This window comes from Halichoerus grypus, chromosome 12 (assembly GCF_964656455.1).
Source record: "Halichoerus grypus chromosome 12, mHalGry1.hap1.1, whole genome shotgun sequence".
NCBI lineage: Eukaryota > Metazoa > Chordata > Mammalia > Carnivora > Phocidae > Halichoerus > Halichoerus grypus.
Window position 1 is genome coordinate 57,681,554 of NC_135723.1, and position 71,606 is coordinate 57,753,159.

The 71,606-nt window shown below is 44.4% G+C and overlaps 1 protein-coding gene and 3 long non-coding RNA genes across 9 annotated transcripts; 1 reads left to right on the forward strand and 3 right to left on the reverse strand.

Moving 5' to 3' along the window:
- Positions 1-2,595: 2,595 nt before the first annotated feature.
- On the reverse strand, positions 2,596-4,126 carry LOC118529403 (uncharacterized). The gene is made up of 2 exons (XR_004914111.2): positions 3,775-4,126; positions 2,596-3,066 (listed from the first exon to the last, which is right to left on the reverse strand). It is a non-coding gene; the product is annotated as an uncharacterized LOC118529403 (long non-coding RNA).
- A 29,535-nt stretch (positions 4,127-33,661) lies between these two features.
- Positions 33,662-37,259, reverse strand: LOC118529393 (uncharacterized). The gene is made up of 2 exons (XR_004914101.2): positions 37,062-37,259; positions 33,662-34,499 (listed from the first exon to the last, which is right to left on the reverse strand). It is a non-coding gene; the product is annotated as an uncharacterized LOC118529393 (long non-coding RNA).
- A 1,427-nt stretch (positions 37,260-38,686) lies between these two features.
- LOC144379578 (uncharacterized) lies at positions 38,687-39,607 on the reverse strand. Its single transcript, XR_013442791.1, has 2 exons — positions 39,335-39,607; positions 38,687-38,953 (listed from the first exon to the last, which is right to left on the reverse strand). It is a non-coding gene; the product is annotated as an uncharacterized LOC144379578 (long non-coding RNA).
- Positions 39,608-39,686: 79 nt separating this feature from the next.
- LOC144379577 (uncharacterized) lies at positions 39,687-59,739 on the forward strand. Of its 6 annotated transcripts, none has more exons than XM_078059387.1 (5): positions 50,510-50,730; positions 51,744-51,851; positions 55,783-55,908; positions 57,692-57,803; positions 59,678-59,739. In XM_078059387.1, the coding sequence occupies exons 1-4, from the start codon at positions 50,657-50,659 to the stop codon at positions 57,708-57,710; spliced, it is 327 nt and encodes a 108-aa protein (XP_077915513.1). In that variant the 5' UTR covers positions 50,510-50,656; the 3' UTR covers positions 57,711-57,803; positions 59,678-59,739. The 6 variants fall into 6 exon arrangements, 4 of the variants coding, with proteins under 4 accessions (XP_077915513.1, XP_077915510.1, XP_077915511.1 ...); XM_078059384.1 differs by lacking the exon at positions 59,678-59,739 and adding an exon at positions 58,220-59,387; XM_078059385.1 differs by lacking the exon at positions 59,678-59,739 and adding an exon at positions 58,545-59,387.
- The last annotated feature ends 11,867 nt before the right edge of the window (positions 59,740-71,606 follow it).

Consider the following 71,606-nt stretch of genomic DNA (forward strand, 5'->3'; position numbering starts at 1 on the left):
GCAGCCGCGCTGCCGCCGAGGGACCCGGGAGGAAGGAGGGCTGCGGGAGCGCGGGGAGCGCCCGGGGCAGGTACCCGCCGAGCCGCGGAGCCCTGGCCCTCCCCGCGCTCCCTCCCGCGCCCGCCCGCACCTCCCCGGCGCGGCGCTCGGCTCGCGCTGGACCCCGCAGGGTTCAGCTGGGTCATCGCCGGGCCGCCTCATCCTCCCTCCTCCCGACCTTCACACAGAGATGAGCCTCCGGCTTCCTTCCTTCTATTGTGAGATCCACCGTTACCCGTCTCCCCAGCGGGGTCACTCTTGCCTAATATGGGGGGGCACGGGGCGGCCACGGGAGGGGAGCAGATGAAAAGCAATGTAAATAATAAGAGTAATCTGTAACTCCATTCATTTTTGTGTCTTCTCGAATTTTCTCGCAGGGTCTAAGTCAACAAAACCGAACTGACTTTTAAACACAGGGGAACGTAGAAGTTGACCAATTACTCCCTTCGCATTTCTGAGTGTCAAACTGACGCTAAAGCGCCCAGAAAATAAACTTCCTGTCAGTAAAAGCACAGGCTTACAGCTTATGGAAAATACTTTAGAGTCACACTAGACATCAAATAACCGCTACAAAACATTCTGATACTTCAAGCCTGGAAGTATCAGAAACAGATGGGTTCACTTCCTCTCAGTATTTCACGCAAACTCCAAAAAATAAAGGAAGAGACTGGAAAAAAGAGAAAGGAGAAAGAAAAGAAAGAAAGAAGAAAGAAAGAAAGAAAGAAAGAAAGAAAGAAAGAAAGAAAGAAAGAAAGAAAGAGAGAGAGAGAGAAAGAGAGAAAGAGAGAAAGGAAGAAAGAAACCTTTTCCATTTGCTCATCTCATGTTTGAAAATTTTTAGAACACCCAACCCGTTCTAATTATATGGCTTTATCGCTCTGAGAAATTCATTATTATTGCTCCATTAGAGGTGCTGACAAACATTGATCTTCCAAAAAACGTCTGGCTCTTCTTTATGTAAGTCTCTTTTACAAAGGCATACAGTCTTTTGAAAAAAAAAAAATCCCATAGAACTTCTGGGTTCTGGCATCAGAGTTGATTCCATATTGTCTACAAGCAAACTGAATCTTTGCACATGCATCCCTCTTGCAGTCTATCTCCATGGCCCAGAAAAGGGGAGATATTTTGTTATCTTCCTGATTAATATAAGCAAGCGTATTCCTAAGCAGAGGAATCCTTCCTCCCCCCCCAAAAAAGTCACCTGGGTTTTTCTAATTTTTGTCCCAATTTTGTGCATTAACTAAATATTATCGAAAGTGCACTTCTTTCTGAGCTATAGAAAAATCAAGGAGCTATGACTATATCTCCACCTATGTGTAGCTATTTTTTTTTTTTTAAGATTTTTTATTTATTTGACAGAGAGAGACACAGCGAGAGAGGGAACACAAGCAGGGGGAGTGGAAGAGGGAGAGGCAGGCTTCCTGCTTAGCAGGGAGCCCGATGTGGGGATCGATCCCAGGACCCTGGGATCATGACCTGAGCCGAAGGCAAACGCCCAATGACTGAGCCACCCAGGCGCCCCTATGTGTATCTATTTAAATGTTTGTAAACATTTAAATGTTTACAGAGTGTATGGATCGCTTAAATATGGAAGCGCTTGGCATGGTCAAGTACTCCCCACCTTCCGTATGCAAATCTGGTGAAATTCCAGACCCAGTAGATTTGTGAGAAATATTTATTCTTAGAGATATTGCTCTATCTCTGCCTGCTGTCCTCTTTAAGTGGTCTTTCTGTTCCTTCTTCTGGCAAAGTCTATCAAGAGTTAGGATCAAAGATGGAGACCCAAAACTTAAACCAGCTCCTTTCCTCCATCTTCTGTTTATTACATCAAGAGTTAAGACCGGGTGAATTCAATTACTCCTTTGAAGAACACATCTTTGTTTTGAAAGGCAGATCCCTAAAAGCAGCATAACTCGAGCATCTGTTCATCTGAACAGCTCAGAAATGTGCCCAGATTATGCCAACTTCCAATTTTAAACACAATCTGGAGTGTAGGCCCTGGAGCCAGGGTGCCTGATTTGCTGGCTCAGCCGTTGGCCACCTTGTGAACCTAGGCCAGTTTTGTAAGTTTCCTATGGTTCTTTTTCCTTCATCAGTACAATGAGAATAATTATAATATCCACAGCCTTATAAGATCAGGGTAAAAATTTCATTAATACTCATAAAGCTCTTAGTGGCCTGACAGAGGAAATCAGAATTTTTTCTTAGCTAAGTGTACAAGTGACAAGTAGCCTATCTGAATAAATAACTAGAAATGCCCTTTGCCCAGAAAACAGGATATTTAGGCCTTTTTAGGAGTTCTCACAAAGGCCATTTGGTCCATATATTAAGTCGATGTCTCAGGTACCTCTGTGGGGCAATGAGGGCCCAGGGCTTCCTTCTCCACCATCTTGCTGATGTCACTTGCCATAAGCCTCTTTAAATGTTTTTCCCCCCCTTTCTTCTTCTTCTTCTTTTTCATTTTTTTGTTTTTGTTTTTGGTATAACATTAGTGCCATGCCCATGATAGGCACCCACTAAACAATTCTGTAATGAATGAATAAGGAAAGAGTAGACTTATGACTTCATTTTTTAATAATGGGGGGGCAGAGTAGGGAGCGTGAGGTTGTAATGAAGCTTAAGTACCTCCCTTACCACCTGCTGGAAGTTTGGATTATTGTGAAGGACAGGAACTGAGAATTCTGAGTCCAGTGACCAAGGAAGGAGGTTCTAACGACAGAGCCGGTGGCAGCAGATAGAAGCAGAGACAGCTGTCCCACAGGAGAAACAGCTCCTGGGAGTCATGCTGTTCCTAAGCTTTGGCTCCTCCAAAAATCGTGGAATGTCTGCCATGCCTAGTACCCGCCTCTGGCAACAATGGGGATAATAGAGCAGAACTTTCCTTTCAGGGTCCTGGCCCCACCATCTACTATTCTGGGCAAGTCTTGTACCACTTGAGCCTCAGTTACTTCTTTCAAAAGGAGGCTAATGCAGCAGGTTCTGAGTATGCAGCAGGCAAGTGAGTATGTCTTGAAAGTGCTTTGTGATCTACATAAAACAGGACAAAAAAAGGAAGTCAAGGGCATTGTCATATTTGAATTAGGAAAGAAATGAAATTAGGGTTAGGCCGAGGGGAGACATCCCTAAGAATGTAGATGGCGTAAGACCAGACCAGGTTTTAAAAGGAGATTATGGACTCTCCATTTGGGGAGGGAACTTGCAGGAAAGGAGAGGAAGGAATATCTTTTGAAAGGGGGAGTATGTAAAGGGCCCCTGAAGGTAATTTTTAGATCTTGGATTTCATAATTATGTGGCCTCTAAGAACAGGCACTGTGGTACCTGAGAGGTGCTCATGACTGAGTAGGTGTCCCCTTTCCTGTTTTGTCAAGAGGCACAAACTAATATGGCCTACAAGTGTGCTGGGATGTGAGAGAGGATGGCATCTGGAAGAAATAGAAAAGCTGTAGACTGGGCTGGCTCTACAAGATCTTGTTTGATGGGTAATTTCTTTAGAGAGGGTAGTCTACCTGGGCGCCATCTTGTTTTTAAATATCGCCACCAGGTTTTTGGGGTCTGAAGCTTATACAATTTGGAGGCCCCTCTTTGAGGAAAAGATCATGAAATTACAAAAAAAAAAAAAAAAAAGCCAAAATGAAGCACAGGGTCTTGAAAGGGGCCAATGCGAATGAGGGGCCCTGAAGCCTGACCTTCAGTAGCTTCCTGGCAAGCCAGCCTTGCCTACCACCACATTATTACCTGTGCTTCCCAGTGTGAGGAGCTGGGGTTCAGAGAAGTGAAAGAACTTGCTCCCGGTGATGCAGCTGACGAGAGGCAGAGCTGGAAGCAGCTCCCAGTCAACTGGTCTCCAAGACTCTGCGGCTGTACTTACAAGTAGGGTGGAGCCTCTGTTCTGACCTGTGTACATATGGGATTGCTGGGGCCTCTGCTTCCTGAGAAGTGTTTGCTCCTGACTCTGAGACAGTAGCTAAATGCTGAACATCCTTGTGTGTGAGCATTCCAGAAAACCTAGAGGTTTCCCAGGGCTCAAAGGCTTGTAGGTTTGATGATGGAAGCCTTCAGTGAGGGTAACCAACAACACTGATCATCTGTGAGTGTTAAAAGAAATAGTGTTTAAGGCTATGATAAAATAGGTAGCTCTAGTGTCCACAGTGGGAGTCGGCAACATGGTCGCAAAGGTGACCCGAGAATGATGAAGATACCCAAGACCCAGCCTAGCACCATCTTTCTCCAACTGAAGATAAAAACTGAGGCCCAGAGAGGGTCAGTCTTGTCATAGGCAATGATCTTTTACAAGTTCATAAAAAGGACATGAGAAGATGTCCTTCACTGACACTGAAACAAAAGGGGGCACGGGAACTTTCTGATGCAAGCAGGCAAGCAAGTGACTGCTCCCCTTGTTGAAGGTCACACAGATTCCAGTGGCAGAGCTGGAACTAAGAATGTGCTCCTGGGGTTCCAGTTCTTCATCACCCACATCATCACTGGGGTTTCCGTTCCACAAAGCATCCTTTATTTACTTCCTCAACAAGGATGGTAATGCTACTTTCAGGAGTGGAACACTTAACCATGCGTTTTGACTTTTGCCTAATCTTGGTGATAAACAAAGCAGCCTCCATGTATTTTTCATCCTACAAGATGCTTGGGAAAACCTTCAATCGTGATCCTTGCAAAGAGAGAGAGAATTTTCCACAACTCTTCACCTTAAGCCATTTAATTTTATTTCCTGATGCTTTCTATAGTTGACCAAAAAGTTAACCCCATCGGGGATATGGGTGGAAAAAAATTAGCATGGCCTTTTTCTTTGGCTTCCGTGAAGCACATATTTTCACGTCCTTTTTACTAAATTTTAAAAGACCATTGCCCGTGTCAAGACTTAAGATGGTCCATCTCCAGTAATCTGGCTACATCATTACCACGATTTCACCAATACGTAAAGGTTACTGATGATGAAGGAGTTTATCTCTCCCATTCCCTACCTTCCTCCTTTTTTTTTTCTACCCTGGATACCTCTCGAAAATGCTCAAGATGGATCCCTAAAGCTGTGCTGTCCAATAGAACTTTTTGCTATGATGGAAATGTCCTAGATGGGTACTGTTCAATATGGTAGCCATTAGCCACATGTGGCTACTTGAGGATTTGAAATTTGGTTATTTGGACTCAGGAGCTAAATTTTAAAATTCATTTTATTTTAATTAAGTCTAAATTTACATAGTCACATGTAACTGGTGGATACAATGTTGGACAGTGGATATAGAACACGTCCACCATCAGAGAAAATTTTGTGAGACAGCATTGATCTAAAGGGTTTACCCTCAGGCAAGAACCTTGAGACTCTGTCCCATCTCTGACTTTGAGCTAAGCTTCATCTTTTGGGCTCAGGTCAAAGAGAGGCCTCCAGGAGGGCTTAGTGAGAGACTCTGCGGCATCAGGATGAAAAGAGTCAGGGCAAGGTGGAATCACCTCATTGGTCCCTATACAATAAAACCCTAGAATATATAACAGAGAAGGAATCTTAGAGACCTCTACTCCCTGCCCCTCTTTACAGATGAGAAAACTGAGGAGCAGTCAATTAATGACTTGGCAAAAGTTAACACAACCACTTAGTGGTTCTTCCCTGGTCAGGTGCATTCGAGTTCTGAGAGGTCAGGGCAAGTCATTCTCTTTTCGTTCTTTCAAAGTGTGCATATTGTGTCTTTTCTCTGTGGAAGGATTGATTCTTGGGGGTAGGACCAACAGGGTGGGAGACATGAGTTGGGGCCCCTTGGTGGGGGAGGAGGGGCTGGCTGTTCATCAGCTGATCTCAAAGGGCTATACAGTGGACCGGATGGAGTGACAGCATCTCAGTTTGCCTGGACAGACCCAGTGGTAGCACTGAATGTCCCACAGCCCAAGAAGCACCTTAGTCCGGAGCAAATCAGGATAGATATTCACCCTAAGCCCAATACTAACAGTACTGATATTCCAGAATCCAGAGGAAGCAGAGAATCAAGGCAAGTATTACACTTGTGTGGGTGGCTCATGCCTTTGTTTTATGGATTTGGAGAAAAAGAAATTTCCTGGGATAATATCCTGGTATTTCTCCTTTCGTCTGCCTTCAGTTGTTCTCAACTAACAACCCATAAGCAGCCCCGCTTTTTAATGGACCGTGGCTCCTGGCAGAACATTACTTTTCAAAATATATCTTTAAGAGACCATAACACAATTTAAAAACAGAGATATGGACTGATTCACCCACAATGTAGAACTCTGCTCTGGAGGCTGAGATTGGCTGTTACAATGTGAAAGCGTTGATCCAGGCAGCATTCATCTGCACCAAACCCTGTTTTAGTGCAGGTCTGGGGATTCCTTGCGGCGTCTTTAAGAACATCCTGCCTCCACTCCAGTTTGTCCCAGACAGAAGCATTATTCAGGTGCTTCTTCACCACCTGGACACAACATCAATTGTCCAAAGCCCTAGGATGAGGGTGACAGCAGTGTACCAGAAAGGGTCCACGGTTAGGAGACTAGAACCTGGGTTCTAGTTTTAAATCTGCCCTGACCTAGGTTGTGTGCCTTTGGGAAAATCACCTAAAGGCCACGAGCCTCAGTTTCCTCATCTGCAAAAGAGAGATTCCAATGCCCATCCCGACTGCTTTAGCAGAGAGAGGGTAGTCCATGTGAATGGGCTTTGGAAAGTATAAAACACAAGGACAAAACATGTAGCTCAGGCCTCTGACTGGTGGAGCTGACCTTGGAAAAAATGTCACTGTAAGTGGAGATCAAGCACAATTACTGGGCCCCAAGATGAACCTTCACTTAACATCACCTGCCTCCTCGAAGGACAGGAAAGGAGACAGATGAAGGTAGGAAAGGAAGAGCACAAGTAAGCGCTAGGCAAGGGAGTTTATCAAAAGCCTAGGGAAGTAAAAAAAAAAGCCACATTATCGCATTCTGGCAAGCTCTTCTGTAACAAAGACTAACTGCAAAGTGGGTCATTTAAAATAAAACACCAGAACAAAGGCAAGACCCCTAAAGGCAAAAATATGCGTAAGACTCATATTCTATTAATATGTATTTATGTATGGAATCTCTAGTCTTGGAATCTATGTCAAGATATTTCTTTCTTGCTATTCCTGCTTGCATACAGAACATCGCAACAATTAGATTGTCCTCATCTGAAGCCTAAATCAAATTCCTTTTCCTAGAATGTTTTTTACTGGAAAGCCCCTAAGTTAGTTAGCTTTTACCACAATAATTATCACATAATAAACAATCGCCAAACCTCAGTGTCATGCACCGGTAAAAATTTATTTTTTGCTCATGAGTCTAAGGGCAGTTCTGCTGACCTTGTTTGAGCTCACTTACGCACCTGTGGTCAGCCATGGGTTGGGCAGACAGACGTGCTGATCTTGGCTGGGCTCTCGTATACGTTTAGGCGTTCGCTAACTGATACAGAATAGTCTCTTCTCTCACCCGTGCAGATAAAATACAGGATACCAAGTTCAATTAGAATTTCAGATGAATAAAAAAGGAATTTTTTAATGTAAGTATATCCCCAAGTTTTTGCTGGAAACCCAGCTGTATCTCTCATTCCTCTAGCAGGTGAGCCCTGGCCTGTCTTTGTCAGGTAGGGAAAGAGCAGTGGAAACACGCACAGCTCCGTGGGGTCTGGGCTCAGAACAGGCACATCATTGTGTTCTGTTGGCCAAAGCAAGTCACAAGCCCAGCCCATATTCAAGGACTGTAAAGTCACACTGAGAAAGACATACGAGGAAGGTGAAGAATTGGGGCCATTTTGACAGTCAATCTACCACAACCCCCAACGGCAAAGTCACCACCAAAATATGTCGGTACAAAACCCTACAAGAAAAACCCTACTCAAATGTCACCTTTCCATTCTGCTAAAATACAGAAGAGGAGTGGCTTGATGACGTGGTTAGGGCATTAATTATAGGGGAGAAGGACTGGGTTCTAGTTTGTCTTTGTAAATCATTTATTTCCTTTGTTTTCTTGGGCAGATCACTTTTTCTCTGGTGCTCAGTTTCTTCATCTATAAAATGGTAAGTTTGCACTCTTAAGGCCATGCTGCTCTAAGATTCGATATTCTTGAATATTTTAACTCAAGCAACTTGCCTTTTTCCATCATTTCCCTACAGCAAACTCTTCTAGCCTAATCGACTTCATGACTGTATTAGCAATACTATAACTTAAAACCACCCATTATGGTCCTCATTGACTGCTCCTGTATTCAAAGTAAATTCAATCACCAAAACATATCCAATAAAAAAATGGAAATCTCCAGGCCAAGGGGACATCAGCTCCTGGCAAGGAATAAGCCTCTTGAATAAATAAATCTGCTTTGCTCAATATTTCCCCCTCTTGATTTGAAGAGAGACAGTAACCCTTTTTCTGTCATTGAATTAATTTGCTAGAAGTGGCTGTAATTTCTGTATAAATCCTGAGATTGTTTCTAATTTACATGTTATATATGAATGTTTATGCATGCAGTGCTGGCCTAATGTTCTCCAGGGATCCTCATAGAAACTGTATGAATCATGTAAACAAAATTAGACGGAAATAAAAAGAATGTATGATATTTTCTTCACTAGCACTAATTTTTTTCTAAGTTTGGTTTTCTCCATAATGGTCTTCCTGCTGACTTTAATTATATTTATGGCACAATTATCCTGTGCTGGGTACATCTCCTGCGCCCGCAGCTCATTTGGCGTCTGTCTGGTTTGGGAAATGCCCTGCAGACAGAGCGGTGGTGTGGCTTGTTCAGCATTTGTCCTCCTGGGGGCTGGTGAGGAGGGAGGGGGGAGAGAAGGTCTTACAGCGGCATCTCCATGGCTTTTGCTCCCTGCCTCATCCCACCTCCTTTCTTTTTTTAGGAGGATGGATTCAAGTCGTGGACAAAACAGAAACCACGTCCGGGAAACTTCCTCTCTCTGTGGCCTCCCCGGAGTGCTATTTGAAGACCATTACTGCCGTTAATTAATGATTTGTCAGCTGTCTGCACTAATTTTATGGCATTTATGTATGCACATGCATTGCATTTTAGTTCATTTTCACAGACTAAACCAAACACAACGAGCGTGAAATATGAATTCAAGTCTCTGGTCTGTTTTCAGCAAGAGCCCCGCTTAGCTGAACTGGTCCTATCTGGTGGGATCAGAGGGAGGGTATGCTCGCCTGCGGCTCTGCTTTGCTGGGAGGTCCTTCCAGGAGGAAAGGAGCAGGCTGCTTATTTGGGGATAATCACCAGCTTGATAGTCAAGATGCAAATGTCACAGCTCTTTTCGGAAAATTAAGCTGTTCCAGGTTTCCTGCATGTTTGTCTGAAGGAGGGGTCAACACGTCCTGAGACTCCTTCCTTGTCATAATCTCACTTCTCTAAGTAGCGAATACTGTATGTGTGATTATTTTGGTCTACTACTGGGGTCGATCCCTGCCACAGTGTATCCTAGAGACTGCAGTACTCAGAAATATGAGCCGTTTGCTTTGGCTCATCTTCAAAACTCCTCAAGCCCAGAGATTCAGAATTGTGGACTGTTTTGCCATGAGTGGTCTGCTTTCTCTCACTTCTCTAGGCTAACCCACATCAGACCAGGTCATCCCCATCCAAGCATTTGACCATCCCCTTCCCCCAAAAATCAAGGAGAAGTATAATTTTGCCTAGATTTAAGTAGGATACAGCACAGTGGTTCCATTTTTGCTTAACAATTCAACCACAACCACAACACACAAAAACACTGTAATTCACGCTGTGAGGTTTAGAGGAAGATACAGCACAAACGTGACATGGTCCTTAGGCAGAAGGGAGAGCCACACACGCTCACCGAGCACCTACTGGGAGCCCAGCCTTGTGCTCTGTCCAGTCTCATCCTTACGATAGCTCTGCATATATTAGCTTTTTGCAGATGGTGAATCAGAGACTTAAGGAAGTTATCTCCAGGGGAGAAGAAACACAACTAAAGAGAGAATCTCACTGTGAGGTGCTAAGCCAGGCCGTCCCTGCCAGAAATGCAGCAGAGGCTGGGAAGAGAGAAGGATGAGCATAAGCTGGAGGAGACGGTTAGGGGAATCGCACGGAAGGTTTGGTGAGAACTGGATAGCTGTATGGGCATGAGAAAACATTCCATCAGAGAATCCAAGTGAGGAATGAACACATGTTCTCAAGGAGCAGGGAGGGTGTTGGCTTGCTTAAAGGCCCAGGCTGGGGCAGGAGGAAACCGGTGAGTTCTAGGGGCCACACTCCAGACTGTGTTTAAAAAATTGGAAGTTGGTTATGGTTTGTCTCCCTCTCTGGTTTCGTCTCGTTTCATTTTTGCCCTCTCTTCCCCTATGATCTTCTGCCTTGTTTCTTAAATTCCACATATTAGTGAGATCATATGATAATTGTCTTTCTCTGATCGACTTATTTCGCTTAGCGTAATACCCTCTAATTCCATCCACATCGTTGCAAATGGCAAGATCTCTCTTCTTTTTTTTTTTTTTTTTTTTTTTTGATGGCTGCATAAAAGCCTCTTAATCTTAGGAAACAAACTGAGGGTTGCTGAAGGGGAGGGGGGTGGAGGGATGGGGTGACTGGGTGATGGACACTGGGGAGGGTATGTGTTGTGGTGAGCACTGTGTGTTGTGTAAGACTGATGAATCACAGACCTGTACCCCTGAAACAAATAATACATTGTATGTTAATTAATTGAATTCAAATTTTTAAAAAATTGGAAGTTGGCCAATTGAGGCGCAAGTCTGAGCTGCTCAGCGTGGTCAGAGAAGGAAGGATAGTGACCCACAGGGACATACAATCAAACGGGTCCTTTTACCTCTTGGATGGGGCTCTGAATTTAGCCAGAGGACCCTTCTACACTCAGTGGGACAGTTGCATTGAGCACATAAGAGCACATGTAAACACCACTACTCTCCAAAACAAGTAATAAAGTGAATGCCCACAATGTGAGTATGAGAGCTGGACACCTTACTATTCCAGATGTCTGAGAGGAAGAGCATCAACGATGGCATCAAACATATCCAACATAACATCATCTCCTTTTGGCAGTTTTCCCTATTTCTAGATTTCCTTAGGACAGTGCAATTAATTCTGATATGCTTATGTTCTATTCCAATACACCACACGTACTACCTTGTTTATTCGTCTGTCTGTATGAACATGAAGATTTTGGTAAAGGTGCGAAAGAAGCAAAGTAAATTTGGGGAGATTATAAGGCAGAAACACGTTTTTTTAAAGTTTTCCTTTCCAATATTGAATCAATTTGAGAATTCAATCAACAAGGTCAAAACTAGGTCACACATCCTGACTTCCTTACACCCACAGCTTAATAATCTAAAAATAAAAATCAATTCTTGTCTGAGAGTTGTGAAGAGATCATAATTGCTTTAGAGTGAAGCTCAGAACGACTGCACCTTCTCCCATCTTCCATTTCTCGGAGATGAGAATATCATTTTTCAAGTCCAAGGCACTGTCAGTATTAGATTGCATGGTAACCAAGTAGAAAAATCTGTTCGAGATGAAATAATTCTCATCATTATACTCGTTAGGCAGAAAGGAGGGCCCTTCTCTAATGTTGCCTATAAAGATGGCAGAGAAGTAATATGAAACCAATTGTTGGTTAGAAATGTTTTCCCTTAAAAAAAAAAAAACGGTCTACAGTCGTTTTTCTTCCTGCTATCGCAGTAATATTTTGATTCGAGAACTCACTTTGATTTTTATAGAAAACTGGTTACCTCTTTTCCAGCTACTGCAGTTTTCTCTCTCTTTAATCTCAAGACCCAGATGTGTTCCGAGCTCTGTTACATTACGCATTTTAGCTGTGAGCCTGGCCGGCTCGGATTTCTGATTTGTTTGCTTTATTAGATTTTGTGCCATTAAATAAACCCTTGGAATTCTAGAACGCTAATGAATTTCTCATCATAGCTACACATCCATTTGCATATGTGGGCATTTGTAATGGGGACGGCTTTCCATTTTTACTAGCACCTTCTTATAGAAGTATTTAGCCTCCCAACTATCCACAGTGTTTCAAAACCAATTACCGGAGTTTTCATGAAATTTTAAAGTACCTATCAAGAGTCTTTTAACTGTAAAGATCAGCCATAAGATGGAAATGAAAGAGTCCATTAAATTCTCATTATAGGAAGAGAAATTCTCTGCCACCTTTTCTGATTTCTACCCCACAGGAATGTAACCACCCCCCTCCCCCAGCTATCCCTAGAGATGGCTCCCTATTAAAATCCAAAGGCTGGTGTGGGAGGTGTCAGTGGAGTCCCTGGCATGCCGTCCTCATCCTCAGTCTCGGTCACAGGTAGCTCTGCACGCCCTGGTCTGCTGCCCCAATCCCCACACGCCACACCAACCCTGCTTGACCCGTTCTCCATCTGCCACCATCGCAACACAATGGTCTCCACTGCCTTGGAGAAGCAGAACATTCCTCCTGAGGCTCTCAAACACGATTTTTAATCAAAATTTAGACATTTCCACAACCTGAGTTCTTTTAGACCAAGCCAACTTTCTTTTAAGCCCCGTCTGTTCTGTGAGGCCAGCTAATTAGCCTGCCTGTACCAGAAGTACTCACTTTTTATTACCTTTGGAAAACAAAGCCAGGTTTGAGGAAGTGTTGGATGTAAGCTGTCTCCAAAACCTCAGGAAGGGAACCCCCACCTTCCAAACCCCCTCCTCCTCCCCAGCAAGATTTGTGGTCTGGTTAGAAGGACCATTTAGATGATGAAAGGAAGCAGTGGACAGCCCCTGATTTATAACCAGTGTGATTTTTTTTAATATCCACCAAATTAATATTTTTATGTTTGTTCCCCCATCAAGATGGTTGCTTCGGTTTGAATTTCAACGAGGGGAGCCTGCCAAGATCATGTAGTAAAACGGGAACTGGATCATAAATCCCAGCAGGGGTGGGAGAACGTAGGACAGATTGCTAACACCTTTAAAAAAATTTAAACAACAACAACAAAAAAATAAAGGGCAGGAATTTGCTTTCAGGCAGAGCAGGCCCAGGAGGGACTGGGAGAGACACGGCGGCCCAATGTGGGAGCTGCTCTGCCCTCCCAGGGCTGCTTCTCCGAGGACCCGAACCCAGAGAAAGTCACCCCGGCAGTTAAATCAGGCCCCGGGGGCTCTTCGTCCAAAGCCCGTGATGTTTCTCTGGGATGTGTGTTAGAGATAAGGCAGAAAGGCTCTCAGAGGAGCACCTTCCGGAAAGTGGAGTCCCTCTGCATCCCTCCGGAGTGGCCACTCACCCCGCTCATCAAAGTCTCCTTTCATTGGTGCCAGGCCGAGGGAAAGAAATGCGGCTGGTAAGACAGAGTTGGAAGCTGGAAGAAGAAAGCCATGTGTTTCCTTCCTGAGACCAAAGTCATTGCCCTTTGAGGAAAAAAGAGCTTTTACAAACTTTCTGGATGGACATATCTCGGAGGGGAACACGTTGACTACTCTCGCACCCTCCCTGTGTACCAGTGGGGGAAATAGAAGCCCTTATTGGCTTGGTTTTAGAACAGGTTTACTATATTTGAGCATATATATGGAAAAGTAAACACCCTTATAACCCACCTTATTATTACACCGATTCGGATAAACCACAGGTCCAATCATGTCGGCTGAAACATAACTACTACCCAGAGGCAAGGCCTGATATAACTCAGTTGATGGCCTATAAAACAGATGCTAGTCCTGTCTGTCAGCACCGGCATTAGAAAGGCGTTGCACTAATCCGCCTCGGTGGACAGCACTAAATCCTTGAGCAATGTTGTTTTTTCATCCTGTCACTTGCCTATCTTTGGGTCTTAGGACACACAATGTGGTCATGGGAGCCAGACGACCTCCGATGAGGGACACCTCTCCGGCGTCGCAACTTCACCGGGAGCTGAGTCTCACAGAAAGCTGATTACAGACCAAAGTGCCTTTTCTCATAACACTTTGCTTTGCCCACTCTGGGTTCAGAGCCAGAGTCATTGCTGAGACTTTCAGAAAGCTTCGAGAAGCCAAAGGTGAAGATCCCCAGGGGCACCAGGTGCATATATAGACTTAACACTGAATAGGAATGCACAGAGGAACCCAGAATCTGGCTCTAGTTTTTGGTGCAAGGATATAAACATTTTTAATTTGTCAGTAATGGACATTTAATTACAATGATAAGGGAGAATTATTTATATATATGTATATATATATATATATATATATATATTACCTTATAGATATATTACCTTACCTAAATATATATATGTGTGTGTATATATATATATAAGGTAATATTCAGTTTTTAGTTTAATAGCCTAAAACTTTAGCAAACTCACACAAGTCCCCACAAGTGGAACACAAGTTTGGCACAAACTCAAAACAAATTTTTCTAGAAAAACATTAGGAGGACAATTCCTGAAATTGGAATAAGGTCTGTAAGTTAGATAATAATATTGTAGTAATGTTGATTCCTGGATTTCATAACTGCACTCTGGTTACAGAAATGAATTTGGGAAATACACACTGAAGTATTCAGGAATAAAGGGGAGGCATGTCTACAACTTAGTCCCAAACCATTTAGAAAAGTATTAATACACACACACAGATATGCACACGTAATTCACACACACACACACACACACACAATGATACAGCAAACATGGTATAATATTTACAGGGGAGGAATCTGAACAAAGAGTATACAGGAATTCTGTGCGCCTGGGTGGCTCAGTTGGTTGAGCGACTGCCTTCGGCTCGGGTCATGATCCTGGAGTTCCGGGATCGAGTCCCACGTCGGGCTCCCTGCTCGGCGGGGAGTCTGCTTCTCCCTCTGACCCTCTCATGCTCTCTCTGTCTCATTCTCTCTCTCAAATAAATAAATAAAATCTTTAAAAAAAAGAAAGAGTCTACAGGAATTCTTGGTACTATTTTTGCAAATTTCATGTGGATCTAAAATTATTTCAAAACTAAAAGTTAAAAAAAAGTCTTCCTATTTAGGTCCCCAGAGTTACTGTCTCTTTCGAATTTTATTTTTTAAATTTAGTTTTTAAAAGGAGGTATAGTTGACATACAACATTATGTTAGTTATTCAGATGTACAGCATAATGATTAGATATTTGTCTAGATTGCAAAGTGATCACCACTGTGAGTCAACATCCATCACCATACATAGTTACAGAATTTTTTTTTCTTGTGATGAGAACTTTTAAGATCTACTCTCAGCAACTTTCAAATATGCAGTACAGTATTGCTAAATAGAGTTACCACATTGCACGTGACATCCCCAGGACTTATTCATTTTATAGTTGGAAGTTTGTACCTTTTGACCCCCTTCACCCATTTCACCATCCCTCCACCCCCACCACTGTCTCTTATTTAAAATAAAAGCCCAATAGAGTGTATTTGTAAGTTCCTTTATTTGTTTCCCCACATCAATCTAAAAACAGATTTGATGACAGTTCTTACTATTTTAGATATCATTTAGGACCCTTAATCTTGAAGAAAACTAGAGGATAAGTGAGCTGGAGACAAGACTGGCAAAACACAGGTTGCTACCAGTTAAACAAATGTCCAGAGAAGAGGAATTCTGGAAGCAGAGGACCTGGATTCTCTAGGCCTACAGAGTTCCAAACTATGGGATATTTACCTCTGTGGCCCTTGGCTTCCTCATCTATAACGGGCATAAAGGCAGGGCCGTTTTAAGTTTCAACACAGGATGGGTTGTCCCGGTCGGGCCTGTCACCTACAGAGTGTTCAACCAACAGTGGAGTCTAGTCTAGCTCTGCACCTCTTCCCACCGCGAGTCTCCTCGTCTGGAGCAATGGCAGCCCACGGCATGTGCTAGGGGTCACGGTGGGCCCCATGTTTACTGAGTGTAAGTGCCCACACACTGAGAAAGGAGGTGATCACCAAGGCTCTGCTCCCCCATAACATAAGCCTTTCTCCGTATTTCTTTCTTTGGTAATGGAAACACCCCAACCATACTCCTTCCTGCTAATCAAATCCCATTTGGGCTGAAGGCTTGCTGACATTTATTAGTCCAAGCCTGCTTTTCAGAGATTTCCACTCACTTCGAGCTAAACATGTGGTCCCCAGCCCCGAGCTGAAAGGAAAATCGTTCTTTTCTTCTTTCTCTTTTTGACCAGAAACACCATTCTGCTGCCATTGGAAATTGATGCATCTGAGTACAGTGTCTGGTTCCCCCACGCCGCAGATGAACATGGCCCAGGCTCCACACAAGCACACGTGCACACGCAAACACACACGCGCGCACACACATTCTCAGCCCATAAAAGTCAACCACACCAGTGCATGTCTAAAACCCGCCACTCAGGAAACACTGTCTCCCTTCTGGAACTTTTGGAGATGTGGACAATGTCCCGTCACGGAGCATGTGTGTAGCTTGAGCTGGCGATAAATCGAGGCGCTAATCCTGATGCACAACAGCACCTGCAGAACAGGGAAGAGCGCCTCAGCAGAGGACACACACATAAATCACATTTATTTTCATAGCACATTTAAATAACGTTTTGGCCCTGGGGATTTTCCGCCAAGTAATGAAGCATCACCCAATGAGAGTCCGCGACGTCGCCCGGATCCGTAATGCCCCTTACAGCAGAGGAATAAAACCTGTGATTTATATGGATGCCATCGGGGCGGGCGAGGGGCTTCCTCGCCTTTGCACGAGACATTGCTCTGCATCCGGATTAGAGATGAGATTTATCTGTAAAATAAACAAAGAACAGGCACACCCTCCCCTCCCCCACTTTTCTCCCTTAATCACATCAGATGAGATAGGGAACCCACACGGGCACACACGTGCACTCCCTCAACAGCACGCACCCACTGCTACACACACACACACACACACACACACACACACCACGGACAGGTTTATTATGAGATAGGAGAGTGAACAATCTTGATAAAAGATGGTAATTTGTACACTGATGAAGATCGGTTTTGTCAACAGTTCCTTAGAGTAGGGGTCCGGGGTGTGGGCTTTCACTGTCCCTCCCTGTGAGCGTGGGCGCCTGAGACCCGTCACACTGTGGAGAGGAACCAGGTCTCTCCCACGCCCTGCAAGGTGACCATCCAATTCCAGGTCCCCTGCCACTTTCTATCTTCTTGTTTGGAAGGAAAATATGACCTCGTTCTAACAAGATTTTCCTTTGGCCGGTCATATGGGTGGTTGCCCCTGGCCACTTAGGATACATTGCAAACTGCTCTGTTGAAACCATCACGAGTTCTCTCTCTCTCTCTCTCTTTCTTTCTTTTTCTTCCTTTTCACTCTTTCTTTCCTTGGCAGTCATTTATTCTCTAGAGCTCAATGGGATTCCATCTATGTTTTCACTTGAGGCTACTACGTAGCTTGTTAAGCGTAGGTTGCTCCTGACAGAGAAATATGCAAACTACATTTCAGTGGAGCACAACCCTGTGAAAGCATGATGTATCGTACATGGATTTGGATATGCTACAGTTCATTCCACAACTGCCAAAATATTTCAACTTCATCCAGAAAACGCTGAAATGAGGACAATAACTCATGTTGTTATGGTGCTTTCCAGTTAGCAAAGGACATCCATGTGCTATGTATTATTATCACAGTTGGTCTTCACACAAGCCTGGGTGACAGGTAGGGGGGTAGGCAGGGCATAATCTTAGATGTAGTCCTTGTGCTTGGAGAAATCACTGCTGCTTCAAGGATCCAAAGGCGCTTTATTTTTTTGCCTCAGGTTCACGAGTTTCAGGATCACTGGAGAACCCAAAAGCAGAAAGTCTCATGCTTTAATACGGAAAACCCTACCATGGCTAGCCAAGGGTGGAAAACGGATGGCTGGTGGCAGCCTTGAAGGCGGGGATACTAAATAGTCAGTTTCACTTGAATCAACTTGGAGTTGAGGTCAGAATTTCTGGATGCCACCTGGCTATTTCTAAATGAGGGCTGTTTCCCAGGAAAACACATTCTCATATTTACTGATGTATATTCCATTTTCAAGCCAAAGGGTGAACTTTTCATTTGCTCAAATCTGACTTTTGTGAAATGGAGAGGGACTATAATATTACTTTGTGCAAAGTTTCCCACGCCTCAAGGGAAGGTAAGTACACTTCCAGATGTTGGTCCAGGTCACAAGCTTGGAATAAAGGAACACTACAGCCCATTACTCTTTGCAGTGGTCACCTTAAAGAAAGTCCAGAGCGATCCCGTATATCTGCATGTAACTGTACTCTTTGCTTCTTGTCATTTTAATTTCTCAAATTTGTTCTGAAATTGTATCTTAGCCATCCATATAGCAAGGGGTTTTTAATGTATAAAGGTGATTGCCCCAAATTAACATTTTAAAAAAGGCAATTAGGAAAACATCATTGCCTGGCAAGACTAAGCCCAGTGTTGGAGAGGGGCTTGCCCCCTTAAAAGTAGGGTAACCGCCCATGGCAGCTTGCCTGGGGCAGTTCTGGCTTATGTTATCATCCTGGCCTAATTATTAATGGCCTCTTTTTCAGCTTCACGACTGTCCCAGTTTGGATGCTAAATTATATAGTCACCCTGCCCAAGAATGGTAGGAAAATCCAGCTGAAATCGTCTTATATTTTTAAGGCTTGGAAGCAACCTGAAGCCCAGGAAGCTGGGGGAGTGAAGAAGAAAAAGAGGAATTTGTGCAGTCAGTTCGATTGTTCAGGCGTGGAAGACTTGGTGAGATTGTATCTGTTTTGCTCATGTAATTCTAATTATGAACCAATAATGTGGAATAGAACTAATTTCATTATAACCACTAGTCTGCAATAAAGCAAATGCACAAAATAATTTGTTGAGTCATGAGGCTCAGATAGAGCTGAACTCCGGTGCTCGTGCGGGTGCCAAGAGGAAGGCCATCCCGCACCATCTCATCTCACCGAGCAAGGGCAGCGGGCGGGTGCAGGGAGCTTGTCTGTGCCGACTTTGGTCAGTGAATTGCAAGGAGATGGAAATGTCATCTTAATTAGATTCTGGACAGTGTGAAAGCTGGGCCCATGGGGCCGCGGGAGCAGTGACCACAGCACGCCTCTCTGCCTGGCCAGCTCCATCTTGTTCTCCAAGACAAAGACCAGAACCTTCCAGGAACCTTCGCTGACCCTCCCTGTCCTTTATTTGCATCCCCGCCCCAGGGTCTCCCCACAATAAGCACTCAGAGAGTGTAGAGCTATTCCTCCGAGTTTCCATATCCTCCCAGTCACATTGGGCCCAGAGCACTTAACACCTTCAGTAACAGTGTTTCCTCCTCTGTCTCCCCTTCTGGAGCCTTAGCTGCTGCTGCTGCTTCTTTATTTTTTTAACATTAATTTCTTTTTTTTTTTAAGTAATCTCTACACCCAACGTGGGGCTTGAACTCACAACCCCAAGATCAAGAGTCACAAGCTCTTCCGACTAAGCCCGCCAGGCACCTGAGCCTCAGCTTCCTGAGGTCAGTGACATCGTTCCTCGCTGCACGTCTCCAGCCTTGCCTGGTGTCGTACATAGAGGCACTCGGTCCTTGTTTGTGGGATGGGCGTATGAGCGGGCTGAGCCCCACTTGAAAACAAAAATAAGTAGTATAATAATGGGTACAGGATGTATATCACGCACTTAGTACATGGCATGAGATAAATGTCATATATACATCATGTATCTCTCCAATTTTTAAAAATTGTGGTAAGAAACATATAACATAAAATTTAGCATCTTAACCATTTTTGAGCGTACAGCTCAGTGCTATTGAGGACATTGACATTGTTGTGCACCAGATCTCTAGAGCTTATTCATCCTGCAAAACTGAGTGATGTTGTATATTTCAAGTGCTTTATAAGCATCATCTCATTGAAACCTCACAGTACTAGAGGTATTATTAGGGATAATTATTATTAATACAGGCACAGTGCATACTTAGTATTCCCTTTTTGAGAGGAGAAGTTAGGTAACCAGCCTAAGGTCACACTGAAGCCAACTTTGGAATGCGTACATTTTCCTTACGTTCCGCTCCGTGGTTTTACACTAAGTACAAATTCCATAAAACTGTGGATGTGTAGAAATTGAAGGTTTGTATTTCACTTCTGCCATGTCTTTATCTTTTGAAAGTGTCTTTGAAATTTTACTGGAAAACAATATGAAGAAGTCCGTGCCTTTCCGTACAACTTCTCACGATGGGCACTGGGTGATACGTACGGTTGTTGGGTCACTATATTGTACGCCCGAAACTAATGCAACACCGTATGTGAACTATACTGGAATTAAAATTAAAAACTTTTAAAAAAGTTTCATATGAAGTTCACTATCAGGATCTAAGAAAAGTGAGACCAGTTTACTGTAAAAACGGCTGCTGTAGATGGTTCATAGAATTTTGGCAAAGAAAGGCCCCGGCGAGGGTAGTTGAACCTACTGTTTTATAGGTGTGGGAACCAAGGTTGAAAGTCACAGAAGTTAAGGAAACGTCAAGGTTGGAGCACAGAGCTCTCACTCTTCTCTGATGCTCGTTAGAAGACATCTTGGCTTGAATGGTTATGATGTTTTCTTTCTGGTTAACATGCATGTCAGTCCCAGCAGCATTTTCAATTAAGTGTGTTTTAGTCTAGGGGCACCTGGGTGGCTCAGTTGGTTAAGTGTCTGCCTTCAGCTCGGGTCATGATCCCGGGGTCCTGGGATGGAGCCCCGCATCGGGCTCTCTGCTCAGTGGCGAGTCTGCTTCTTCCTCTCCCTCTGTATTCTCTTTCCCTTTCGCTCTCTCTCAAACAAATAAAAATCTTTAAAAAATGAATGAATGAATGAATGTGCTTTAGTGTATTTTCCTCCAGGGTCTCCACTCCTGTCTGAGTCAGGGGCCCTGCCCTAACCTGTCCCTCCAGCGTGTTGCTGACCTTTTACCATCTCTGCCCCCCATCAATGGTCCTTACCCTTTACCCCTGACCCTACAGCCCCTTTTCACAACAGATCTTCTGTAATACCTTCCTTTTCACTCCAGAAATGAAATTCAAGCATAACCTACCTAAACACGTGAGTTCAATATCAACAGCAAAGAAAGCAATATAAAACCCCATCTGTAATATCAAGGAAAAATGAAAGTAATTTGTGATAAAATACATAGAGTCCATAAGTGAATGTTCCAGCATGAGCGCAAGAAGACATGATGTTGCAGCCAGCCTCACCTGAAGCCCCCACAGACCCTGCAGCTGGAAGCCCCACAGGCACACTCTGTAAGTGACCACAGGCTCTTTGTCCCATGCAGCAGAAAAAGTCCCAGTAAGGCTCTGAACAAATGAAGTTCAAAGTTCTCTTCACCTCTGTGGTGCGAAATTTAGAGTGCCAAAAATAAAAGTTTAACAAGTTAAACCTTCCCATTTAAATGTAACACTAGACTCAGATCATTATAAACAGGTTTTTCACCTGCCAATGACCCTCCTGCAGAAGGTCACCGTGTGTGTGTGTGTGTGTGTGTGTTGTCTGAGGCATGTGGGGTCTCCAGCAGCCCTGCCTCTGTCCATTGAATATTTTCATTGCCCCTCCATTTCTGTGACCATCCAAACATCGGTTCAAGTTTCCAAAACACACCATGGAATTGACCCCCACGACTTCTGAGAACCTCTGCACTAGACCCTGAGCTCCTTCAGACATAGACTAGGCTTTGCATCAGCAGCATCGTCTGCACAAGGCAAACCCTCTACCATGTTTGATGAATGGAAGGAAGGAAAGAGGGAAGGAAGGAAGGAAGAAAGGAAGGAAGGAAGGAAGGAAGGAAGAAAGGAAGGAAGGAAGGAATGAGGGAAGGAAGGAAGAAAGGAAGGAAGGAATGGGGGAAGGAAGGAAGGAAGGAAGAAAGGAAGGAAGGAATGGGGGAAGGAAGGAAGGAAGGAAGAAAGGAAGGAAGGAATGGGGGAAGGAAAGAAGGAAGGAAGGGAGGAAGGGAGGAAGGAAGGGAGGGAGGGAGGAAGGGGAGAATGAAGGGAGGGGGAGAGGGAGGGAGGGAAGGAGGGAGGAAGTCATTGCATAAAGGGTTAAACTACACCAGAGGTTGCTCATAAAACACCCCAAGAGACCAGAATTTTAGTCCTGGCACCAACACAAGATTGACCTGGGAATGTAATCAAACTCATTCAGTCCCTCCTTATTGTCATGTATGCATAAAAATAAATAAATATATTTATATAGAAAGAAACACAGAAATGTACTTATTTCATGAAAATACATATAGATATATACATACATATATTCAAAGAATGCCATGTGAAACCTGAAACAGCACATGGCAAGTATTAACTAATTACGACTTTATCTATAACTTCCATCTAAACACTGACAAGTTTTGATGTGAATTTAGTTATGCAAAAGAAGTAACTGTTTTTAAGACTTTCTTTTTACCATTTAAAGCTGAACACTGGACAGTCTGTCTTCCCTGCAGAGAATAAATGTGGGTACTACAGAACAGTGAACCAGAATCTGAAAGACTTTTTTTATCAGTAATTCGATGATCGATAATAACAGGTGTGAGTGTGTTATGGGTTTTAAATGGATTAACTTGTTTAATCCTCAGAAGGATTCTGCTAATAAAGCATCTTATCCTTACTCTGCTAACGAGCAAAAGGAGGGGCGGAGAAATTTGTGGTGACATTGGATCTCCCAGCCAGGTCTTCCTGCCCAGGAAGCCAGCTCTCTCAGCCCCTGCTCCGTCCTCCCACCTGACTGCAGTGAGGATGCTAATGCCCTTAATTCGACTGCAGTTATCAGCCCCAGAATCATAGGGTTCTGGGAAATATTGCCCCAGATGGAGGATTCCTTTACCATTCTTTAGTTTTGTCACTGCCCTGCAGGATGGCTCTCCAAACATTCTTCTTTGTCCTTCATTTGATGGCTATTTTTTTTAAGATTTTAATTTTTTTAAGTAGTTTTAGGTTCACAGCAACCTAAGAGAGGAAGGTGCAGAGATTTCCCATATTGCCCCTGCCCCCAACACGCACAGCCTCCCCGACCATCAAGTCCCACACCAGAGAGGGACATTCAGTACCATCAGTGAACCTACAATGACGCATCATTATCACCCAAAGTCCACAGTTTCCATTATGGTCCAGTCTTGGTGTACATTTTATGAATTTGGACAAATGTCTAATCACATGTACACATCATGATGATATCATAAGAGTATTTTCACTGCCCTAAAAATCGTCTGTGCCCCCGCAAGCCCCTGGCAAGCACTCATCTTTTTATTGCCTCCACGGTTTTGCCTTTGCCAGAATGTGTGTCTTCTTTCCAGATTGAAATTTTACAGACTCACACAGTGTGTCTTCTTCCCAGATTGGCTTTTTTCACTTAGTAACATGCATTTAAGGTTCTCCATGTCTTTTCATGGCTTGATAGTTCATATCTTTTTAGCACTGAATAATAGCCCATTGTTTGGATTGTCATCTTGGTTGCTTCCAAATTGTGGCATTTATAAATAAAGCTGCTATAAAAATCCACGTGTAGGTTTTTGTGTAGACCCCACTTTTGACTTCTTCGGGTTAACACCAAGGAGGGCAATTGCTGGATTGTGTGGCAAGAGTATGTTTGGTTTTGTAAGAAAGTGCCAACCTGTCTTCCAATGGGCTGCGCCATTTTGCATCCCCACCAACAATGAATGGGAGTTCCTGTTGTTCCACATCCTCACCAGCATTTGGGGTTGTGTGCTGACAGATTTGGGTTGATGGTTATTTTTAGCACCTGTGGTGCATCTGAAACGTGGGGTGACTGAGGGGCTTACAGGCCAGAAAAAAGAACAAACACCAACTGTATAATTATATAGATCTACATAACCACACGCTATGGGATGGCTTCAGGAAGCTGCGAGAACGCCCACAGGGGCCCGGCTTCGTCTGGAGCCTTTATGATGTGAATTGTTCTCACTTTAACCAAACTTAAGTACCATTTACAGGGCACCTGCAATGTGCCAGGTCCTAGACCAATCACATTCCTTACACCAGGATTCTCCAATCCTGTCGGGTGGGTATTATGCCTAATTTACTGGTGAAAGAAACTGAGCCTGAGAGAGATCAGGAAGCCTTCCCAAGGTTGGCAGGGACCAAGCCAGGGTTTGAATGGGAACAGTCAAGCTTCAAAGCTCCTGCCTTTTCTTCACCCTGAGCTCCCTCCTCAGATTACAAGGATCCCCATAAGCACTAATGACTGTTCTCGCAAGGGAGAGAATTGGAGATGCTGCACTTGTTCCAACGAACGTCTGTCTTCTGCCTCAGCTGGTTCCCCTCCAACCCACCCTCAATGGGCTACCAAGCTGCTCATGTCCTTCTCTTGCCTAAACCCTTCGGAGCACCCCAGGACTTTCGGTATACAGTTGATCTTAGCCACTCTTTGGCTTGGTATAGCATGCCAGGGATCCTCTCGAAGCTTATCCCTCCTTCCCCCCGCACATCCTCACTAGACGGAAGTGCCACACTGACTCCTTTGCCATGCCCATGCCTGTTCTTATCATGCTCTTGACCCTTATTCCCATCTAGCTAATTCCTGTCTTCCAAGGTCACGTCCTCCAGGGAAGTGTCCCCGATTCCTCCATCTTTAGAAGCCTGTCCTTTGTGCTCCCTCTCTAGCCCAGCATTCATCCCATAGATTGGGAATGGTGGGTGTTGCCAGCCTTCTCCCTCCTGGGTCTGAAGCTCCGTGAAGGTCAGGGCCTCCACTCTGCCCGGTCAAGCAGTGCGGGCCCCTGGAGCTACACATTACATATCCACAAGCTGAAGTCAAGTGACTTTCATCATCACAGAGAAGGGTGGAAGAAGAAAACTCCTTTCCTCCATTACATTTCACAAGTTTGGCTGCAGCATTTAGAGTTAAGCCAGATTCATCAATAGACCATTAACAACCTTAAATTCACCACGTTTCCCTCGCCAATTTTTACTGTAATTTAACTGGCTTCCCTTTCCAAGGAATAGAAATATTCTTATTTTAAAGATATATATATATATATATATATATATATATATATATATATATATATATATTTAATTTTAAGTGAGCTGTACACCCAACAACATGAAGCTCGAACTCACAACCTTGAGATCAAGAGTCGCATGCTCTACCAACTGAGCCAGCCAGGTGTCCCTGGAATAAATTTTGACATTTTTTATGATAAAATACTGTCTTTTACAGTATTTTAATTTGGTCTACAATCTTCATTCTCATTTCATAGACTAGCTTTTATTTAAACGAATAGGTCTTGAGAAAAAATAAAGGATGGCTCAATTGTTAAGTGTGATAATTAATCTCTGATATTAAAAACTGTCCTCTGTCCAACTGATTTACAAAGAACCTTTTAACGGACAAAAGAAACTGCTTAATAATCTGCCTTCTGAAAAATAAAAAAAAGCCAATAATTTTTTTGCAGGTGAAAGAGCTTCTCTTCAAGATAACACATGGTTCCAGTTTTTAAATCTTATATAAGGGTTAATGTACTAATTATTTTTTACATTGTGGTGGTAACCCATTTGAAAAAGGGCTGAAAGAATTTTTCCCAGCCTTCTGCGTTCCCCGCTTCCCCTCCAAGTAGGCCTGGCCCCCAAAGTCCCAGACTCATGAATAAAGAATTATGCAAAAGACTCTAGCAGGGCACAATTACAGGCTTTGACAATTCCACCAAAGAGACACCAGGGGGCACTCTAGGACCACGTTTTGCGATTTTAGACGCCATTTTACCCTTGGACTTGGGAAAATAATTTCTTGAAAAAACTGTTAACCTTCTGAGCCCCGGACGTCATTTTATTTATTACTTTCAACATGCTATTGACACTCATCTTAACTAGCTGGGCTTGGAAGATTATTTTAAAAGACAGTGCCCTAAAAAAAGATACAATCAACCTTCCTCTTTGTTTACCTCTCTCTGGAACGTCTCTCTGGAATGTCTCTCTGGGGTGTGTGTGTGTGCGTGTGTGTGTGTGTGCGCGCGCGCGTTTTATTGTTAGCTTTACAACTGAAGAAGAAACCTTTCAGAGAATCCATAACTAAGATGCAGGGGATTTCCCCCCACAAAATCTTGATGTTTCAGGCAAAGGGTTTTTTTCATTATTATTACCTCTGTAACTATCTTCATTCACTTATTGATTCAATATCAGCAAATATTTATTGAAGCCCTTAATGTGCCCCTCTCTGGGCACACCATGAGACAGGAGCCACGTCCCATCCCTCAGGGTCTTAACCATGATGAGAAGGCAATTCTTTTCACTCCCAGGAGCCAGATTTACTCTTAGAGGACCAAAACTCGTAAGTGAAAGGGGACACTTTCGTTTCGATCGTTTTTCTTGTCACTGCTTTCCAGAAATATATTTTTTTCACAAGAAAATAATAAAATCACTGCTTTCTATATGTGACGGTCTCAGGCTGCGCATGAGGGATTAAAACCCTCTTTCTGGAACTGCATGCAAAGTGACTGAATTTTTATTAATCCAATGAAATGGATGCCTGTGGTTTTCTGGATTTTTTTACTTTCAAAGTCCCATGTCGATTAGAATGAATTACAGTATTCTGAAATTCAGCAAGAGACCGAGGAAAGTGCCCCCACTCTTGGCACCTAGTGGAGCATGTTTTCTGGACTCGGCTGGGCCCTGCTTGGCAGCTCTGGCACCCAGGCTTGGTCAAAATGGGATACGAGAAGTCTGCCTGTTTCCTCCTCTTCCCTGCTCCATCTAGTCCCAATGGCTTGTAAAAACAAGGCGAGAGTACTGTGACACAGACATGTTACGTCCCCTATCTCATTTAATGCTCACAGTGACCCCACAGAATACCCCCATTGCCCCAGCTGAGCAAACTGAGATTTGTGCCCAAGGCCACAAAACCAGTATCCAAACCCAAGTCTGTCCAGGTCCCAAGGTCACGTGTCCTCCACTACTCAATATAAACTTCCCAAAGACTGAAATGACACTGCCGTGTGCTTACACAAACCCATCTATTTCCTTGCTTTGCACACAGCTAGACTACATATCCCAGCCTCCCTTGCAGTAAGGTGTGGCCTCATGAGTGGCCTCCAGCCAGGGGAATATGGGTAGAAGTGAGGGACCCCACTTCCAGGCTTGCCCATCTCCTACACAATCTTTCACTCTCCCTCTCTGCCTGTCTAAGTCCAACAAGGAACTTCTAAGCTGCCGGGAATGGAAGACCCACAGAACAAAAGATGCTTGGGTCCCTGAATCACCACATGGAAGGTGCCCACCTAACACTGACATTAAACTGGGTCCACAAGCAAGATATAACTCCCATTGTGTTGAGTCACTGTGATTTGGGTTGTTTGTTAAATAGTTAGCCTTCAAAACAGGACATGCAAGGAAAGATGATGGCATCAATGAAGACTTCCATTCACCCACCCGGGGGCCCGGGGGCCTTGCTCTAGTTGTGTGATAAGGAATTTGTCACCATCTTCCTGCTCATTAGTAAAAGAAGGGCATAGAACCATGTGACCTCTAAGACCTTATCTTGATCTGAGAAAGTCTTATAATTCCTCACGCACTGCAGCCTCTGACCCCCACTACTCATCCTTCTATGTAGAAGCAGGAAAGACTCGGCCCAAACTCCTACCCACCCAGGAGTTTTCCTTTTCATATAACACCTTTCCTCCACCTGCTGGGCAGCTATAGACAAATACACCCCTCTCAACCATGGCAGCAATGTGAGATGTAAGTTGTACCATCAGGGGGATGGGCCTGGCATGACCTCCCCTGAGCCCTCTGTGGTCTGCAAGGGAGTAATACACACCTTCCACCCAGAGTGGGGCTGACTGCAGACCAAGACCTTGAAAACTGTTGGGCATGAGGAGAATAAATAGAAGGCATTCTGGCTCTTTGAAAGCACTGATTCTTCAAATGATGTCACTTTGATATCTATAAAACATTATACTTAAACTATTAAGAGTATCTTCTGTGGTTCATGTGATATCATTTTCTGTCACTGAACATGATGTGCTCAAAATGGAGGTAATGTTAATATAGAGAAAGATGGAACTGAGAATTTTCATCACACAGACTCCAAATCAGGAAAGGAGCATGTTGTTTGCAGCTGTGTAATTACAGCTGGGTCCCCTCTGCTGAAACTCACTCCGCCCTCTTCTGGCCTGCCAGGGCACATCCGGAGAAAAGATGTGCCTGCCCAAGAATTACTCCGCGGACTGCAGCATCCCTCCCTCCATAAACTCCCTGAGGGCAGGGAACTTGGCCTTAGCATCCCTGTCATGGGCCTCACAGGGCCCATGGCAGGCATTTGTTGAATTGGATACTACTGAGGTTTCTAGAAAGCCAGTGAGGGTGAAAAGCTGGGTTTTTGAGAGTTGTGACGAACTGCGGGTACAGATGTAAAAATCCCAAAGTCAGTTACATATGGTGGCAGGAATTGGCTGTCCGGATGTGTCAGAAAAGAAAGGGGCAGAGCACACGCTCTTATTATTAAGATATAAAAACTTAAAATAAATTGGATTAACTGTTATGGTGGACACTGTGTGGGGGTGTCCTCTCCCACCCTCTTCATCTGTAACAGATTCCTCCCTCTGTCATCTCAGGAGGAGGAGTTGGGGTGGGTGGGGTAGGTGCCCAACGCAGACATGGCCATTCAGAAGAATCCCTCCTTCTCCATCACACTCACGGGCCACATAAAATCCATCCCTGGGAATTTTCAGCTAAACCATGCCCCCTCTACTTCTACCCTTCCAAGTTATTTTTCTGTGCCTTGTAAACGGAAGAATCCTGCCTACCCAAGCTATTGACGGGACCCACAATATGTATTGCTCTAAGACGCTGGCCCCTGGCTCAACCCAACTTACAAATTACCATAATTACCAAGGGCAAAACCCAAGGTTAATGATGATACAAATTAATGCATACTTAAAATATATAAAAGTGTTCTATAACTACTACAAGATGAAATAAGGTTAATTAAAGTAATTTTCAAAATATTAACAGAACCATAGTTCCAGCAAGTGCAGGAACATTATCAGCACATTTGAATCATTAAAGGACTTAAACAATTTATAGAGCCATAGATAGAGCATTTATATTTGTGAAGGTCAAAAAAGGATAAGCTGTTTAGCTTTCTTTGGTGTGTGTGTGAGCCTATTTTGTTTTTCCATGCTGTAGCATTCCTATATATAAGATTTAAACTGCTCTAATATTGTTTGTAGATTTCTATTTATGAAAAAGGGTATCTTGCCTATAGGAAAAATAATTGATTAAGTTTAAGCATTCACAAATGGACAGTTATTTGTAGATACTTAAACATGAAGATCTATCTGAGCACGGTAATTTGTCATTTTTAGTGTTTATTTGACTGGCTGTAAGAGCACAATTGAGTACAAAATGGCGATGTTTTTGTGGTGTTGCTGCTACTTTGATTGATAATGAGAAGATACGGCCACCATTTTTAATTTTTAAAATGCAAGATTATTCTGGAGTAAATTAACCTAATCACACAGCTCAAGTAAATTAATGTCAGTTCATTACCTAATAGCAAAAATAATATTAACCTAAAGAGTCTAAATCCCCTTCTGACACATATTCAATTTTTATAATGTTACGGTGACAGTTTTTTTCTGGATTATATGTTGTGGTTTCCAGCATTAGCTTCTCTGCTAATTGGAAATGTTGAAAGTGAGAACACAAATATTCCCATGGTGTTGAAGAAGGTTGCTTCCAGAATTGATCTAGCTATATTATAATTCGGACACCACTTCACTAAAACACCGTTGGGTATTTTGCATGGCAAGCCGGCTATAAATTCCCCCAGCAAGAAGGTCTCAGAGCTTTCGCTCCTGTGGCCTAAGTGCATTTTTTCCAAGGCAGCCCGGCAGCTCTCATTTGGAGAATTCAGGTTTTCCGGCCATCGTTCCGCCCCCACTGTCTGCTCTGGGAGAGTCCACAGTGCTGCCACTGTCTTCCCCCGCACCCGGAGGGCTGCTACCTAGATTTTCCCAAAATGGGGCCACACATGGGTCACACAGACTGGAGGGAAGGCCCCGAGCTCACGAAATGTCTCCTCGGCTTTAACAGCTTGCAAAGTTGGGAAATTTATGTTCCAACCTTGAGAAAGGCAGAGTAAATACGGAGCATGCCAGCTATTTGTTTTCCTGTTGATGAACTCTGCGAGTTCAGACTGGAAGCCCTCCAAGCACTGAAGGCTCCTCAAGAAGCAAAGTGTTAACCCTGAACGCTGGGGCTGCTTTTCCCGCCCGTTCTGTACTTCTTTCTCTCCCACCTGGAAAGTTCCAGAATAGCTCTGCGCTTTTGGCTTGCGATTTCTCTTGCTCACTGATGAGTCTGTTCCTCTTTTTATCACCAGGGCCAAAGACAGTGAAAGAAGAAGCCAAATGTCCACATGGTGGAAGACGGTGAAGAACGTCTTGCAGAAAGGCTGCCTAGAGCCTGGCTCGGACGTGTTGAGCACAGCTTGCGTAGACCGGGGAAGTGAGTCAACTATTTAGAGCCAGACTTTTCTAGCTTTAAATATTTACCACACACTCCATTGCAATTGTGGTTTTCATGTTACGAATCCTTACGTTTCTCCTTAGAAATGTAACAAGTTAGCACTGCTTTCATTTGTTGTTTTCGTTTCTCCACGCCCCCCACGCCCCCCCCCCACGCCCCCCCAACCCAACATGAGACATGCAGTTTATAGACCAGTCTAGGTATAATGATGATCTTAAATCCCTTAATCACTCCTTATTTTTAAGGTATAATCCAGTGTTTTTACCATTTTACAAATTTTAAATATAATCATTCTAAGTATAAAATTACTACATCCTCTCTATGGGAAACATGGGAAATGGGTATAAAATTTTAAAAATATTATGTGTCATCTCATCACCCACACTTAAGCATTGCTGACGTTTTGATGTGTTTGTCCCTCTCCCTCTCTCTCTCTGTCTCTGCCAGTTACACTATCTACAGGCTGATTTTTTTCCTTTGATCTTATATCATAAATATCTTCTCAGCATTTATTAGCAATCATCTTCAGAAATGAGATCCTTAATGACTTTGATAATATTCCATCATTGGAATGTACTTAACTAATCTCCTATTGTTGGATATTATAAGTAGCATTCCAGTAAACTCATTTCTATGTAAGTCTTTGGCCACAACTCTTAATAATTACTTATGATAGATTCCTAGAAATAAAATTACTGGGTCAAAGTATAGGAATAGTGTTAAGTTCCTTAATACAGTTTGCCAAACTACTTTTTCTAAAGAGTGCCTATCAATTTATGCTCCCACCGGTAGAGACTGAGATGCCTTGGCTTGCTAGGTTCTCATCCACGTGGAGGACGGCTGTTTTTTCATCTTAGCCTGTACAATAGATACTTCTGCTATTGGCACAGGTGGTGTGGCCCGTGGTGGGGAAGGGGCGGGGACTGGGAGTCGGACACCTGGGCTTGGATTTTGGGTCTTCCTTTAGTCCGCTCTGTGACTTTGTGGAAAACCCTTTGCGGGAAGCATAAACACTTGGAATGGTAATGACTCCCCCCAATGAGACAATAGATACAAAAATGTCCTGTAAATGTCAAATGTAAGGTTTTCTTATTACTATAATTTATGATTACTACCCATTGCTACTAGTACCTAAGAAAAATTAGGAATTGCATATGCAAATTATAAACAAAAAATGAAATGTATAGAAATGTTGATTTAAGGTTTTCTTTTAAAAAATAAGAGAAGGTGGGCACCTGGGTGGCTCAGTCAGTTAAACGTCTGCCTTCGGCTCAGATCATGACCCCCGGGGTCCTGGGATTGAGCCCCACAGGTTGGTCTCCCTGCTCAGCAAAGAGTCTGCTTCTTCCTTTCCCTCTGCCCCTCCCCCTGTTCGTGCTCTCTCTCTCTCTCTCAAGTAAATAAATAAAATCTTTAAAAAAAAGAGAGAGAGAGAGAAGGTGACTTTCTTATTAGCATATTTTGTCACATTTCTTTCTGAGCTCACACACAAAAGATTATGCAGTTTCTGAAGTCTCAGATGAGCCCAACTGTAACATACGAAATAAAGTTGGCTATTGTCTTGGATCATGCAGACTAAACCACTAGCTCACACGTTTATGGAAGGTGGATTCAGGTGTCAGTGGTCGTTAGGTGGAGATGGCAGAAACTCAGGAAAATTTTCAGTCTTAACAGACACAACTCAGTACGAAGCCTTCCCTAATCAGGCCACTCTGCTCCCATCATTCCACCATGTGATCCACCATCCACGTTCTGTCCCTCTTCTCCCCATTGATCTCTAGCTGCTTATCCCTTGAGATTTGCCCAGGATCCCCTTTCTCCTGAAGTCTTTCCCAGCTACCCTGGGGGGTGAAAGCTTTCTCTTTTCTAGATTCTTCCCTGTGAACCCCCCCCCCCCAGGCCAGCTCTGGATTGCCCACTGCTTTGTAAACGCCTTTCATCATTTCTAGTGTGTCAGTATTTCCTCCCTGTCTACACTGTCAACAATTCGAAGAGAGAGATTCTTCCCTTGCATTTGCAGCTCTGTGCACACTCTTGGCCCTAAATCAAGTTGCCCCTGAGGTTGACAAAGACAGAAAATTTTACCCGGGGCCAAGAAGTCACTTTCCCAGTAACTCCCACTGGGGAAACTTGCTCTAGACCTTGTCTCTCTTGGCGTGAGGGGCAGGGAGGGCAGATCAGTGCCTCCAGCCACATTGCTTCTGGGGACTATTTTCCCTTCATTAATTGTGCTGACAGGATAAGAATAGCTCACAACCCAGCAGCAAAACTAATGTGGACAGTTTTATTCTTTCCTCATTTTTTTCCTCACCCTACTCCTCCTGAGTCACCTTCTCCCCTCCTTGCTAAATATATATCTCCTTTCTGATTAAATGTCACCGTTTTGTTTTGTTTTTTAAACAAAGCTAAAGAAGAGGCTGGGTTTTGGTGTAATCATGATTCCAAAAAAAATATTAGTGTTCTGAAGGCAACAATGGCATATTCACGTTTTGGAGAGGCGAAGTATGATTACATTTCAGCGTCAATTCTAGATACGTTCCAATTTCCAAAGGCTTAGTTAGGGCATGTGTGATGGTAAGAAATAGAACACACCCCAATTACTCCAGTCAGAGGACTGAGTAGAGGTGGAGGGAGCCACACCAGCCTTTCTGGCACATCAAGCTTGAAATGTGTGATTTATGAAAGAGAACCCTGGTTTTAAAGGCAGTGAGTAGGACTGTGCTTGACGAAGGAATTGTTACCATGTAGAGAGGTAAAATTCTTTGCTTCCCGTCAGGCAACTGGTAGAGTTCAGAGAGCCTTTCTAGTTTTGAAGAGCTGTGAGAGAAGGGCTGCTGATGCCTGCATTCAGCCCTCATGGGACATAAGGACTGCAACCATGTATGTCTACAATTCGGGCATTAGGTCCTGGGCAATGACCCAAGACAACTTTCCTCAGACTTTACAACACAGTTACAAAAAGAGCATTTGGCAAGTGTCCTGAGAAGAGGTTCTGAGAAAGAGCTCAGCAACCCAGCCAAATATAATCGCCTCCCAAAATTAGGTCAAAGTTGTCAGCATTAGTTGAAGACCTGGAGGCCAAAGTCAGAGCACTCACCAGTCAATCGGTAAACAAATTCATCATTGGCCTTCAGAAACCAGTCGGGGGGATCTCTTCTGCTTTACCGGCAAGAACGTTTTAAGAAAACATATGAGAAGGACAAGTTGAAATCTTTTTGTTGTTGTTGTTGTTGTTAAAGATTTATTTATTTGACAGAGAGAGACACAGAGAGAGGGGGAACACAAGCAGGGGGAGTGGGAGAGGGAGAAGCAGGCTTCCCGCGGAGCAGGGAGCCCGATGCGGGGCTCGATCCCAGGACCCTGGGATCACGACCTGAGCCGAAGGCAGACGCTTAACCGACCGAGCCACCCAGGCGCCCCGACAAGTTGAAATCTAAGTTGGCCCTCGCCACGACCAAAGGGAATCATTCCATAATCCAGAACTTCCAACTACTTCTTTCTTTCCATGGCATTTCCATGCCACTTCACATTTTGTTTTCATTTTAGTGCGCTTTTATTTTTAGAATCCTCTCCTAACTTTTTTCACCACCCCTGCAACAAAGACTCTAATAAGGGTGTGAACAGCACCCAGCACGTGGTTTTGCACAGTTTGGGGAGCAGTAGAGCTTTACCTTGGCTCCCAGACTCAGCCCTGCCAATCCCATGCCACCCACCCACCGCCTTCCGGCCCCCAATCTTCTCAGTCTCCCTAAACACAGGCGAGATGGAGCTGAGCCTATCTCTGACATCATTAACAGTGAGCAAGAGATGAAGTAGCAGTCCACCAAGACCTAGTTCCAGGCGTAAAATTAATACTGCCTCAGACTCTAATCCCGTGTGGTAGATGAGTCCCGGGGGTTAACAGGATACACCCTCCTTACACCGTAGACCTTGCTTCCCAGGTCCCGTAGCTGTTGGACTGGAGGAAATGAAAAGGAAGTACAGCAGTCCTTCTGACCGTCAGATTCTCTTTCTGTGGCAATCAGATGAGACGAAGTCTGTGAAGGGACTTTGAAAATAATACAGGGTCAGGAGATGTGAGGCCATAAAAGAGAGATGGTCAGGGGCCATGTGACTACCTCTGGCCCCAAAGCTTGTACAACGCAATACACATGATCTCATGTAAAGCATTCAATAGGTCTGCTGCGCTTATTGCAGGCAACAGTTGACTAGATGCTGTCACTAACATTTTGAATTCCAAATTCAGAAGAGAGAATTAAAGTCAAACCAAAATCGGCCAGTAAAAGAGGCAATGGGGCTGTCCAAATGGCCCGGGCACTTGCGGACGTTTCCAGCCTCTGAGAGTTGGTCCAGGGGCCATGTGACTACCTCTGGCCCCAAAGCTTTACGAGCAGAAGGGCTGATGGTGTGTGCATCCCTGTGGCCCAGGGTGCTTATCAACAGAGTGAGTCCCACCCCACCCTCGCCTACTTCCTGCGTCACTGCCCCCGGACACCACATATTGAGAGGGAGGGCACTTGGATCCCTGAGTCCCTGGATGGAGGAGTGCCTTCCCCCCTGGAATGCAAACCTTAGTCTGAGGGCTAAGCCACAGAGTCCAGTGGTTATTTATTACTTAGTATAATAAAGCCAATCCTTTAAAATACATTGATTTTTTTTTTCTTTTTAATTACATTTCTTCAGGAGCTCAGTGCTCTTAAGAGATGCTCATGAAGAGGGTAAGTGACTGTAAATAAGTAGCTTTTGCACTGGGTCTACACCACCAGAGATCTAGGTGTTAAAGAAAAATGAGTCAATCCTAAATCAGATAATGCTTTATACAGTGAAATAAATAAATAAATAAAAACTTCTAACCTAATGGTTCAGTGGATTAAATAAAACAACTGACTTTGGCACTCAAAGGTCTTATTCTGATACAGTCATTTATTTTCTCTAAGACCCTAAGTAATTTAATCTCTTCTCTGCATTGGTTTTAAGATGGAGAGAAGGACCTGCCTCTGAGGGTTTTGGTGGGCAATAAAAATAACTGTAAAGCACTTTTCCGGCACAAAGTGCTGCATAAATGCTTAATGATTTCCTTTAATGATATCATGGACATGGGCACTGTACTTTTAGGTGAAATATTTTCATTTGAGTTATAGCGTGTAATACTCTAGATGTCGAGGCCTGATGGATGGCTGAACTAAGGATCTTTTGTTTTTCTGGAGTCTGGATAATTTAATCATTCTTCTTTATCTCCAGAAATTACATCTAATTAAACATATGCAGGGCTCAGATCTCACAGGGGAGGCTAATGATCATGTATAGAGAGGGGACTTGGTCAGACACCATGAATGAGACCGTCTTCAGGCCATCAGTTTTGTTCATGAATTCTGCTTTTGAAGAAAAAGATGCACTGGGGCACTTTTTTTTTTTTTTTAATAACTTACTCTGATTTAAAAAATCACAGCCTTATATTATACTGAGTCCAGGTTAGAGTCTCAAAGGGCGGGCATTTACTCTCTCACACAGGTGGGCATTTTATTCTCTAGAGCCAGAAAGAGAGCATTTGATCAAACATACCCATCTACCATGGAGGAGCCACTTTCTTTTCTGTAATTATTATCCAAAGCAAAAGGTAAGAAGGAAAAGGGCAGTGACAATTTTTTTTTACAAAAATATAGGTATGAGAGTGCCTGGCTGGCTCAGTCAGCGGAGCATGCGAGTGACGTCGATCTTGGAGTTGTGAGTTCCAGCCCCATGGTGGGTGTAGAGATTACTTAAAAATGAAATCTTAAAAAAAAAAAAATGTAAACATAAAATCCTTTTATTATTTTCTATGTGTGTCATAATCTAAATGAGTTTGAGAACCTCTACCCTACAGGTCAGTTTGTGAACTTTTAAGACTTCATTCCCATCCATGCTTCCCAACTCCGAGTTATTCCAATTTTCAAACACCAGCTGTGCCTTCTCCCCTTTCCCACACATCCTCTCTCGACAGCTCCCATCTACCCATGCGAACCTTGTGCCAGATTTTGTACAACACAATACACGTGATCTCATGTAATGCATTCAGTAGGTCTGTAGGGTGGGAGTTCTTTATCCCATTTTTCAGATAAGATAATGATGCTCAGCGAAGTTAAATAATTAAGCCCAAGTCATGCAGCTAGTAAGAAGCAGATCCTGGATTCAAACATGGTGTAGCTGCTCCTGAGGTTAGGTGGATAAGGCCCCTCCCCACCCCCACCCCCCATGTGCCTTTTCACAGAGCTTCATCCTTAGATGGTGAGGAAGGGAAGGCGGAGGATGGAGAAAGGAAAGTGCACAAAATTACTGTTCCTTCTTAGAAAGAAAGAAGATTTAGTGCTGGAAACAACCCTTCAGATTTTCCAGCTACTTTCCACGCTTTTTAGAAAAGGAAACAGATACTCAGACAAGTGAAATGGTTTTTACAAGGTCATCCCCGTACCTTGAATAAATAAAAACTAAACACAGTATGTGGGGCTCTGACTCAGTATCCAGGATTTTCAACTCCCGGGTCTATTCTTTCCACCATAGTATCCCCTGCCCCGCTCCACCCCTCATTTAAAAAAAAAATAATAATAATAATAATTTAAATGAGTGAATTTACCTCTTAGTAAAAAAATACATATGTAAATAGTTGCAACTGTTACGATGACCTGGACCAGCCATCTGTCATATACACTTATGTGGAGGGAAAGGCCAACTTCTGGATTCATTCATTGTTCATTCAACTCATGTTTTAGAGCATTTCCCATATCAGAGCTCTGTGTCAGGGTCAGGAGACAGTACCAAACTGGGCTGATTGCTCCCTGCAGATATAAGCAGTTTTTAGCCTAATGAATGTAAAATTTGAAAGATTTGACTCTTCTATCATACACCATGGGTCAAGAGGAAAAAATAGTGAAGTTGATCCAAAACATTGATTCTTATCATAGTGTTCTTTTAATACTTGAATCCTTTGCCTATTTTTATAGTAACTGATCCATTTTTAAATATGGCAAAGGAAAGTGTTTCATTTATTCAATGAATACTTGTTGCGTACCCACTGTGTGCAAGGAAATTTCTAGTCAGTTAGTTAAACAAAATAGACAAAAATATCTACCCTCATGGAGATGACATCCTAATTGGGAGAGACAGGAAAGAAAGAATGACCACAATGAATAAGTAAATTATATAGTATTTTAGAAGGTGATGTGGGTTAGAGAAAAACAAAATGTCAACGGATAAGCAGAGTTTGGAATTTGGAGGGGAAGTGGGGCAGATTGCAATTCTAAATAGGATGGCCAGAGCAGGCCTCGCTGACAATATTTGAGCTTACTGGAAGGTGAGACTGTTAGGCTTGTGGGTGTCTGGTGGGGGGAGAACATGACAGCAGAGCGAACAGTCAGTGCCAGGCCCTAAGGTAGGAGCACTCAGCAAGCCGTGTTGCTGAAGCAAAGTGAGCAAGAGGGAGAGTAGAAGGAAGGAGGTCAGGGAGCTAAGCAGGGCGGGCATCGTGGCTCAGGCAGGGCCTCGTAGCCCACTGTGAGGACCTGGCTTTACTCTACATCAAAGGGGGAGTCCCTGGGGGACTGTGGGCAGATCAGTGACAGGAAGAGACTTGGGTTTCCAAAGACCATTCTGGCTTCTGTGTTGGGAACGGACTTCAGAGGCAAGGGTAGAGACAAGGAGACCAATGACAAGATACCAGAGCATCACATGGAAGTAATCCAACTGAGAGACGAAGGTGGCCCAGGCCAGGGGGCTAGCAGAGGAGAGGGCAGAAGTGGCTGGATTCTGGATATATTCTGAAGAAAGAGCCACAGATTTTCCTGGCAGGCTGGCTGGCATGGGGAGGGGATGAGGGAAAGAGAAGAGTGCAGGCCGATGCCAAGGTTATTAGCCTGAGCAGCTGGAAGACCATTTCCTGGATGGGGGAGCCTGGGGGGAGAGCCAGTTTGCAGCAGTGAATTCAGGAACCGGGGTGGGGTCATGTGAGGGGTGTGAACCTGTCTTAGGAGGAAGGTGTCAGTTTGGGAGTTAACCCCCTGGGGAAGCCGGGAGACTGGACAAGACCACTAAGGGGCTTACGCTATTTGGTAAAACTGATGAGAAGGACCCGCTCATCTAAACAGAGAATTTCATTTTCCCAACGATGTAAGAACAGGGAGAGATGGTTAAGAGCAAAAGGACTGTTTGACAATGATTTATTTTTATTAAATAGCCCCTGAAAGAAAAACAAAACCAGGGAAGCACATTTAATTTTTAAATTTATTTTTTTTCTATTATGGTCACAGCCTTTGGCCAGGGGGCCGAGGCATCTGTACAGAAAACTCAGAAATGTTTGGGCGAGAAGCAAAGCATGGAATTTCTTGTGTGCATGAAAATACTGACATCAGACAAAACCAGAAAGTGCAGTAAAGTCCCAGAGCCCGCTTTCTTTAGTTACTGTCACCGGAGGACTGTTTCATGTCTGCAGAGCCGGCCCCGTATCCAAAAAAGAGAGGGCACACGCGGGTCCTGAGGGAGAGAGACCCCTAAGTAAGCGCCGGCAGATGCTTACATAAAAGTTTCTACCCTTTTGAAATCTATCACCATTACCATCGTGAATGAGAGACTGAGGCTCTCCCACTATTCTAGAATCTCATCAAAATGGTAAAAGAAAAAAAAAAAAGAAAAAGAAAGAAAGAAAGCCGGGATCGCGAGGTTCCCCGTGCCACGTCATTTAGCACGGCGCTCGTCCCTTAAGTAGCGGTGGCAAGTCGCCTGGGCCCCTCCCTCCGTGTACCGGGGAGAAGCGAGCGCCCTGCAGGGGGGCGGCTGTCGGGGGGCGGGGGAGGCCGCTGCACGCCCTGCTCTGCAAGGGAACCGCCTTCTCGGGCGGCTGCCCGCTGGCCTCACCTCTGCATCCTGCTATCCCACGCTGCCGACACAACCGGCGGAGGCTTTGTGGCAAGGAATCCAGCAACACGAGGCTTGCCCTCCTAAAGTGACTGTGCGCTCCGGAAGTCACTCTCCCGCCGCAGTGAGTTGTTACGAGCCGCGGGCTCTGTGTCGGCCGCATCCCCGGAGTTGCGCGGCCCGGGCAGTGCGCTCCCAGCCTTCTTCAGCTTTGCAGGCTTCCCCAAAGAGCACTTCGTGCTTCCTTCCCTCTACGGTGCTCCAGTTGCTACATATCAAAACGATCTCTCTTTTTTTTGGTCAGATTACACAAGCCCAAGGCGACGAGTGCCCAATAACCCAGATGTCGTGTGGCGCTGCACCAATCTCCTCTCACTTTGTGACTTTAAATTCCCCTGTAAGCTATAGATGGGAAGCCCGTGTGTATGTATCGCCACAAGCCAGTGCTCTCATCCCAAGCCATCCTCCCAGGAAATTCGTATTCTGCCGGCACCAATGCGGCCGCTGTAATTGCTCGTGAAGCCATCCATGGGACTTTGCGGCAGGCGCCTTTCCTAAGCTCTGTAATTAATTCTTGGAAAGCCATAGAAGGGGCTTGTTCAGAGCACTGTTAAATCAAAAGCAGGCTTCCTGTTGGCCTGCTCAGATGGAGCCGTCGTAGTTTAAAGCAGATAATGAACCAGGCTGAAGAAATCTCCTAACAACCATTCATTCTCCAGCTGTGGAGTCTAGGTGCCACCCAAGACGGAAATAGCGTGCACGCGCCATATGCTGATGCACAGATCACCGCTCTTCTGATGCACAGAGGACCTCGGAGCATGAGCTGTAACTATCGGCCAGACACTTGTTTGCTTACATTGTTTTCTTTAACTCATTGGTTTGCTTGTTTGTTTGCTCGCGGACACGGAGCTTGTTTTGATAAAAACATTTCAGAAAGCCGTGTGGGTGGGGCATGTATCATGAGCTGAAAGTGCAAACTAGCCAGGCTGGTCGATGGGCCCTGGTCCGTATGCATGAGCTCAGACTGGGTAATAATACTAAAGCTGCAGTTTATTGAGTGACAGCTACGTCCAAACAGTCTTTGACCCTTGTGCATATATCCTCCCAAGAGCCCTAAGAAGACAAAGTGATTGCCACTATCATTTAGATTAGAGCCTGGTGTTACAGCGTCGTTGTGTACCTCCGGTGATTTCATGAAAATAAGGCGGATTAGAGCTCCCCTTCTCCATGTCTAAATAAAACTGCTTAGGTAAAAGCACAGTGCCTTATACACATTAAATACTCAATAAATGTTCTTACTGACTCAGTGAAACTCACACTTAGTCACTAGTTTTAAAAGGGAACTGGCCAATTTTCTATAGTAGTGGTTCTCCACTGGGGGTGATCTTGCTACCTAGGGAACATTTGGCAATGTCTAGAGACATTTTTAATTGTCATAGTTGGGGAGAGGGGCTTTGCTACTAGCAACTAGTGGGTAGAGGCCAAGGATGCCGCCAAACATTCTACAAGGCACAGGACAGCCTCTCCCCACAAAAAATCATCCAACTCAAAATGTCAGTTGTGTTAAAGTTGAGAAATCCCGGTCGATAGCTAAAGTCAACCAATAGATCAACATTTGTTGATTAATATTTAAATTATCAAATGTCAACCCCGCCCCCCAAAATGGTTAACCTCAGAGGCTCTGATGTAGGATTGTATACTAGAACTGGCCAAAGATGTGTCCTTTACATTCCAAAATCTAGACAAGTATCTAGCACAAATATTAACTCCATACACCTTGGTTTGGGAGACACCTGAGAAAGATCAGGATGCCAAGCTCAATCTTGTATATGGGAGTTAATTTTGAACTATCATGTGAAATGAAAACCCAGCCACTATACCAGTATAAAAATGGGCTGCCCCTAAGACCCGTACCAACTCAGAAGAAAATTTCAACAAATTCCGAAGAACCAATGACATGGAGACCAGGTTGTGTATCCACAAGAATGTAAAAACTATAAACCAAGGATAAACATGAAAGCAAAAATTTTAAAACAATATTTTTAGAAAAGAAAAGATACACATCTAAATAATTCTTGGATTAAGGAATAACTCCTACTACTTTTATCATTTGCTTTTGTCACTTAATAATCTATCATACACATTTCTCCCATACCTTTTTAAAAAGATTTTATTTATTTATTTGAGAGAGAGCGAGAGAGAGAGAGCACGAGAAGGGGAGGAAGGGCAGAGGAAGACAGGGAAGCAGACTCCCCGCTGAGCAGGGATCCCGATGTGGGACTCAATCCCAAGACCCTGGGATCATGACCTGAGCCAAAGGCCGACACTTAACAGACTGGGCCACCCAGGCTCCCTCTCCTATCCCTTTAAAATCTGTTCTAAAATATGACTTTTTGGGGCACCTGGTGGCTCAATCGGTTAAGTGTTGACTCTTGATTTTGGCTCAGGTTATGATCTTAGGGTCGTGAGATTCAGCCCCATATTGGGCTCTGTGCTCAGTGCAGAGTCTGCTTGAGATTCTCTCTCCCTCTCCCTGTTCCTCTCCCCCTGCTCTCTCTTTCTCTCAAATAAATAAATAAAATCTTTTTAAAAAATAAAATAAAATATGACTTTTCAGGGCAGCATGATATTCTAACACACGGATGGCATATAATTTATTTAACTAATCCCTTATTTAGGCATATTTACATTATTTTCTATTTTTAGCTATGATAAATCATACTATCATGAACATGAAACATTAGCATTTTTACTAAATTGCTCACAAATATATTTTGCACCATTCAGTTCTTCTTATGTTGCTTAATTAGAATATTCCCAGCTGGAGGCCAGCTGTACAACAACTTTATCTGAAGGAAGAGTAACCATAAAAGAAAGAAATTGAGAGAGAGAGAGAAAAAAGAAACCCTGCGTTCTAGATCTTTCCACAACTATGATTGCTCAAGGAAAACATCCAGCCAGGTGCGAGTGGTTTGTGTCACCATTTGAAGAAGAACAAGGCGAAGGGCAGTATAGATACTGCATTATCATGTGCCGTCGTTATAGTTTGTAGATCTCACAGGTTCACATGTAAATAACAGATGCCAAGTGATCTCCTCCACAAGCTGCCTCCAAATCGAACTAAAAACGCTATCACTGAAGCCAGACAAGCTAGAACAGCAAGGACAATACTTCAAACGATGATATGAGTTTCATTTAACACCGAGAAAACAAGCATTTCTAGATAACTACAGATCCTGTAAGACAAACAATTCTGGAAAAGGGGAAATAGATGGGTGAGACAAAACTAAAAGGAGGAAAACGGGATGCAATTCATCAGGACTGAAAATACCGGCAGTCCCAGCGCAGGGGCATTAGCCGAGTCATCAGGTGAGATGCATGTGAATGTTGACACGATGCACACTGCCTGAACTCTGAGGGAAGCACCGGGCAACGCCTATCAGGAGCCCACACTGGCTTCACACTGCCTTGGCTCGCTTGCGGTGGTAGAGCTGGGTGGCTTTGGCCAAGTTCACCAAGCCTCGGTTTCTGTATTTCTGAAGTGGCTGTAATAACATCCTCTATCTCACAGGGATGCTATGAGAATTAAATGCAAAATCCCATGTCAATAAAGGGTTTAGCATACTGCCACGCACATTCGTATGTGTTCAGTAAGCAGTCGCCATCATTACATGAACTTCAAAAGATTAAGAAAGGCCAGATGGCCAGTTGAAAAACAGGAACAGGAACTAGAGGTTGTTACTATGTCTCTGTAGTAAGCCCCGTAGTTCTTTTTAACACAAGGACATAAATGTAGTTCTACGAACCGCTTTGAAAACATTCTAAATTCTAAATTGGAAGTGCTGTGAAATCCGTGTGTGGGTTTCTAATACACTCCAGTCATTAAAATAGATATTTAATTTATCTTGGCAAGCCTGCCTGTGGAACTGAGACCATTAGGGCATGAATGCTGGTAGATCAGCGACTTTAAGGGACACGAGCGAAATCAGGTCGCCTGGGGTCACCTCCCATCGGCTGCCTCTGATTGGAGGTTGATCGCATTCTTTTATAAGTGGTGAGGATACAGACCCACGCTCCATGATTTGGCAAAAAATAATAAAATTTATTTATATTTGCCAAATGCACTCCCTTGATAATGGCTGGATGCCAAAACATTGTTTTCTGTTTTGCTTTGGTTTTGTTTTGTTTTATTTTATTTTAAGAACTTGGCTTTGAAATATGGAAATTCCCATGATGAGAGGCCACTCAGTGAGAACTGATGATCCCAAAGAATTATCAGCTACTGAGTGTTCCTCTCCACTGAGTCCATAAAACCCTTCCAACTGGAGATAGCTTTAATTTCCTTTCAGTGAGAACGCAGCCTATCTATACTGGGCCTTTTCTTGACTTCATCATTTCCCCGGGTTGTATTTCAAAGCTTCTTATTCATTTACAAAATTAAACAAAAGGTAATCATCTTTCCCTTTTTAAAAGCAAGTCTGACTTCTTTGTTCTAATAATCCTAGAAATTACATATGGGCAAGATTTCTATTCCCAAAGATGTTTACCTTTGAAAAAGGGGGAAATGTCTGACCCCAAATGCTGCTTCTGGAGTGACCATCTCCTTGTGAAAGGAGACCCCTTTCCGCATGGAAGTGAAGGGGCAAATGGTTGGTCTAGGGCTTTCTCTCTGTCCCCTCGGTCTGGTTGGGTTCGTGTTGTGCCTCTGCTTAGTGGCTAGATGCTTTGCCTTGGCAGAGAAATGTATTGTCTATTTTAATGCTGACCTGTGATGTTTTATTCACATTTTAAATCTTTTATGGCCTGTGGTTCCCGTGAGATTTTCCCTTTTGTTAGCATTTTTTCCTGATTGGTATTGATTCTCTATTTTGCCAAAGGGTTAGGAAACCTACTGCCCTGTTGGCATCATTGCGAAGAATCCGGTGGCTGTTTTCCTCCCCACAAAAGCAGTATCTATAGCCATTTAATTATATAGTTTATTTTTAAATCAAGTATGAAGAGCCGGGGATCATCTTTCACTTAAAGTCAGCTTAGCGTGTTCACAGAACGTCAAACATTCTCAGTTCCTTCAGTTATTGAAATGGGTGTCCTCATCTAAAAGAAAATCAGTACATCTGGTTTTACCCAGCCTAATGTCACAAGATTTTACTGTATACCACTTTCTTTCTTCAGATAGAAATAGGGTCCATAACTTCAAAAACTGTCAAAGAGAAATAAACACGCTCTGTGGGAAAAATAATAACTCTAGACATTCCGGTTGCAAAATAATTCTCCTACCTTCCATCGGACACAGCCTGCCTGGAACAGTGACCCCAAACTTCCTTAAATGCCCAAACTGAAGCTGTTCTTATATTTTCTATCTAGAGGAATACCAAGGTGTTCTCTGGCAATTGAATTTTTATGAAATAAAAAGTGTTATTCGTAGGTATGATCAGTAGAGAATAGGCAGGTTATGTCTTACAATTCGTTTTTTCAAAGGCCAAAATCCATGTATCCAGAGACCGTCAATTGTGTAGATTAGAGAGAAGGGTTACTCCAATGTGGAATGGGCCTTTCTGGGCCACCCGGAATTCCCAGTCTCTCACATTTCCTTATTTCAAAACTTACTACAACGCTACAGTAATCAAAACAGTGTGGTACTGGCCTAAAGACAGACATATAGATCAACAGAATAAAGTAGCCCAGAAATAAACCCTCACATTTATGGTCAAATGATTTTCAACAAGAATACTAACACCGTTCAATGGGGAAAGGACAGCCTTTTCAACAAATGGTGTTGGGGAAACTGGGTATTCACATGAGAAACAATGACGTTGTACCCTTACCTTGCACCATATATAAAAATTAATTCAAAATGGATTTCTTAGAGGAAAACATACAGGAAAATCTTTATGACATTGGATTTGTCAATGATGTCTGTTACCAAGAGCACAGGCAACAACAGCTAAAACAGATAAACTGGACCGCATTAAAATTTAAAACTTCTGTGCACCAAAGGGCATAATAGAGTGAAAAGGCAACACGAAGAATGGGAGAAAATATTTGCAAGTAACATTTGTGGTAAGGAGTCAATATCCAGACTGTATATTTTATTTATTTATTTTTAAAGATTTTATTTATTTATTTGACAGAGAGAGAGACAGTGAGAGAGGGAACACAAGCGGGGGAGTGGGAGAGGGAGAAGCAGACTTCCCGCCGAGCAAGGAGCCCGATGCGGGGCTCAATCCCAGGACGCCGGGATCATGACCTGAGCTGAAGGCAGACACCCAACGACTGAGCCACCCAGGTGCCTCAATATCCAGACTGTATAAAGAACTCCTAGAACTCAAGAACAAAAATCAAACAACCTGATTAAAAAATGGGCAAAGAATTTGAATGGACATTTCTCCAAATAAGATATACAAACAGCCAGTAAGCACATGAAGAGATGATCAATACCGCAAATAACAAGGAGAATGCAAATCAGAACTGCAATGAGATACCCACCTCACAATAGGATGACTATTATCCAAGAAAACCCAGAAAATAACAAGTGTTGGCAGGGATGTGGACAAATTGGACCCCTTTGTGCACCATTAGTGGGGAAGTGAAATGCTGCAGCTGCTGTGAAAAACAGTCTGGCGGTTCCTCAAAAAATTAAAAATAAAATTACAGTATGATCCGCCGATTCCACCTCTGGGTGTACAGTCAGAAGAATTGAAAGCAGGGACTTGAAAAGATTATTTGTACGCTCCTGGTTACAGCAGCATTATTCACAATAGCCAGGGGGTGGAAGCAACTCAAGTGTCCGTGGACAGATGAATGGGTAAATACAATGTGGAATACGCATATAATGGAATATGCTATTCGGCTTCACAAGGGATGGAAATTCTGATGCATGCTACAGTGTGGATGAGCCTTGAGGACACTACGGTAAGCTAAATAAGCCAATCGTGAGAAGACAAGTACTGTATGATTCCACTTATCTGAGTTATCTAAAATAATCAAATTCATAGAGACAGAAAGCAGATGGTGGTTGCCAGGGGCTGAGGGGAGGAAGGATAAGGAAATGCTGTTTAATCAGTGCAGAGTTTCAGTTTTGCAAGATGAAAAGATTTCTGGAGATGGGTAGTGGTAATTGATTGTGCAACAGTGTGAATGTACTTAATGCCACTGAAGTATACACTTAAAAATAGGTATGATGGTAAATTTTATGTTAGCTGTACTTTATCACAATTTTTTAAAGGTTCAAATCTTGCTAGTCTTATATCCTATAAGACTCAATCATCATCATTCAGTATGCCCATTTCAAATATTAACTTTGAGGGACACCTGGGTGGCTCAGTCCGGTTAAGCCTCTGCCTTCGGCTCAGGTCATGATCCCAGGCTCCTGGGATGGAGTCCCAAGTCAGGTTCCCTGCTCAGCGGGGAGCCTGCTTCTCTCTCTGCCTACCGCTCCCCCTGCTTGTGTTCGCTCTCTCTCTGACAAATAAATTTTTTAAAAAGTCTTTAAAAAACCACAAATATTAACTTTGCTTTTTATCTTAACCCTGAATCAGAGCTAGTACCCCTTCAAAACACAAAGGCACCCAAACAGGATGCTTTTACAAACGCTATGGGGAAGCAACATAGCACCCAAACCTGGATTATTTTCTCAGGAAAATTCCTGATTTCCAGCTCATCCACATCTCCCTCTTTATATCCATGTACCTTATTCAATCAACATTTATTTATTGAGGGCCTGTTCTGAGCTGGGCATCAGGGACATAAGGAAAATCAGAAGCCACCAGGCCTCCCTCCACTTGAGCTTGAGCTTGAAGGGTAAGTGGAATTTGCCAAGTGGCAAAACACGGGGAATGGTATTCTCAGCAGCAGAAAGAGCACGTGTCAAGGCATGTAGTTATGAAAGAGCAGGACTATCCTGGGAAATGAGAGACATTTCCATGTGGCTGAAGGACTAGTTGCAGGGCATGGAGTTTTGGAGACATGAAACCAGCGAGAATAGTTTTCCTGCTCTCTGCCTTTCCATAGTCTCACTTAAACAAGCTGCCTTTCTTTCCAATAATGAAGAATTACTTCTGGGCATCTTGCATGCATTTCAGCAATAGTAGAACTAGAGAAATCTCTGTTGTGGGGTGAAGGCATGAGGAAAAGCGTCTTAGGCCAGACAAGGAAAATGCCTGCCCACGTGCCACCACCCCTACTCCCAACTCCACATCAGACATGACTAATCAATGATTGCACTCTTTCCTTTGAAGCCACCCGCAGTCCTGGTCTTGACACAGCTCTCAGGCAGGCGCAACCAACCAACAGATCAAGATGACACTTAGATGAAACCTGTTTAACATCCCTATCTTAGGGAAAAGCGTTTTGCATGGTTTGGCTGAACCATGTTGAATATACAGCAAGTAAAATCTTTGTCACTTGTTAGCTCTCAGGAATTTATGGTGGAAATCTAGACTACGTGGATAAATCAAGGCTGAATCTTCTCATGCTGAATCTTACTTTAACCTTCACAAACTTACATTTTCCTAGAAGTACCTTCTAAGTATACACTAATGCCATATATATTTGCTGCATGTACTACTCACAATAACTTGGCAAATCAGGCATCTGCATTCCTGTTTAAGAAAAGGAAAATTTGACACAAATATCTAAGTAATACCTTAGGTTATCTAAGGTTAGATATCTAAGGTCAGATCTAAGGTTAGATCTAAGATATAGATCAGATCTAAGATCTAAGGTTAGATCTAAATATCTAAGGTTAGAAAGAAGCAAAGTGAGGATGTGAATACCTATAACCTTTCTACCACATCATATTGCCACCACATTATGCTAATTAATTACAGAATAGGTATCGCTTTCATTGCCTCATTTTGCATTTAGAGCGGGTTTGGTCAAAAAGTCAAGAAATTGCTCAAAAACTCAAGGATGTTTACAAGGTCAAAACACAGAACTCAAAGGGACATTGGCCACAAATCCTAAGGATATTTTTATGCATGAAGCTCAACAAAATTCAGTCAGTATGAAGATCACACATGACCCATAATTGTTGGTCTTGAAAACTTCTGATGGGGTCAGAGAAGTTACGGGATTCCATCTTGTTGTAAGAATCAGGTGTTCACCATGATATTGATATTTTTTTCCTCTGCACCCAGTCAAGTAGGACATGGTGCTCTTTCTAGTGTCAAGCATTCAACAGCAGTTCAGCTCATCCCAGGGGACACCTTCTTGTCTGGAAAGGGAAACCACAGAAGGTTCTTGCTACCGACAGGCTATTGCCGTTATCCGTACTTGAGTCAAATTGATTTGAATTCAGTATCTGTCCATTACTCTGGGGAGAATTCCCCTCTGAGTGAAGGATGTAAAGGTGGTTCTCCCCTGAGGTCTCACTCCAGGCAAAGCTGACCTTCCTGAGGTGCCTATCTTAACGTGCGTATTCATTGGACAATAATTGTATCAGACTTTTTAAAAGTCTTTATTATTTTTTTAAAGATTTATTTTATTTGAGAGAGAGCGAGCACGAGTGGAAGGGGCAGAGCGAGAGGGAGAGAGAATTTCAAGCAGACTCAGTGCTGAGCATGGAGCCCCCCGCAGGGCTCGATCCCACAACCCTGAGATCATGATCTGAGCTGAAAGCAGGAGTCAGTGCTCAATGACTGAGCTAGCCAGGCACCCCTAAACTCTTTCTTTTGAAGATGTGTTTCATTACAGCAGAATTATTTTATAATGCTTGCATTGAATTTTCCATTCCTAAGACAGTATTTGCCAGGTATTACTAAAGAGGACACTGTTAATATAATTTCTTTAAAACTGGATTATTATCTAAGTAGTTTTCTGATTCTCATTTTATATAAACATTCGTCATCACAAATAAATAAATGCATCTCTCAACATTTCTTCTTATTATGAAGAAGCCAATGAGTATTTGGCAGGAAAGCCACACAACTCACATTACTTTCCCTTAGGGCTTCAGGAGTAAATAATTTCCGCTGTCAATATCTACACTCAAACGACAACCAGGAATCACTAAATCCACATTTCAGAGCTGATTAAGACACACTAGTGAAGTAGTAAGGAGGACTGGTTTTCTTGCCGAGGTGATGAAAATGATATAAAATTCAGGGAGTTGAAATCAGGGATTAGTGGCTCACTTACACCAAGGGCAGCCGAAGCGGGTGCTCCTGGAGTAATAGGACATGCCCTAGACTGGGAGGAGAGTGCTTGTGTTCCAGTCCCAGCCCCAACTCCTGTGACCCATGTGACTGTGGACCATGATCAGCGAAATGGAGATGAAAATATCACCTTGCTTTCTCCTCCGTAAGGTTGTTACGAAGACAAATGAGATCATGCAGGTAACATGCTGGGAAAGCTATAAACTGTTCTATTGAAGGCAGGGTTATTTAGACCCTTGCAAAGACTGTTAGCATTCCCATTACATCAGGAATGCTAGAACTTTATATATTTAATTAACCTCTTAATACTTCGCCATCAAGCCTCCATCTCTGCATACCACAATATGTTCTAAAGAATATCTCACCTTAGAAGCTGATGGAACGTGGAGAGAAAGTCACAAAGGACCTAAAAACAAACTGCTCCATTCCATGTCTGTAAGTCCCACTCCCCCCCCCACCTTCCTTTGCACCACAGATTCTATCCCCCGCAAAATTGCATGCAGGAGGGATGCTTTAAAAATCAAGTCATAGGGGTGCCTGGGTGGCTCAGTTGGTTAAGCGACTGCCTTTGGCTCAGGTCATGATCCTGGAATCCCGGGATCGAGCCCCACATCCGGCTCCCTGATCCGTGGGGAGTCTGCTTCTCCCTCTGACCCTACCCCCTCTCGTGCACTCTCTCTCTCTCTCGAATAAATAAATAAAATCTTAAAAAAAAATCAAGTCATACATTATATAAGGTTAGTTCATTTTATTTTTTTAAAGATTTTATGTATTTATTTGTCAGAGAGAGAAAGAACACAAGCAGGGGGAGCAGCAGGTAGAGGGAGAAGCAGGGTCCCCGCTGAGCAGGGAGCCCGAGGCGGGACTCGATCCCAGGACCCTGGGATCATGATCTGAGCCACTTAACCGACTGAGCCACCCAGGCGTCCCAGGGTTAGTTCATTTCAAAAGAGCATGCAGTGGTAAATCCTCAGGAAAGTGAATTATCCTTAATCTATCCGTTGTGTAAATACAGATGTTTACATCCTGGGTTAGCTTCAACTGGATATATACACACTGGAACTGAATGGGCCCTACGTGTCATTTAGTCCTCAACTTCTGCTAACAAGCCACTGTGCTGGATGCATGATTGTTTCGGCAGCAGCAACTCAGAATAAGAAGAAAGGCAATGCATCAGTTCTCCGGTTCCACGTGTGGCAATGACTCACTCGGGACTCTAACCGCTCCGTCATGGCTCCCGGGGTAAGGATTTCTTTCCTTTTCAGTGAAAGGCGACCTTAGTCACAACTACCTAGTATATAATATTAATTCTAAATAACATAGTTTTCTTAACTACAAGCTCCCAGGAGCAGATATTTTATTTCTTATTAAGCATATAATTTACCTGCGTAAATGTACCGTATGCAGTTTATAAGTGCTACGTGAACATCAATTAATAGAACAAATATTCAGAAAAGAGAAACAGTAAGCACCTAGAGGGGTATGTATGTACTTACTTTAAGGATTACATAACATGACTTTATTAATAACTAATGATGCATCAGATCTAAACCCCAAATGCTCAGCAATACTGAATCATCACTTTCGTAAAACAAATGCCATGAATGTGAATGAATCAATGAACAACATCTGATGCAGAATTGCACACTGGTCCATCTGCCAGGGAAATCAAGGCACACACTGTTTTAAGGGTACCTGGGATTTGTTTGAATTAAGTATGCTGAGGCAGGCAGACCCAGAAGAGACTGCCATGAAAAAGAAGTTTTTTATACCATCAGATCCCTAGAAACAGAAGGCTTAGCATGCCATGAGGGGCCCCGTGGGGAAGCATCAAGGTCAGTAGGAAGCAGAGGGAGAGAGGGGAAAACATGGGCAAGAGCCTTTACTGTGGTTTCCGCAGGAAGGAATGGACAGAGTAAGAGGACATGATTAACAGAACACCAGCTGTAATTCTCTGGGATTATATAGGAGGTGAGAAGATCCAAACATGCATTTGACCATATCCTTGAATTCCCCAGGACCCAGGAAGATTTGTTCTGAGAATTTGGTAGAAATGAAAACCAGAGTTGCAGAAGTGAAATCCTGTGTGTCTAAGATTTTTCACTGAATAACCGTAAAACGATTTATTTGAGCTGATAATACTCGCAAGTCGTCAAATTAGAGTGTGTATCAGTCCCACAAATGATGTGAATTAAGTAGAGTGCGGTTCACGTATGTGTGGCTAAGCAATGTGAAAGCTTGGTTTTTCCTTGTAGGCGGCACGGGCAGCAGGTAGTTCAGGGTTCCTACGGCACCCTGCTCCGGCAAGCTGTCAGAGATCCAGGCTCCTCTGAGCTCAGGAACCAAAAACAAGAGAGTGAGAGGTGCGTACCGGCTTCTTTCCAGGATGATCCCCAGACTTATCACATGATACCTCAGTCTGATCATGCTGGCCAGAACAGAGTCACACGGCCAGACCTAGACGCAAAGAAACCTGAGCGATGTACTTATTTAGCTTCACTAGAAATCCAAGGCTCTATTGATGCAGAAGAAGAAAAGATTGAGTTTGAGAGGCAACGAACGCCCCCCACCCCTGCATTCCCCACCTCATCAACTGCATCTCTGTCACCCGTCCTTCCAAATTCCCTTCTCTTTTGTGCCACCACCAACACCCCCCAGTGCGGTAAGCCAGAAACTTCGCAAGCCAGAAATCGATCGGCCTAAGCTTCATTTTTTTCTTTTACTGTCCATATTCAGGCCAAAACGAAGTTTGGCTTATTCCACCTCCTAAGGGTCTCGAGCAGTTTCACAGAAGGATTACTACCCTTACCTCCCATCTGGGCCACCATCCTCCAAACTTACTGCCCAGCTCCCCTGCCCAACACCCCACAGGCCCATCCCAGATCATACCACTCTCTGCAGCAGGAGCTATTTTTCAAAATGCCTGTCTGAACACATCTCTTCCTGCCTACGGTCCTTCAGAGGCTCCTCACGGCATTCAGCATAAGGTCCAAATCCACCGACATTGCATATAGAGCCCATCATGATGTGTAGTCCGTACCTGCCTCCCTCCCCTGCTTCCCGGCCTCCGACACATACGGTCCCATGCTACCACAGCCATGCGAGATCCCGACCCCACAAGCAACTCAGTGGTGCCATGTGTTTCCACAAGAGCACATCTGGAGTGCTCTTCTCCTCTCTCTCCATCTTTGGGTTCCTGTTTATCCTTCAAGACCTTCAAGATTACCATAGACAGGGTGGTTTATGAACAACAAAATGTTGTTTCTCAGAATTCTGAAAGCTGGGAAGTCCAAGATCAAGGTGCCCACAGATTCGGTGCCTGGAGAGAGCCAGCTTCATGGTTTATAGACAGTTGTCTTTTTGCTGTGTCTTCACATGGTGAAAGGCGGTAAGGGATCTCTCTGGGGTCTCTCTTATGAGGGCACTAGTCCCATTCATGAAGGGCTCCACTCTCAGGACCTAATCACCTCCCAAAGGCCCACCTTCTAACACCATCACCCTAGGGATTAGGTGTCAACATATAAATTTTGAGGGGCACAAACATTCAATCTATAAGACCAACTTTGAGAAGTATTCCCAGATCCCCACTTCTCAAACTAGATGGACCCTGCCTCCCCAAACTTTTATTTTTTTTTAAAGATTTTATCCATTTTTTGACAGAGACAGCGAGAGAGGGAACACAAGCAGGGGCAGTGGGAGAGGGAGAAGCAGGCCTCCTGCGGAGCAGGGAGCCCGATGCGGGGCTCGATCCCAGGACCCTGGGATCATGACCTGAGCTGAAGGCAGATGCCCAACGACAGAGCCATCCAGGCGCCCCCACCCCCAAACTTTTAAATACCAACCTGCCACCGTATGGGACAAGGATTCGTATACACTTTTTTTTTTTAAGATTTATTTATTTCTTTGAGAGAGAAAGAGAGCACAAGTGGGAAGGACAGAGGAAGAGGGAGAGAATCCCAGGCTGATTCCACACCAAGCACAGAGCCTGACGTGGGGCTTGGTCTCAGGACCCTGAGATCACAATCCGAGCCAAAACCAAGAATCAGACGCCTAACCAACTCTGCCACCCAGGAGTCCCCGTGTGTACTTTGATCTATCATTTCGGCTTCTGAGTTTCTGCAGGGCAAAACTACATTTCACTCATCTTTATAGAACTAGTACCTGACAGAATCTGGTCCTTAGTAAGTGTTCATTAATAAACAAACGCTTTGCCGAGAGGGAGACGCCCCCTGAGCTTGGAGCCCCTGCCGCGCCCCAGCGCACCCGCACTTGCGCGTCCCTCTGCTCGTAAGCCGCAGTTGGCTGGTTCCCGGGCCAGCATCTCAACTGTGAACTGTGCGAACCACTGCTTGAACAGTGGCGGGCCTCAGAGGGAGCCGTGTGCGGGGCACATCCGTTTACTTGGGAGGGCTCCTTTGGGAAAAACAGGCAGCTGGAAGTCATCATCTCATACCAACTGTTTCAAAGTCAGATTATGATCCTTGTAGTAAAAAGAACCAGCTTTAGTTCTTACCATATAGTTTGATGATGACCCCATCCTAAAATGTACCATCATGAAAACAACAGCCCACCCAGGTTTGCGATAGCAGCTAGTAAGAGTCAGATTCTGTGTGATTTTTGTACCTCCTACCCTGATCACTAAAGCAACATTGGCACTTTTAAAACCCGTTCAGTAACATCGACACTAAATATTTTTAGGGCAAGGCAATTTGAAGTTAATACATGGTGTGTTGAGACACTGTGGCAGCTTCTTCTTTTTTTTTTTTTCTTTTTTTCTTTTTTGCAAGAGCGGGGCAGGCGGGGAGGGGCAAAGGGAGAGGGAGAGAGAGAATCCCAAGCAGGCTTTACACCCAGTGTGGAGCCCAACACGGGGCTCCATCTCACAGCCCTGAGACCATGACCTGAGCCAAAATCAAGAGTTGGACGCTCAGTTCACTGAGCCACCCAGGTGCCCCACGCTGTGGCTGCTTCTGATGGTGGGTAAGCAGTGGGATGAAAGGTGGCCAGGGGGGCCCTAATGAAGGAAGCCCTGAAGTAAGGCCATCAGCTGTGGAAGCACCTCTGGAAACGAGCTGCTATGGAACTCCAGAGAACAGACTTCCGAGGATCTGGATGGGACTCCTCGCTCCACATCCTGGCTTTGCCATTTGCCAGCGGTGCACTCTTGGTCAAGTTACTTAACTGCCTCATGCCTCCGTTTCCTTGGAAATTGGAGATGATAAACCAGAGTTACTTTACTGTGAAAATTAAATTAGATAACTTATGTAAAGTGGCTAGCGCAAGGCCTGATCCAGATTAAGTGCTCCATAAATATTAACTCTTAATTCTATTATGATTAAGACAGAAGAGTCAGTGTCGTTGGAGCTCGACTGCCTGGGATTGAATCCAGGCTCCACTCCTTAATAGCTGTGTGCTCTTGAGCAAGTAATTTAGCTTCCCTGTGCCTCAGCTGCCTCATCTGTAAAAGGGACACAATAATGTCCTGTTGCGAGGAATAAATGAAGTGAGGTCTGTAAAGTGTTTAAAACAGTGCCTGGCACATTAAAAAAACAACAACAACAACAACGTCCAGGTTGGTGCTCTTTCCAGTGGTGCCCCTGGAAGTAAGATGTATAGGACCTAGGTAGCAATCCTGGTGGCCGTCAGCAGGGCTAGAGCTAATACCGGTGGTCCCAGTAAGCAGTAGCAACAGATTTACTTTCTACTAACTAATCACAGCTGATATCGACTGCATGCTAACACTAGGCATGGTGTCTGAAGCTTCTCCTTGCTTATCTTTCCCCCAGCAAAGTTCGTCTGATCCTCCCCAGGAGGTGGACACTGAGCCCAGCCACGAACAGGTCATGTCCTTTTGCTCACCAGTATACAACCACCCCTTAGCACAATCCCCGGCATATAGTAAGTGCTCACTAAATATTAGCCGCAGGCGTAAAGTACAACAGACTTCCATGCTGGACAACACAGGGGGCTGTACACAATGAGCATGCTGTTCCAGGCCAAGGTTCTATCAAACTGGACTGTGTTCGTGCCATTTCCCTGTGAGAGGGGCTCTATATCGACTGATGCTGGTGCTGGAGTATAATCCTTTCTGGGTTATAGCTGCAGAGGGGTTCATCAACCTTGAATAGTACCTCAATTACGTTATCATACTTTTCTGGCCTCTAGAGATGACAGTCCAAAATGACTGCAAAATTTAATTATTTGTATTTGTGGTGGCCATTTAAAACCAGTGATTATTAAGCCAACATTTTATAAGCGATCTGCACGCTTTTGTTTTTTTTTCTGTCCCTTCAGGGAAAGCATTAGTACGATTCTGCCAAATATCAGTTACAACCAGGCCGTGTTGTCACGTGTATATTGGGCCCCTCGCCTAGCAGCTCCCTTTCCAAAACACGGAAGCTCTAGTTTGGTCTTCACAAGGTAATTTACATGGCTCCCCTGCCCCGCTCCATCTTGGGAACTTTGAAAAATTCTGTGCTCTCAGCACAAATTTAAGTACTTGACATTTTTCCTAAGTTTAAATAATTTCATAGATGCATTTTCTGGTAATTGTAAATATTGAGATTTTAAAATAAAATTGTGACATTATTTTTTTATATGTATCCAGTGAAACTTAAATGTCATAGTAATTTGATAGCTACAGATTATCCATTTTAAAAATATAGGAACAAGCTCTTTATTTAATAATTAGGATATTTATAGTGTTTTCTCACTTTTGTTTTTATTTTTTTTCACTTTTGTTTTTAAAAGTGGCCCATGCTGGGCCCAACATGGAGCCCAGCATGGGGCTTGAACTCATGACACTGAGATCAAGACCTGAGCTGAGATCAAGAGTCAGACACTTAACCGACTGAGCCACCCAGGTGTCCCAAGTGTTCTCTCTCTCTCTTTTTTAGGATTTATTTATTTCTTTGAGAGAGAGAGCACGTGGATGGGGGGAGGGGACAGAGGGAGAGAGAGAAAAACCCAAGCAGACTCCACGCTGAGCAAGCAGTCCCATGCTGGGCTCCATCTCACAACCCTGAGATCACGACCTGAGTGGAAACCAAGAGTCAGATGCTTAACCAACTAAGCCACCCAGGCACCCCCCATAGTAGGTATTTAATAAATATATGTTGTCAAATGAAATTGCCCCTTTGTTTGATATCTCAAAGGTTTTTATACCCCAGGCAACATACTTTAGAAAGATTTGAGACAGCTGAGGGTAAGAGAAAGGAAGAGCCTTTCTTTTGTAGAGTGGGAGAAGAACACTAGGAAAAGAGAGATAGGAGAGGAGAAACAACCAGAGCCCACAGGATTCTGAGGCAGGTCAGTTTTAGAAAATCACCAATGGGGATGTTGAGGATACAGAATGAATTCTCACATTTCAATGCCCGAGTATCCTCTACAAAGTCTTCATTTACCCCCTGGGATGTACAGGCCCCAGTCTGAAGATCCCTGGGCTTTATTACATTAATCCAAGCTGTAATGCTATCATTTTAAAAGAGAGAAGTGGTTGTGTCGACATCAGGAAGAATAAGGAAAAAAGTTTCTTTCAATTGTAATCATTCCAGGCTGGAAACTTCTCCATCCAGAATCAACTTAGAAAGAAATGTTGGAAGAGAAATGTATGCTTTAACTAATTCCACAGGAGAAGAACTTGGCAAGCACGTATGTGGAAGGATGTGGTGATCTCACCTATCATCATATCAAACATCTAAGAAGCCAACATCAGTGCAAACAAATTGAAATTATATTAACTCTCCAAGTAAAGATGCTTAAACACACCCACATACACACACGCCAAACACACACAAAGCTTAGGAGCCACAAACCCATTCACACATTCAAATATTTCTGGAATGGCTACAATGTTCCAGGAGCAGTGATAGGTGTTGGAATGTAGCAATAAATCAAGCACAGATGACCCCTGCCAACATGGAGTCTAGAATTGAAGCCAGGGGGCGCCTGGGTGGCTCAGTTGGTTGGGCGACTGCCTTTGGCTCAGGTCCTGATCCTGGAGTCCTGGGATCGAGTCCTGCATCAGGCTCCCTGCTCGGCGGGGAGTCTGCTTCTCCCTCTGACCCTCCCCCCTCTCATGTGCACTCTCTCTCTCAAATAAATAAAATCTTAAAAAAAAAAAAAAACCTGCTAGAATTGAAGCCAGCATGGCCCACGTTCTAGGCGTTGTGCTACAATTTATTTTCAATAAATCATATTTCAGAAACGAAGAAACCTCATGATTCGCATCGGAGAGGAAGAAACAGTATAAGAGCGAAAAAGTTTCCTACTAGTTCCTGTTTTTTTCTATTCAAATTGTATTCAAGTTTTTCAAGGTAAGTTATCCACAATTCATTTTATGGTGAAGCGCCTCGAATGATTTCAAAATCATTACTTGGAAGCTAGAAAGATGAACTAAATTCCATTTTCGGATTTCACAGGGTACAGATAAATCCTGGTCAACTGTTTTTTTGTTTTTTGTTTTTTTAATTTATTTGACACACAGAGAGAGATAGCGAGAGAGGGAACACAAGCGGGGGGAGTAGGAGAGGGAGAAGCAGGCTTCCCGCGGAGCAGGGAGCCCCATGTGGGGCTCGATCCTAGGACCCTGAGATCATGACCTGAGCCGAAGGCAGATGCTTAACCAACTGAGCCACCCAGGTGCCCCTCCTGGTCAACTGTTAACATCACATGGTTTAACAGCCCAAGATGGTCTTGCTTAACCATCCTCTTCGTTTTCTCTGATCCCCAGACACAACGCCGGGACACCCTAACAAGCCAGTTCTCAATGGCCTTTCAAAAGCTGCATTAGCTGTCTTTCCTCTCCCCTATCACGCGCACACACACACACACACACACTTTCCCTCCCTCTCTCTCTCCCTCTCTCTCTCTCTCAGCTTAGAAAGAGTGAAAAATACTGAAGGCGCATTTTCCATAGCACTTCAGCTCCTGGTAATAACTTCAATATAAATATTGACTCACAGGGAAACTGTAGCCAACTGGAATTGTAGCGTAAGAAATGAAATACAAAGCAAGACCTTATCTGCAGATACCAGTTCTCTTCTGTGCTGCTGCAGGGCTTTATTCTCCCCACTGAAATGGAACACATCTTTTTGACAGCATGCAGCACAATAAGGAAAACAATTCTAAAGGTTCTCCAGTGAAGGGTGCCATTTCCACCAATGAAAATGAAGCCAGGTCCAGCCCAAGAAGATGTGTCGGGCACAAGTCCCCTCCCAAATGCATGAGTGAAAACGACACCTCCAGCCTCCTCTCGTGAGCCTCCTTCATCACTGTCGACAGGGATCCACATGCTTTCCTACAGACCTCATCCCCCCAAGCAAGGCCTATGTGTAACTGAACCTTTAAGCGGAGACATATGATGATTTTAAACTTTGATTAGGAGCTCTTGAAGATAACTGTCTCTTCCTGCTTCATCTTCGAGCAAGATCTCCCCTTCTTTAGTTTGGTCACAAGTGGTTTCCTTTTACAAGGACTATTCGACTTTAGGAAAACCTACAAGAAGAAACTGAGAATATTCGCACACTACAGAGAATGGATTTTTTTTCAGCTGCTAACATATTTCATTGTCCTCTCATCTCCAACCTTTCCTTCCACCATTGAAAAAAAGAGAAAAGAAAAAGCTAATTAGAAATCTAAAATCTGGGGCGCCTGGGTGGCTCAGTTGGTTAAGCGACTGCCTTTGGCTCGGGTCATGATCCTGGAGTCCCGGGATCGAGTCCCGCGTCGGACTCCCTGCTCAGCAGGGAGTCTGCTTCTCCCTCTGATCCTCCCCCTCTCATGCTGTCTCCCATTCTCTCTCTCAGATAAATAAATAAAAAATCTTTAAAAAAAAAAAAAAAGAAATCTAAAATCTTATCGTCCTTTTGAATCAGTCAGCTCTTGTTCGGAAAGGGAGGAGAAAGGCGGGGTGGGGGGGGCGCGAGGACACCAGAGGGAGGGTTAGCTACTCAGTCCTCTCAACCCCTAAGAAAAGGTCACTCACAGATTAAACACCGAGGAGCACAAGCCTTGGAATGGAACAAGGCTCAGCCTCTGCCCTGCCTGTTCTGGTGACATGGGGTAGCTTTACTTCGCTTGCCAAACCTCAGTTTTAGCCATAAGATAAAGGTGTGAGGACAATGCCCAACACTTTTAAGTGTTCAGTCAATGTTGGTAGAAATGTTCCTAATAACAGTTACCACAACAGGAAACTTTACTGAAGATTTACCATGTACCAGGCACCAAGAATTTTAATCTGCTCGACAGTTCTATGAGGTAAGTATCATCAATATCCCTGTTTCAATGCCTAGAAAGGAAGAAAGATGTTAACTCGCTTGCCCAAAGCCACATGGCTACTAAGAAACGAAGCTTACACTTGAACTCAAGCCAGGCTTGGAGCCACACGGTCCGTCGGACCTTTCTGCAGTGCCCAACGCGCTCTATAATCCAAGCTGTCCAGCACGGCAGCTACTGGCCATGCGCGGTTGCTGAGGCTTGAAACGTGGCTAGTGTGACTGAGCAATTGTTTTATTTCATTGTCCTCAATCTAAATGTAAAGAGCCACATGTGGTTAGTTGCTACGGGATTGGACAGCCCCCCTCAAAAGGCTACACTGTTCACCAGCAAGAGATAGACGCCTCCAGTGTGGGCCTGAGACTCCAAAAAAGAAGTAATAAAATAGGGATTAATTTATTTATACATGTAGCTGTAATGTAGGAGAGGAGTATTATCTCATTACTAAGTAATACACTATCGCCACGGTCACATTCTATTTGACATCTTCCCGTGTGGCAAACTTACTTTTTTTTTAATTGCAAAAGTATTATATTGAGTTAACAAAAAGTCAAACAATCAAAAGTATATAACCTATTAAGTGGAAGTTCCTCTTTCCCATCACCACCCCATCTGAATCCCCTTCCGATCAGAACTCACAAACTCTATTTTGAGTATTTGTGTACATGAATGCACATAGAAGGATCAGAATGGGATCAAACCCCCTTTATTGTTCTACATTTTCTTTACTGAAAACTGTATCTCACACCCTTCCCTGTTGATCGCATACATATCTCCCTCACTCTTTCCTAATAACTATTTGATTCTATGGCTGTACCATCACTTATTATCTGATCCTCTACTGATGATGGACAGTTTGGTTAATTCTAAATTTTTGCCTTTAAAAATAATACTGCAATGAGGGTACAATCGCCAGGGAGTTGCAACTTTGTGAGACTGCTCCCTAAAAGTGGGCCAGCAGACACTCCCCTTGGCCTACCCAAAAGACACCCTGCCCCCATCTCTTCTTTGCTAACAGAATTGATTTGGTTCAGGGTCCCCCTCAATGCCTCCTGACTCAAATTAAGTTCTGGTTGGTCTAGCCAGTCACGTGGTCCTGTTCCCATTGACAGTCATCGGTGAATACCTGGGCATCCAATGCAATTCTGGACAATAGCAGAAAGTGACAGGGGGCCTTGAGAATACAAGGGGCTCAGGGACATTCTTCTGTCACATCTGGAGTTGCTGCAGCCTTCACACAGACAGGAGAGGACCTAGCCTGGAAATGAGGCAAAGAAACCAATGATGGCAGAGGGGCAAGATCCAGGTAGTTACCTGGATCCTTAATGCACTGCGGAGCTGCTCAATTAACCAGCCCTGAAGACTCCCTCCCTCTGGACTTCTAAAGCTCGAGAAGTTGCTTTTCCTTTCAGCCAGTTGAGTTTGGGTTTATATTACTTAGAGTCTAAACTATCCTAACCAATATGAATGCGATTGCTGGTTGAAAGTGTACACATGGGTTTGCGTCTGATAAGCACCCTTAAGTCATTTCTTTTTGACCTTTCATAGCATGAATGCAGAAAGGATCTCAATGGCTTGAATGTATCTTCTATCCTCTGGAACAGGGTGTAGCTTTGCTGCTACATTGGTCCAGGCGTATTTGAACAGCTTTTCCATCAGTATCCCCTGCCTCCTGATGCATGCAGATGATCCTGTAGTAAATGCAAAATCAGAAATCTGGCCAGACTAAAGAAGGGAATCTTCCAAAGCTGCGCTTCCTAGCCTTTTCCTATCATGTTAACATAGTAGATGATAATAGTTTAAGGGCACATTGGGGTAGAGAGATAATGATACTCAAAGCCTAGGGTTTCCAGCCCAAGGGTTCCAGCAGCCTTAGGGCTTGCCTGCCTGAGAGCAGAGAACAATATTTTGGCTCACCTGAAACCCATTCATGGAACACTAGTTGTAAGTGCTATTCTAGAGATTCATCAGATTCCATTGATTCTAAGCAACATACTTCCACATTTGAAGATCTCTGATACTAGGATGCATCTTACAATGAATCATACCTTATAAATGGTGTCAGCCTGGCAGCAGGTATCATCTTCCTGACATTTTCTACCTTTGCATGAATTCGATCTGAAAGTCTTCTGTTGGCCCCTTCTAGTAAGGTCAGGAAAGTCCCAACTTCATGGAGAGTTATTGTTTAATGGGTACAGAGTGTCAGTTTGGGGTGATGAAAAACTTCTAGAGATGGAGGGTCATGATAGGTCGCACAACAGTGTGAATGTATTTGATGGTACTGAAGCATACACTTAAAAATGGTTAAAATGCTAAATTTCACATTCTATATATTTTGCCACAGTTTTTTTTAAAAAGGCCCGGCAGCAACCTTGCAGTGTGTCCCTGGCTTCGACGCAGAGACCGTCATGCGGCACCCTTCTAAGAAACACTGCATCGTGACTTCTGCTCCCATCGGCACAAAGGATAACACTATGTGAAAAAATTAGACATTGGGGATCCTGAGTATGAAGTTGTAGGCGTACTTCAAACAATTATTTCTCTGATACTTTTCCTTGGTATATATACACAAGTGACAGGAGGCAAAAAAAAACCCTCTGTTCTGGCAATTTCCTATTTGACCCTCCAGATGCACTCTCCACCTTCTGCTACCCACTGGAGGCTGACCTCTCGGGACTGTGCTGGCCAGGCCCCTTGCATCTGGCTTCCAGTTGGGGTCAGCCAATGGGAAGCAATGACAGGAGCCTGCAGAGCAGAGGAGAGAGGTCAGGGTATTCACTCCCCTGGCTCCCTCCCTGCTGGGCACTGGGTTGGCCATGGCTGCACTCCTCTGCCAAAGGCCACGGCTCCTGCCAGCGACTATATTCTACACGCCTCCCCCACCATCCCCCCCGGCCCCCCGGATCTGCGTGCACCACTTGCAGGTGGGAGTGGTACCTGCTTCCCACTGTCACCAGCCCCCGAGGGCCCTTCACTCCTCCCTGCTCACGGACTTTGTAAATATTCTTCTCATCAAACCTTCTTTAGTGCTCCCACCTTGTAAGGGTGCTCTCTGTTTCCTGCTGGGGTTCTGACTCATTTTTTAAAATCTATATCCGAATAAATCTAAAAGAGATCTTTTCAAAAAATGAAAAACTAAGTAGATACATAAGCCCTGGGTCGTGGTATCATTGGCAGCATTTTTTCTTTCTTAGTGGAGCACAAATAATGATGCATCTCACAGCCGTCGACTTCGCAGACTTGATGAACTAGGGTAAAATCTCCAAAATGCCATAGAGGGTTAAAGAGATGTTTCCAATATTACACTCCGAGAATTAACTTGGGATTATAGCCAAGCAAATTTAATATTTCGAAATATCATACACAATGCAGTTTAGCGCCAGTTTTATTCCCCGGGTGAGTACCAGCAGCAAAATGTAAGGGCCTCGGGAGCAGGCTCTCTTGGAAGTTCTTCTGCATTGCCCCAGGTCAGCTGGTCTGCCTGCTCTCCTCCTGAGCCCCTCCACACCTCTCCTGTGCATCCCACTGGCTCTCATGCTATCTCCCTGTATGACTCCGATAGCTTCTCAACTTGCTAATCCATCTCCAAATAATTCACTCTTCCCTTTGCTGCCAGAATACATTTTCTAAAAAAGCAGGGCTGATCAGGCCATTTCCCTGCCTAAGATCCTTTAGTTGCTTCGCTTGGTTTTCAGGATGAAGTTCAAATTTTTAAACATACCACACAAGGCCCCTCATGGTCTACCCCTGCCAATCTCCTTAGCCTCATTTCCTGTCGCTGACTTACACGTGATGTTTCTGCCTGCCACACATAAGGACTTGCTGATTCCCAAACATGTCTTACTGTTGCATGTTTCCATGAGTCTGTTTTTGCTGTTCCTTTGAACTAGAACGCCCTCTCTGCCCTTCATTTGGCTACCTTTACTCATCCTTCAATATTCAGCTCAGTTATCACCTCCTCTGGGAAGCCTTCCTGGAGATTCTGGCTTGAGTTAGCAGTAGTCCCCAGCGCCCTGTGCATTTCACACTGCTCAAAACCAGGGGCGTTCACATGGTAGGAACTCAAAGTCTTTGGAATGAATGCATTAATGCAATTTAGTTGTTTTCTGCTTCTATTGCGTTTCTTATACCATATCAACCAGGACATTTATTAAAGGAACTGCTATTTTTTTTTTCTCAGCATTCAATTCTGCCCAGTGGCAAAAGTGACCAGTAGATTCAAAATAGTAAAATAATCCCCAAAGCAGTGCTATCTCAGGGCCCTGTAAACCAACCTCACATGCTAAAGACAGACTGAAGATCTGCATTGAACTAAGTCCTAATCATATTCAGTGCTTTTAACTTTGAACCTAGACTCCCAGGCTTTGTACTATGCTATACCCCGTTAAACAACTGAATGATACCCAGCACAACATAGCTGCTGGGATCATGGACCGATCCACACTGCCTGGGTCTGTACCTTGCTTTGGCTACTGACTAGCTGTGTGCCTTGGGCAAATTATTCAAACTCTTTACACCTCAGTTTTCTTATCTGTACAATGGGAATGATATTAATAGTACTAATCTCAGAGTAAGTGATTTAACACACGCAAATGCTTATAACAGTGTTTGGCACAAATAAAGTACTGTTTAACTACCAGCTATTTTTTGTATTTTCCTACTGAACAGCAAAAAGAGAGGCACATCGGAGGAGCAAACCGGTCATTTCAGGAGTGGCTTTTTGCTGTAGTGAAGCCACTGTTAGCTCTCCTGGCGCCCATCTAATAAATTCACAGACCAGAATCATGAGACCTGCGCCTTAGATGGGGTCTGTTGAAGAGACATCATCTTCCTTCCATCTGGTTCCTCCAAGGCTACCAAAGTGACACAGATTTTTATTCCTTACACGTCACATATAGCAGTGTGAACAATGAGTTCTGCCTTTCTTCTTTTCCTGCCCACAGCTTTTGTATTTGTAAGATTTCTCTGTGTCTGTAATGTTTATCCTATGAAAGCTCCCTGTGTGTACTGCCCACATGAGTAAGAAAAATTTGAGTCAAATAACAAGGGTTTAGCAAAAAAAAAGTGGTTCCTGAAATCACATGTGGACTAGACGGTGGACTCCTCTGGTTCCTGGGGATCCCAAGAAATGCATGCCCACCCACCCCCACCCCGCACTAGTTGAAGGACATTTGAGAGCGCCTGGGGGTTCTTTGGAATAAACACTCTTAGAGATGCAAGGTTACCTAGAATCCTAGAGTTTTGCTGCTAGAAGATGGGATTAGACAGTACATATACGAGGAAGGTGTCAGTGATCTAGTGATGAGCTTCCCCAGCTCTTCATGGAAGATTTTCTAGCATCCCCCACATTTCCCAACCTTGGCACTTGGGGGAAAAAATGTTATTTAAAAAAAAAGTGGAAGGCCACCAACGTTTAGTGATGTATGCTTTCCAATACGCCTATAGTTTGGTTTACTCACTTCAAATGTTGAAAGTAAAGACAGGAGGGCCTGAGCCATGCAAAGTAGGCTGCTGGTGATGGTGTCCTTTGGCCCGGCAGCCCCAGGTTCTAAGAACACCCTGCCTCCCCACTGCACCTTGTTCCCCCCTTTCCTGGCATGCTTCCCACTCTTCTAGTTTGTATTTTTATTGTCTCCCTCTGGCACAAGAATGACCTCCAAGAGGACCGGGAATTTGGCTTACTTTGCTCACTGCTACATCGTTAGCATCTAGAGTAACACCTGATATTCAGGCTGCTGAATGACTGTCTATGAGGCAATGCAAGGTTTACAGTAAGCACCCCTAAACTGCCAATTGTCCTAGTTCCTACTCCATCATCATCAGTGCAGGTTAAACCAGAGCCTCCCTATCTGGTCAGTCCTCTTCCTCACCAGTAGCCCCAGGCAGGAGACAAAGCAGATTCCTAAGCAAAGCATTTAAGCATCAAGTCAAACCGGACATCCTCATGTCAGGGACTAGAAACCTTACCCTTCTTTGGAGGAGACTCTGACCTCATCTCTTCACTTGGATGACTGCTCTCCCCGTCAACCACTCCTCCCCACACCCTCAAAGGGCCACATGCATCCTCTTACAAAGTTGGCTTTAAGTTTTGTTGGAGGTCGGGATTTTCAGAATATCTCTTGTTGGACACATTTAGCCACAAAAATCAGTGGAAAGAATCCTTCCCACAAGTAAGCATACCTTACATCTCAAATGAATACAAGTACATGAGTTTGAATGACTTTATTTTACTGCACAAATATAACTCTGCCATCTTTTGGGCAAAGCATTGAAGAACTGAAGCGAAACAGTCAGACGGAAAGGTGGGAGCCTGGGTCCCAGCCACGTAAAAGAGCATATGGGCTGCCTTAGCATCAGGACACAGCATTCCTGGGAAAAGCAACTGCTAAGTCCCACCATTTAGCTCTACTATCAAGCAACTGATTACTGTCCCCCCCCCACTCCACTGATCCGTCCTCCATTATCACCCCTCTCCCACTGATAAGCCAGCTGGAATATAACCAAGTAAAAAGTGGCTTTTTAAAAACGAAAACCATTTTTTAAATGTTTGTGTCTCAGGGTAACACACAGGCAACCCCAAGGATTCCGAGGCATCCCACAAATTGTATCAAATGGGAGTCACCCCTTCACTTGGCTGTCAGCAACATGGCACAGGAACCAATCCCCTTCTGCTCACCACCCTGGGCCTGCCACCCAGCAGACACTCCATGAATATTTGCTGGATAAATGCCTTTAGTAATAAGGAGTTTTTGAGATTCCTTGGATCAATCAGCTCCAGCCAAGAGCTCAAAAAAAAATCAAAATAGGGCAATGTGGATGGAACAGGACTAAAATCTGGTGCCAGTCACTGGCCCATTGCACAGAGCAGGCTATTGATAGGAACTCACCGACCAAAACCCACATTCCGGCAGGGATGAGAAGAGCAGTGTCTCTGTGTAAAGTATCTCTACCACCCCAGAATGTAAATACCTCCCCCGCAAACTGTCCTTCAAAATGCTTTTTTGGCAAAAGTGCTTCCTTTCAATTAATAAAGTCTATTTTAAAAAATAAAAGTGAGTTAGACCTAAATCAGAAACAGAATTGAGAACAGATCACCAAACTCAGTCCCTGCAGGATCTCATCTATCTAGCAGGCCACTTTGAGTAAAAGGACCATTATCCATGGTTTTTGTACAAATACATTTCCTTCTTCAACGGTACAGAACTTAAATTCCTGTAAAGCACTGCACACCCACACACCAATTAATAAACCTGTGGCTCTCCTCTCCTTCAATAAGTGAGGCCGGTCTTTTGAGTACCTTTTAAATAACCTCTCAAAGCCCCAAGGTTTTGTTTTTGTTTTTGCTTTAAACCCCAAAACTCTGCAGTCAGGAGTCCACCAGGGTAAAATGAACTAAGGGAGACCTGGGAGGATTTTGTTCCCATTTACGTGGTTTAACCCACTGGCTTCAAAGGAGTTGCCAAGTTCCTGAGCAGCACTCGGACCCCTCTCTGGCCTCGCCCCTCCCCCAAGGGAAGGCGCAGCGACGTGGCCACCAGGGCTACCCAGCCCAGCGTCCGAGGCCCTAGCGGCGATGGTGGTGGCGACCACAGTCTCTAGAGACAAAGTTCTGTAGTGCACTGACTTCTATCATATTCAGAGTCGGAGTGTCTCAGAACTTTGCCTCAAAAGACCAAATAGGCTGTCTTCCTCCAGAAGTTTCTTCCTGCAGGTGTGCTCCCCCACCCCCAACTAAGACAAAGAAGAATAACTCGTTAAAAGCAATTTAGCTCAGGATGCGACCGATAATGGAACGGGTCATTAATTATGGAAAGTTACTGCCGCAGTCAGCAGGAGCAAATGCCCAACAGAAATGGTGTTTCAACAGCCCGGTTCGACAAATTCTGGTTGCAATGTCACAGCAAACAGGCTGCAGTAATCACACCCCCTCCCCCTCCTTCCCACCCATCCTAGATTAGAACTCATTCCCGGTCGAACCCCACCTCCTCCCCGGTCCTGCTATTTAAACTTTTGCCAGCGGCTAACTCAACGTCATCCAACTTGTGGCAACTTTTTACCTTCCCATCTGGAAAGTTGGTGGGGGAGGGGACCGCACGAGGACGAATTCTCGGAGCTGAAAGTGTTAACGGGGGTCGAATACAGGCCCAGGAAATGCCCTACAGATGGGATGTCCAGGAAAGCAAGCGTTTGCGGGGCCGCCACAGCGTCTCCCCTTCCCACCACTTTATTCCCGGTCTTCGCGTAGCCCGCGCCCAGCCCCAGAACTCGCGTCTATGCAGTCTTCTCCCCTCCGCTCCACCCACCCACTCTTTGGGATTCTCCCTGCCCCATTAGGCAGAAAGATTCCCGTGGAACCCGTCTGCACACAACCTTTCCCCTTGCACACAGCCCCCTGTTCGTAGCCCCCGCCCTGCACCCCCTGCCCCTGCAGTATAGACCACCCTCCTTCCCCACCCCGACAGCCCCCTCCCCCTACATACCGCACCTGAACAGCTGTTGCACCCGTGCAACAGGTCTGGAAAGTGTCTTCCCCACCTCCCCCCACCCCGAAACCTCCCGCCACCGTCCCCTCCGTTACGTCCCCCCAGAGCCAGGGCCGGAGGTGCAGTGGGCTGCGCCCCCCGGGCCGGGGTGCACAGGAGGCTGGCAAAGTGCGGGGCTCCCAGAGGCGCCCGGGGCTGGGGGCGGGTGGTCGCGCTCCGGCCGACGGAGGCCGGGGTGCCCTCCCGTGTGGCCCCTTCCGCGCCCGCCGCAAGCTCCCCAGCCTGCCACTCCAGCGCCGGCCGCCAGGCATTCCGGGCGGGCTCCCCCCTCCGCGCTCCGCTCCGCTCCCTTCCATCTTGACTTTTGCCGACGTGGAAATTTTGGGTTTGGAGACGACCTGCGCTCTTATTGGCTGCCGGCGGGCGGGGTCGGAGGTCACGGCTGCTCTCGCTATTCCGCGCCAAGGGGAGCAGCACAGCGGCTCGTGTCAAGTCAGCAGGTTCCCTCCGCCTCCCCCGGGGTCACGTGCGCCCCGGGCGGGCCCTGGAGCCGCCTCCTTATGCAAATAGAGCGGCGGCGCGGGGCAGGGGGCGGGGGCGGGGGCGGGAGTGGGCGGGGCGCGCGGGGCGGGGGCGGAGGATGGGCCGGGGAGGGGCTGCGAGGGGCGGGGCGCTCCAGGTAGCCACCTGGCTCGGCGTCCTGCCCCGCCCCCCTAACCACCCCCCTCTGCTCTCTGCCGCTTTTGCCTCTGGCGAAAGACTACCGGCCCCAGTTCCCAGCCAGCCTCGGTTGGCCCAAGGATCCCGCGGTTCGCAAGGTGCCTCGGAATGCCCGCTTCCTTTGGAGCCCCTTCCACCAGACCAGACCTGAACCCAAACCCAGGTTGGGCCCCGGGTCTTTCCTGGGCTGGGGAGGAGCAAGACGCGCCGCTGCCTGCAGGAGTGAGAACGAAATGGAAACCTCGGGGAGGGCAGTTTCCTCCTCTGGCAGGGAGTTAGAACTAATAGCGAGATTCCCGGTAAGAGAATTCTAGGACAAAGCAAAATCAAGAATTCATCGGGGTTAAAAGTATTCTCTTTTAATTAACTACCTACCCCTATCCCCAAATATAAAGGGGCCAAAATGCGAACTAAAAGTGCCAGTTCTGGTTTTCTTTTGTTTTGTTTTTTTAACATGTCTACAAGAACTAACCGAGGGCCGGTCCGTCTCCACCCCGCCCTCTGCTCAGCACTGGACACCGAGAGTGGACCCTGGACACGTTCTCCTCCCCACATCTGGGGGGAGGTGTGACTCTGAGAAGCTCCGAATTCCCAGAGAAGTCACGGGCCATATAAAAGGAATCCGTTCTTTACGTGGTTCCCCAAGCATGCCAAAGGTGCTTTTCTAGAAAGAAAGGGAATCGATGAATGGCCACATGACCGGGATGTCTTCCCTCCCTCCCCCTTCCCCAAGGAAAAGAAAGGAACAGCATTGCAAAGGTAGAGCCCATATTATAAGTGCTGACTCTTTGATGGTTATTGCAGTATCTGCCAGCTTCTAGTCACCAAGAAAAAGGAAAGGAGCTGCATTTTTTTGAATATAAAGATTTCTCATGGTTAGCCTAGTTTTTTCCTTTGTGTAAGAAAATATCTGTATCATCTTTCTAAGTTTTCCCCTCTAAGTCTGACCGAATGATACAGAAAAGCCAAAAAAAAAAAAAAAATTCATGGGAAGATTCTTACCTGTAACATTCCTCCTATCCTCTCTTCTTAATTTACTCTGTCCTTCTCCCCATTTCCCCCCCAATGGAAGGATAAATCATTGCTCCTTCCAACTGTTTTATCCTCAAGGATCTTTCTCTCCACTCTCCTCCCTCTGCACACTTGGCTGTTTATCTGACCCCTCCCGGGTTTGCGGGGGCCTCTCCCCCGGCATTGTCTCCTCCGGCCCCCCACCCCCTCCTCCGCCAAGGCCTGCTGGCAGTGCTCGCTGGGCCTATGAGTTGGTCCCGGCTCTGCCGCCCGTTCTGTTGTGTGCACTGGAATATTGATTTTTCAGTGTGTGTGCGCCGGCTCTGTAAAAATCAATATTTCAGTAGCTCGAGCACAGCCCAGGGCCGTGTAATGGAGCCGGCCTGCTGATGTAATGTGCGGGGTCCACCCTCGGCGATTGAGGTCAGTCAGAAAATGGCCGCGTGTTTTTCTATTTCATTGTTTTGCTTCACAGAGAAGGAAGGAGTGTGCGTACCGTGGTGTTCATCATCTCCCACGACAAAGTAACCGTAGTGCTGTTGGGTAACACACAAGCCATGTTAGAAAATGATCCACTCTTAGGCAGAAAGGAAATGATGGAAAACCTCTGATTATCCGCTCTAAAAACTCCTGCATAAAACATTGGGGAGGAGGAAGTTATTGTCGGCCATCAATCCTACCAGATTTCACAATGAGTAAATACAAACAGGCTCACTCCAGGAAAGGGCTAGAGTTTATTTTTTATTAGTAGGTATGCGGGTCATTATTAATCTGCAGCCCCTAAAATAGGCTTCTCATTAATGAGGATAAGAGATTTCTGGGATGATTTGAAGGAAAAAAATCAATAACGGTACCACTTTAGGGGTCTTCATGGAGTTTACTGCCCATGTGAAAAGACATTGGATTTGGGGCCAGGCCAGGGGGTGCTGGCCACACATGCCCCACCAAGGGGGCCTTTTCTAGTCTGTTCACCTCTCTGGGCCCCAGGAGCTTTGTCTATAAATTAAAGGATTAGACCAAATATCTCTAAAAACTCACTAGCTCTAACACCTATGATTGTACAGAAAAAATAATATAGCTAAAACCTTCAAAAAATGCGATTAAGTCAAGCATATAGTGTGGATAAGAAAAGTAGATTACTACAAGAAGTGTTGCAGAAATGGTAAGTAGGTATTTTCCTGCTCTAGTTGTGTGTTTTATTTCTTTTAAATTATATTCCAGTGCCATCTTATGGAGGGTAATTTGGCCATTTTTTAAAAATGCACTTCTTTTGACTTAGCATTTCTAAGAGCTTTTCTTAAAGAAATTATTAATATCACTAGAAAGATGTTTATCACTGCCAATTTTAAAATATTGAGACATTAGAAACAACCTAAGTATCCAATAATAGGGGATTTAGTAAATAACATGTGGTATTGGTATGTGGTATGGAACACAGCTATTTAATATGGTAGTGCTGAATGGGTATTAAAATAATGTGGAAGATTTGCATTTATTGCCATGTATGCACTATTTAAATCTCTATCTATAAATGTCTCTCAGTGGTAAAGGATATGGGCTCTGGAACAAGATGGCCTGAGTTCATATCTCTACCATTAACTAGCTGTGCGGCTTTGGTCACCTGGAAAA

Coding starts and splice junctions, on each gene's coding strand:
- LOC144379577 (XM_078059387.1), top strand. CDS start 50,657: ATGCATCAGTTCTCCGGTTCCACGTGTGGCAATGACTCACTCGGGACT. Junction 50,731..51,743: donor GCTCCGTCATGGCTCCCGGG/GTAAGGATTTCT, acceptor TTTTCCTTGTAG/GCGGCACGGGCAGCAGGTAG. Junction 51,852..55,782: donor CAAAAACAAGAGAGTGAGAG/GTGCGTACCGGC, acceptor CTGTCCCTTCAG/GGAAAGCATTAGTACGATTC.